The 72,089-nt window shown below is 44.9% G+C and overlaps 1 protein-coding gene across 2 annotated transcripts; it reads left to right on the plus strand.

The window, feature by feature from the left end:
- The first annotated feature begins 50,087 nt into the window (after positions 1-50,087).
- Positions 50,088-56,561, plus strand: LOC123156334 (glutamate receptor 3.5). 2 transcript variants are annotated; one of them, XM_044574468.1, is made up of 6 exons: positions 50,443-51,299; positions 53,342-54,687; positions 54,758-55,035; positions 55,259-55,290; positions 55,391-55,797; positions 55,892-56,561. In XM_044574468.1, the coding sequence occupies exons 1-6, from the start codon at positions 51,038-51,040 to the stop codon at positions 56,372-56,374; spliced, it is 2,808 nt and encodes a 935-aa protein (XP_044430403.1). In that variant the 5' UTR covers positions 50,443-51,037; the 3' UTR covers positions 56,375-56,561. The 2 variants fall into 2 exon arrangements, with proteins under 2 accessions (XP_044430404.1, XP_044430403.1); XM_044574469.1 differs by lacking the exon at positions 55,892-56,561 and having other exon boundaries at positions 50,088-51,299; positions 55,396-55,769.
- Positions 56,562-72,089: the final 15,528 nt, after the last annotated feature.

Genomic DNA, 72,089 nt, shown 5'->3' on the forward strand with positions numbered 1-72,089 from the left:
TTCCAGAAATTGATTTAAACTTCAAAAATTCATAACAATTCAACCGTAGCTCAGATTAAAATAATTTATATATGAAAAATTATCAGAAAAATGTAATCTATCCATCTGTACTAGTTTCATGCATGACAAACCAACTTATACATGCTGAATATGAGAAAACACATTATGGCATATATAGGAGCTTAATTTGGAGATGCATTTGAACCTTTGGTTCAAATGGACTTCAAACCAAATGATTACTAGTTGCATTAGCTCAAACAGCATCACATCTACATGCCATGTTCATGCATCATATTGTTGCATATGATTGTGTTTTGATTGCCGACACTGTTCCTTCTCGATAGGTCCTGCTCCGGAGTCTGTTCCAGAGTGCCTGTCTATGAAGCAGTGCCTTCCTTGTTGATCTACCAGGCAAGCAAACCCCCTTGTTCATTTCGATAAAACCCTACTCTCTCGCTCCTGCTCTCAGTTATTGCATTAGGACAACAACGATTCATCTGCTACTTTGTGCTGCGGTAGTTGAACCCATTCCTCTGCATGACCTGTCATTGCCACAGTAAATAGTTGAAACCCACTAGCATGTGTAGGAGTTGATTGAAGCCATGTTGTGTTCCTACCATGCTATGCCTGCTATTGCTTAGAGTTGTGTCAGGTCTGGTTCATTGGGAATGAATTGGAGTGTTATGATATGTTCTGATGCTGAGAGTGAAGTGTGTGAACACGATTTGGTAAAGGTAGCGGTGAGAGGCCATGTAGGAGTACATGGTGGGTTGTCTCACTGGAACCGTCCTTAAGCACCGAGTTCTATGTATGTTGTCCAATGACTCGATACTACCACACATTGGGCTCCGGGCGCTCCAAGCCCTCTCGACTTATTAACCAACTTGATCTCTGTCCAGGAGTCGCAACTAGTTTCTGGTGTTTGTAGGTAGTGCTATTTTTCTACCAAGTGGCACCCGGCAGGGTGGGCTTGGGACAGACTAGGCACACGTGGCACGGTGTACCAAGTGGCACCCGGATGGTGGGCTTGGGAACCCTGCTCACATCGTTTGGGGCCGTGAGCGACACCCCGGCCGGATCTCCTTGCGGATGGAACCCGAATAGGCGATAAACCTGGACTAGAGTCTTGTGTGGTTAGTCAGGTCGTGGCCGACACCCTCGCCAGGCTTCCGCTTGAAGGTTGCCGAGATACATGACGTGTACATGGCGGTAAGTGGCGAGAGCGTGTGTGAAGAAGTACACCCCTGCAGGGTTAACATGATCTATTCGAATAGCCGGGTCCGCGGTTATGGACTTCTTGGATGCTTACATGGTACATAGACAACTTGAAGTGGATACTCTAAAATGCTCAAGACAAGTGTGAGTGCTATGGATGGCCTTCTCGTAGGGAGACGGGGATGAATCCATAGTAGTGTATTGTGTGGTGATTAGTGGACTCGTGTACGTTGTCTCACCTCAAGAGTTTCTGGTAGTCGTAGAACAGGATAGCCACAGAGTCAAAGCTGGCTTGCTGCAACTAAACCCCACATTACCCTCTTGATACAAATGCATGTATGATAGGATCTGATGTAAGTCTTGCTGAGTACCTTTGTACTCATGTTGCTTTATTTATGTTTTGCAGCGGAGACTTCGGTCTTACTAGTGTTCTCATGGACTTCGACTAGTAGCTTGTACCTCAGCTACGATCTTGATCGGATGTTGTAGATAGTCAGGCTTTCAGCCTTTTTCATTTATAGATGTCTGTACTCAGACATGTAATGCTTCCGTTTGTTGCTTGATTGCTCTGAATGTTGGGTCATGTGACCCCTGTTGTAATAATGCTATGATGGCTCTTCTGAGCCTTTATCTATATGAGTTGTTGAGTTATGCTGTGATGCCATGTTGTACAGCACATACTTGCATGTTATGCGTACGTGTAATGTGTATTGCTATGTGTGGGATCTGACTATCTAGTTGTTTATCCTTAGTAGCCTCTCTTACCGGGAAATGTCTCCTAGTGCTTCCACTGAGCCCTGGTAGCTTGCTACTGCTCCGGAACACTTAGGCTGGCCGGCATGTGTCCTTCTTCGATCCTGTGTCTGTCCCTTCGGGGAAATGTCACGCGATGAATACCGGAGTCCTGTTAGCCCGCTACAGCCCGGTTCACCGGAGTTCTGTTAGCCCAGTGCTACAGCCTGGATTCACTCGCTGATGACCGACACGTTCGATGCTGGGTCATGGATGCCTGTCCCTGTAAGTTAGTGCCACTTTGGGTTTACGACTAGCCATGTCAGCCCGGGCTCTTTATCATATGGATGCTAGCGACACCATCATATACGTGTGCCAAAAGGCGCAAACGGTCCCGGGCAAAGGTAAGGCGACACCCGTGGGGATACCGTGCGTGAGGCCGCAAAGTGATATGAGGTGTTACATGCTGGATCGATGTGGCATTGAGTCGGGGTCCTGACACTCGGAGTCATCGTCCGATGACACCTGAAAAGGGAACTCTTTCGAGTGCCCGTGGCCTTCTTCTTGGCCTTCTTCTCCGGCACCACGTGGGGTGCCGTAGCCAGCAGCCCCGTTAAGCGGGCGTCCGCTGGGTCTTCTGGCAATGGGGCCGAACAGATAGTCTGTTCGGCCTTCTTCAGCCAGTCCTGTCAAAGGAGGGGGAGTTTAGATCCCGCATAGAGTCAAACTATGGAAAACAAGTGTCCCGTAAAGGGCAAAATCGCTTACCTCGCTAGCCGGACGCTGCAAGCTGAATCCGCGATCTTCGGTAGCGGATGCGGGAGCCTCGGCGCCCTTAAACAGCACCCTCCAGGCCTCTTCGTACGTAGTGACGAAGAGCCCGCGCAAAGTCTGGTGCTACGCCGGATCGAACTCTCACATATTGAAGTCCCATTGTTGGCACGGGAGAATCCGGCGGATGAGCATGACCTGGACTCCGTTGCCAAGCTTGAGCTTCTTGTTCACTAGCTTTTGGATGCAGGCTTGAAGTCTGGTCAGCTCCTCTGAATCACCCTATGTCCGGCCACTCTCTTTCCAGGAGGTGAGCCGTATGGGGATGCCAGATCTGAATTCGGGGGCCGCTGCCCATACAGGGTAATGCGGCTCGGTGATGTAGAACCACCCCGATTGCCACCCCTTAATGATTTCCATGAAGGTGCCCTCGAGCCAAGTAACGTTGGGCATCTTTCCCACCATGGCGCCTCCGCACTCCGCTTGGCTGCCCTTCACAACCTTCGGCTTGACACTGAAGGTCTTGAGCCACAAGCCAAAGTGGGGCTGGATGCAGAGGAAGGCCTCATACACGACGATAAACGCCGAGATGTTGAGGATGAAATTCGGGGCAAGATCATGGAAATCTAGGCCGTAGTAGAACATGAGCCCCCGGACAAAGGGATGGAGTGGGAAGCCCAGTCCGCGGAGGAAATGGGAAAGAAATACTACCCTCTCATGGGGCCTGGGGTGGGGATGAGCTCCCCCTCGTCGGGGAGCCGGTGCGAGATGTCGCTGGACAGATATCCGGCGCTCTGCAGCTTCTGGATATGCCCCTCCGTAACGGAGGAGGCCATCCACTTGCCTCCCGCTCCGGACATAGTTGGAGAAGGTTGAGGTGAGATGTGCGGACTTGGGCGCTGGAGCTCGAGCTCGCAGAGATGGATAAGCAAAGGAGGAAGAAGGCGTAGGTAAAAGGGTTGGATCTTTATCCCCTTATATGGGCGGACGAAACTATGCGTCCCCACTGGCCTGATAAAACTCGCTTATCTCCCAAGCGCCGCAATCAATGGCGCAGTTGGGTTACCCACGTCCGTATTGATGGGAATCCCGGAATAAGGAGAACACGATCTCTGCTTCGACAAGACGTGCCAAGGAAACCGCTTCGCTAAACGCGCTGAGGTGGTACAATAAAAACAATTCGAGTAAAGGCTTGGTAGTGGTGTGACGTCACGCCACAAAATACGTCAGCAAATTGAACTTGTGTAAATATTATTCTCTCTATGGTGGTATGTGGAATTTATTTTGCAAAGCCGGACACTATCCTGGTGTTCACAATCTTCTATAAATTATCTGGAGAAGGAACCCGCGTTGCAATGCCGAAGACAATATGCGCGTCGGACTCGTCGTCATTGAAGCCTGGTTCAGGGGCTACTGAGGGAGTCCTGGACTAAGGGGTGTCCGGATAGCCGAACTATCATCATCGGCCGGACTCCAAGACTATGAAGATACAAGATTGAAGACTTCGTCCCGTGTCCGGATGGGACTTTCCTTGGCGTGGAAGGCAAGCTTGGCAATACGGATATGTAGATCTCCTACCATTGTAACCGACTCTGTGTAACCCTAGCCCTCTCCGGTGTCTATATAAACCGGATGGCTTTAGTCCATAGGACGAACAACAATCATACCATAGGCTAGCTTCTAGGGTTTAGCCTCCTTGATCTCGTGGTAGATCTACTCTTGTAATACCCACATCATCAATATCAATCAAGTAGGACGTAGGGTTTTACCTCCATCAAGAGGGCCCGAACCTGGGTAAAACATCATGTCCCTTGTCTCCTGTTACCATCCGCCTAGACGCACAGTTCGGGACCCCCTACCCGAGATCCGCCGGTTTTGACACCGACACCCCCCTTCGAGCTTCTTCTATTGCGGCAATTATCTTTTGTTCGGCTCCTTTTAGACTTGCCTTCCACGAAACTTCGCCTGTCTTCTGGTCCAACGCTGCCCCATGCGCATAGAACCAAGTTCTGCACCCGGGGGGCCAGTTCCTAGTAACCGGAGTGACCCCTGCATCCTCCATCTCTCGCTCAGACTTATCCCACTTAGGCAATCCCACCGCATAGCCACCTGGACCCAGCCTATGGAACTGCGTCTTTCTTGCGGCATTTGCCTTGTTTTTCATCGACCGTTCCTTAGATAATTCTGAATCCTTGAAGGTCACAAAATCGTACCAGTGCTCTCTTTGCTTCTCCAGTGTTCCCTTGAAATCTGGAGTCTTCCTTTCATTAGCGAGGTAGTTGGCCCATACAGTTTTCTTGTGGGTGTTGAATGCAATTGCCATCTTCTTAAGAGCAGCGGCCTTGACTTTCTTCACATCTGCTTCAGTGAAATGATCTGGTAGGGTGAAATGTTCCATCAGAGATTTCACCAGGTCTTCTTTGGCTCTGCTATCGACCCAAGTACCACCTGGACGTTTAGTCTTTGGCTCTTTCCATTCTTGAATGGAGATCGGGAGTTTGTCCTTCACAAGAACTCCGCACTGACGAGTCCACTTGTCCACAACGTTCTTAGGCGTGAGGGATTCGCCACTAAGTTTGGTGGATTCGATGTGGTACTTTACACCATCCTTTAACAATCTGCGCAGGCCTCGCTTTGTCTTGCTGCCTGTAGAAGCAGATTTGCTCGATCCGGAGGGCTGAAAGAAGAAAGATCGATTCGTTAATATATCTTCAATAAAAAAACATGTGATGATCACCAGGATGCATGCTTATATAAATATATACCTCGCCGGAAGTCTTTGTTATTTGAAGATCAGCATTGTTTGTGTCATCACTAACATTGTCTGTGTCATCATAATCATAGTTCATGACTTCATCAGCTCGGTCGTCGAGATCGAATATCTTTTCGTCACCCTCTTCGGTATTGTTCAGATATTGGGAGCCGTCATCTTCATTCAAATCATCTAGCTTGTGAGGGCTGCATATGATGTCGAACAATTCCTCTTCTCTCTCTGCCGGTATTATCCGCCATAGCTTTTACTTTACTAATTAATACAGAAGAAATATAAAACAATTTAGTATTCAAATTACAATGCATGGATGCAATTAATCAATAAGGAAAAACTGAATCTCGAATACATCGTCTTGAATATATAATCTCGAATACATCATCGTCTTAATATATATAATCTTGAATACATCATCTCGAATATTATATATTGAATACATCACTGGCTAGGTACCTAATAAAGATCGAGTACTACATAAGAATCTAGGGCGCCACTCGCGGTTCCTGGGGCGCGGGCGGTGCACACCCAAAGAGAAGGAACCATCACAGGATCATATCTCGGGTCATCTGCCCAAAGAACCCGCCAAGTAGTGGAGAACCTGACGTCGTCCATAGCAGCCATGTACCGATGGACGTGCTCATCTTCCTCCCTGACACGGCGACGCACCACCTCCGGCGGGGCCGCCTGCCTCTGCGCCGAATGTGGCCCACGCGGACGCCACCAAAGAAGATCAGGGTCGACGACGGGACCCGAGGTCGGGTTCCTCACCAAGCGGCGCGCCCCTCTAGGTAGCACCTCCCAGTGCCAGCCCGGCGGAGCCCAGTCCAGGACATGGGTCCCTGAAGCATGACGTCGTCGCGAATGGGTCGACGGCGAGGATGCGGGCCGGGCATATCGTTGAGAACAAATATTATATGCCCGCAAAAAGTAACATTTTTTAAATGATTGGATTGTGATAACTAAAATTCTATATATATGCAAATTCTAACAATTTGACATTAATCTAATTCATCTAACTAAAACTAATTCTAAAATTTCCTGATTATATAACTAATATTTCTATAACATTTCTAATATTTATATAACTAAAAAACAGAAAAATTGCTAACATTTCTATAAATATTTCTATAACTAAAAAACAGAAAACATTTATAACATTTCTATATAACTAACATTTCTAATATTTATATAAGTAAAAACAGAATAATTTCCTAACATTTCTATAACTAAAAAACAGAAGAAAAAAAATAACAAAACAAACTAATAATGTGTGTGTGTAGTGTGTGTGTAGTGTGTGTGTGTATAGTGTTTGTGTGTGTGGACATGGCGCGGTCGGGGCGAGCTCACCGGTGAGGAGACGACGGGGCGGCGACGAGGGGGCGACGGGACGGGGCGGCGACGATGACGTGGCGGGGCGGCCGGGGCGACGGGACGGGGCGGCGACGACGGGGCGGGGCGGGGCGCGGCGACGGGGACGGGGACGGCCGGGGCGGCGACGTCGACGGGGGCGGCGATGAGGGGCGGGGGTGGTGACGTCAACGGGGACGGCGTCGATCGGGGCAGGGCGGCGGGACGGAGGGAGGAAACAGAGGGAAGAAACAGAGGGAAACTGAATTTTTTTAACTGTTATATATATAGGATGGACCTTTAGTACCGGTTGGAGCCACCAACCGGTACTAAAGGTCTGTTTTGGCCAGGCCAAGCGGCGGGAAGCGCACCCCCTTTAGTACCGGGTGGTGGCTCCAACCAGTACTAAAGCCCCCCCCCCTTTAGTACCGGTTGGTGCCATGACCCGGTACTAAAGGGGGTGCGCTGGCGCAGTGCGGTGCGGCAAGTTTAGTCCCACCTCGCTAGTCGAAGGGCTACCGCACTGGTTTGTAAGCCCCAGTGCGGTAGCTCTCTCGAGCTCCTCTCCTAAGCAGGCCTACTGGGCCTACCAATTCATTGCTGCCATGTGGGCCTTCTGGGCCTTTGCGGGCCTGCATCCTGGCCCAACAAAAGGTTGAGTTTCTAGTCGTATGCAGGCCGCTTTGGCCCAGTAGGCTGGCTTTTTTATTTTCTTAATTTTTTTGCTTTTTTTTGTTTTATTTATTTTTGAGTTGTTTTTTGCTGTATTTAGATTTTCTTTGTGAATATTTTTGCTTTAGGTACAAAAATTTACAAACTCTTTGTTAGTGCCGGTAGTTTTCAAATTTGAATTGTTTAAATTTTGAATTATTTGAAATTTGTGTGAATCACTAGTTTGTGAATAACTTAAATTTGAAAAAAGATTTTTTAGTGATTCTTTTTTCTTATGTTTAATATTAGTATGTTTTATCATTATATTCAATTTGGTAATGCTTAGGTTATTTAAAAAATGAAATGCCTTTGTAACATTTCAGTTTTCGTCGGAAACCCTGATACTTCGAAAAAGATTGTCCATTTTGTACATGAAGTGTATCCAGTTTTTGCCGTAACCCTCTCTACTTTTTTGCACATGCTATTTGTATGAAATTATGATACCATGCCAACTTTCAACCTTTTCTGAGTTCATTTCAAATGCTTTTCAATTTCAGGGTCATTTAGCTGGAAAAAAAATCAGTAAATGCATGAAAAAGAATTTGTTTGCACATAAAATTTCTTCGGGTTTCAAATGCCAAAACACATAACTAACTACCCTAACTATTACAGACATTCCCTCGTGGGTGTGAAACACAGAAGAAAGTGATGATAGTGAAGCCGACCACATCCCAGATCTTTGGGTGTGAAACTTTTTCTTCTTGTGTTTCCCTTTGCGCCGTAGCCATGGAAAATCTTCATCATTTAACTGGATGCTCGGGTCAATATTCACTGTGAATGGAGCAATTTCATCAAACTTTTCATAATCTTCTGACATGTTTGTCTTGTCATCCACTCCCACGATATTTCTTTTTCCTGAAAGAACTATGTGGCGCTTTGGCTCGTCGTATGATCCATTCGCTTCCTTATCTTTTATTTTTCTCGGCCTGGTAGACATGTCTTTCACATAAAAAACCTGCGCCACATCATTGGCTAGGACGAATGGTTCATCTGCATACGCAAGATTGTTGAGATCCACTGTTGTCATTCCGTACTGCGGGTCTGACGTTACCCCGCCTCGTGTCATATTGACCCATTTGCACCGAAACAAAGGGACCTTCAAATCACCTGATCCATAGTTAAGTTCCCATATGTCCTCTATGTAACCATAATATGTTTCCTTTCCCGTGTTGGTTGTTACAAAAGCGGACACCACTGTTTTGGTTGGTGCTCTTCTTATCTTGGGCGATCGTGTAAAATGTATTCCCAGTTATCTGGTACCCTTTGAAAGTCATTATATTCGAAGATGGTAACTGGGACAACGAGTACAGGTCATTTTGAATGTCGCCATCATTCAGGGCACGTTTCTGCAACCAACTGGCGAAAGTCCTCATTTGTTCGCGTGTAATCCAATCGTCAGACTTCTCCGGGTGTTTGGACTGTAGAAAATTCTTGTGTTCCTCCATATATGGAGCCACCAAGGCGGAATTCTGTAGAACTGTGTAGTGTGCTTCAGTGAGAGAATGCCCATCCATACATATTATTTGATGCCCTCCTAGCGTGCCTTTTCCATCCAGTCTGCCCTTATGCCGCGATTTAGGAACACCAATCGGCTTAAGGTCAGGAATAAAGTCAATACAAAACTCAATGACCTCCTCATTTTCATGGCCCTTCGAGATGCTTCCTTCTGGCCTAGCACGGTTATGAACATATTTCTTCAAGACTCCCATGAACCTTTCAAAGGGGAACATTAGAAATACAGGACCCAAAACGTTAATCTCTTCGCAAAGGTGAACTAGGACATGCGTCATGATGTTGAAGAAGGATGGTGGGAACACCAACTCGAAACTGACAAGACATTGCACCAAATCATTCTGTAACCTTGGTATGATTTCTGGATCGGTTACCTTCTGAGAGATTGCATTGAGGAATGCACATAGCTTCACAATGGCCAATCGAACGTTTTCCGGTAGAAGCCCCCTCAATGCAACCGGAAGGAGTTGCGTCATAATCACGGGGCAGTCATGAGACTTTAGGTTCTGGAACTTTTTCTCTGCCATATTTATTATTCCCTTTATATTCGATGAGAAGCCAGACGGTACCTTCATGCTGAGCAGGCATTCGAAGAAGATTTCCTTCTCTTCTTTGGTAAGAGCGTAGCTGGCCTGACCCTGATGTATGTCGTCTTTTCCGTGCATACGTTGCTGGTCCTCCCATGCCTCTGGTGTATCTTTTGTCTTCCCATACACACCCAAAAAGCCAAGCAGGGTCACGCAAAGATTCTTTGTCACATGCATCACGTCGATTGCGGAGCGGACCTCTAGGTCTTTCCAATATGGCAGGTCCCAAAATATAGATTTCTTCTTCCACATGGGTGCGCGTCCGTCAGCGTCCTTCGGAACAGGTTGTCCGCCAGGACCCTTTCCAAAGATTACCTTCAAATCCTTGACAATATCATGTACATCAGCACCAGTACGGTGGCGAGGCTTCGTCCGATGATCCGCCTCACCTTTGAAATGCTTGCCTTTCTTTCTTACGGGATGCCTGCTCAGAAGAAATCGATGATGTCCCAGGTACACATTATTCTTACAACTATTCAAATATATAATGTCGGTATCATCCAAACAGTGCGTACATCCATGGTATCCCTTGTTTGTCTGTCCTGAAAGGTTACTGAGAGCAGGCCAATCATTGATGGTCGCGAACAACAACGCCTTTAGGTCAAATTCTTCCCCCATGTGCTCATCCCACCCACGTACACCTGTTCCATTCCACAGTTGTAAGAGTTCTTCAACTAATGGCCTTAGGTACACATCAATGTCGTTGTCGGGTTGCTTAGGGCCTTGGATGAGCACTGGCATCATAATGAACTTCCGCTTCATGCACAACCTAGGAGGAAGGTTATACAAACATAGAGTCACACGCCACGTGCTATGGTTGCTGCTCTGCTCCCTAAAAGGATTAATGCCATCTGCGCTTAGACCAAACCATACGTTCCTTGGGTCACCTGCAAAGTCCTCCCAATACTTTCTCTCGATTTTTCTCCACTGCAAACCATCAGCGGGTACTCTCAACTTTCCGCCTTTCTTACGGTCTTCTACGTGCCACCGCATCGCCTTCGCATGCTATTTGTTTTGGAACAAACGTTTCAACCGTGATATTATAGGAGCATACCACATCACCTTGGCAGGAATCTTCTTCCTGGGGCGCTCACCCTCGACATCACCAGGGTCATCGCGACTGATCTTATAACGCAATGCACTGCATACCGTGCAAGCATTCAAATCCTCGTACTCACCGCGGTAGAGGATGCAGTCATTAGGGCATGCATGTATCTTTTGCACCTCTAACCCTAGAGGGCAGACAGCCTTCTTTGCTTCATACGTACTCTCGGGCAATTCGTAGTCCTTTGGAAGCATATTCTTTATCATTACCAGCAACTTTCCAAATCCCTTGTCAGATACACCATTCTCTGCCTTCCATTGCAGCAATTCAAGTGTGGTGCCCAACTTTTTTTTATCAGCTTCGCAATTCGGGTACAACAATTTCTTGTGATCCTCTAACATGCGCTGCAACTTCGTCCTCTCTAGATCACTTGCGTAGTTTCTCTTTGCATCGGCAATGGCCCGACCTAGATCGTCAGCGGGCTCATCTGATGCCTCTTCTTCAGCTTCTTTCTGCATTGCCGGCTCAGCTTCTTCCCCCATTGTTGTATCATCGTATTCAGGGAACCCATGGCCAGGATAGCTGTCGTCGTCCTCTTCTTCTTCATTGTCTTCCATCATAACCCCTATTTCTCCGTGCTTGGTCCAAACATTATAGTGGGGCATGAAACCAGACTCAAATAGGTGGACGTGAATGGTTCTTGACGTAGAGTAACTGTGACCATTCTTACAGCCAGCACATGGACAAGGCATAAAACCATCCGCCCGCTTGTTTGCCTCAGCGGCAAGCAGAAAAGTATGCATGCCATTAATGAACTCGGGAGAGCATCTATCATCATACATCCATTGTCGGCTCATCTTCATTACACAACACCAAATAGACCAAATTAATACAAGTTCATACATAAAGTTCATATACAACACTTAATTAAATGCAACATACAAATAACTCTCTAGCTAAAGAATTTAAATGCAACAACAAATGTGATGAAGATCGCAATTAAGGTAACAATTGATCCAACAGCATAATGATACCAAGCCACACTATCAATGGCATATTTTCCAATCTTTCTAATCTTCAACCTCATTTTCTCCATCTTGATCTTGTGATCATCGACGACATCGGCAACATGCAACTCCAATTCCATCTTCTCCCCCTCAATTCTTTTCAATTTTTCTTTCAGATACTCGTTTTCTCTTTCAACTAAATTTAACCTCTCGACAATAGGGTCGGTTGGAATTTCCGGTTCACATACCGCCTAGATAAAAATATCTATGTCAACTTGATGGGCATAATTTGTCATAAACACGAAATGCAACAACTAGTTTTAAATGAGAATATACCACATCTGAATCATAACAAGGACGAGGGCCGACGGGGACGGATATGAAAACCATTGCACTATGTATAACAAACAACGTATGGGTAAGATAATTATATGACTAACTATATATCCAAATCACACAAACATCAATTTGGTAATGTAAAACATTCACGAACAAGAGCCTCACCACAAGGTGGTGCCGGCGACGGGACGGTGCGGGCGATTGACGGTGGTTACGACGGAGATTTAGATGGCACTAAGTAAACCACACCTACATATGCAAACTAAGTGTTATTTTTGACCTCAAATTGCATATAAATCAAATACTAGCAAATATAATTCCTCCCAAATTAATCACTATACAAAGCATTGCAAGAGCTAATCTAGCAATGAGAGTTGAAAGGACAAAGTTGCTAACCTTTGTGATCATTTGAATGGATGGGGGCCTTCAAATCTTGACAAATTTTGGGAAAAAATTGTGAGGAGCTCGAGGAAGAGAGGGGAAGAACAGAGGAAGTGAGGGGAAAGGGGAAGAAAGAGTGGCTCGGGTGGACGAAGGGTTTATTTAGGTCGACCTTTAGTACTGGTTCGTGCCACGAACCGGTACTAATGGTGCTGGAGGGGCCCCAGACTGACAACACCCTGCCACCACTCTCTTTAGTACCGGTTCGTGCCATGAACCGGTACTAAAGGTTCGCCACGAACCGGTACTAATGAGAACGGCCGGCTAGCCGTTGGAACGGGCACTATTGGACACATTAGTGCCGGCTCAAAATCAAACCGGCACTATTGTGTCTCATATTAGGTCCTTTTTCTACTAGTGTTCGTTTTATTGTTGGGCTTTTCAGGAAGGCCGGAGGGAGTGGGGGCATCTGCTATAGCCCGACTGGGGGCCTGCTGGGTGGCATCGAACATTGTACGAAGAGGATGACGAATTGAGTGGGGTCCTGGGCCCCCACTCGCCACTACATGCATCCGCCCCTGACGGAGCCAGCTTGCCGGATCCGAAACTCCGAAGACCATCTGCGCATGCCCAGTCAGCACCACCACGGACGCTTCGAGCCATCCATCTGCGACTATCTCGTTGACACCCCCGCAATGTCACGCCTGCCTCGTGCTCCGCAAGCGGCCCTGCAAGGGCCACGACTGTCAAAGGGAAGGGGGTTTCTACCTGACAAGCGACGGACTATTTTTTTCAAAACGGAGACAAAAGATTTGCCTCATTTCATTAATTAAGAAGAGTTTGCAAATACATAGCCGGCCGTCAAAGGATGACCCCAAAAAATAAGCATACTCTCGCGGCATCAAAGCAACAAACTATTATTTGCCCTGATCTCGTGACCCTCCACTAGTGACCCTGGTCGAGTTCAATTCTCTTCCATCACACCACGGTGATCAATTCTCTTGAGCTTCAGGTCGCTACATAATTCAAATAGTAAGTGATTTATGAATGGAGATATGCCATGTTGTATTGCCACACAATAATCATCGCAAATGAAATAAGGGGGCTAGTCTAACTTGAAGCCTGTCCCCACCATTATGAAAAGGATGTAAGCATAGACAAACACCTCTAGTGCGGAGATTCAGGCCCTGTTTGTTTCATAAGTCCTAGGACTTTTTTAAGTCCCAACTTATAATTCATAAGTCCCTACCTGTTTGTTTACAGGGACTTATAAGTCCCGAGTCCCTACCGGTTTGTTTACAGAGATTTATAAGTCCATGTTGCACCATTGCAACGAGGCTCAGGAGAGGGCTTGTCCGGCGATTGGAGGCACCGCTGCGACGAACCGAGGCAGAACGAACCGAGGCGGGGCGGCGACGGGGCGGCGAACCGAGGCAGAACGGGGCGGCGACGGGGCGGCGAACCGAGGCAGAACGGGGCGCCGACGGGGCGAGAGGCGGGGCGGCGACGGGGCGAGAGGAGGGGCGGCGACGGGGCGAGAGGCGGGGCGGCGAACGGAGCGAGAGGCGGGGCGGCGGCGGCGATTGGACCGAGAGGCAGGCGGCGTGGGGGGAACGAGCCTGGAGCGACGCGGGGTAGGTCCGGCCCGGGATAAGTCCCAATAAGGTCCTCCCTGAGAGTCTTATTTGGTAAGTCCCAAATCACCACAATAAGTCCCAATAAGTCCATTGTGTTTGGTTTAGGTGGGACTTATAGGGACTTTTTTAAGTCCCTAAACCAATAAGTCCTTGGAAACAAACACCCTCTCATATAGAAACATGCTCTCTTTCTCTGTTTGGCATGTGCAAACAAGAAGCAGTGTACCATGTTTTTCGACAAGCTAAAGCCACGTTTGCACTTTCACACAGTTGCTTGTCCCGATGCCTCCCAACACTACTAGGGAAAAGGCTAGCAGCAGCGCGGGTTTTAGATGTATCAGTAGCGCGGGGATAGGCGCTACTAATAAGGCGCTACAGCTAACACATAGCAGTAGCGCGTGCTCACCGGCGCTACTGCTACACAAGTGTAGCAGCAGCGCTGTTAGCAGAAGCTCGCTACTGCTAGTATCTCTAGCGCGCTTTTCCTGGACACGCTACTGCTATCGCGGCGCTATTGCTAACTTTTATACACCCGCTACTGCTAATTTAAGTAGTTTTTTTGCATATTTCTTTTGTATTTGAACAGGCTTTATAGAAGAATCTTTAGCACATAGAAATGTCATCATGATACACATACAAATGTCTGCAAGACCACAAATGTAATCATAGCATGTACATACAATTAGTCTCATCATAATCATCATCCAACACAAAGTGATATCTTGTCATCATCTCGAAAATAGCGATACATGCAAGTCTCAAATACTTGCAACTACAACAATGTCATCCATCTAAACAAAGGTATACGCAAGAAGTGCTATCACTATGAGTGAGAGCGGAACTATGCAGTACATGAGGTGGCGGTTACGAGTCCTCTCTCGCACTAGCGTGAACCTCAAGTAACTAGCTTCTCCTTCTTGTCTGCTTTTGAAGCCTTTATGGCTGGAGCCCGTGAACCCATTCACTTGCGCCTGACACTCATGCCACTCGTTGTACACCCCCGGAACCTTCCCTGTGTACACGACATAGCAATTCCATCTCGCCATCAAGAAACTAGGTACCTGTTAGAGATGCATGTTCATGAAGAGGATGTACAATCATATATATGCAACAAAATATACTAGAGCAACACCGAAAAAGAAAGGGTTAGCAACTAGATGCAACATACAGTATGCAAATTAATTAACTAGAGGTACGCAGGTCATCATACCCAAACTAACAAAGTAGCGTTACGCAAGTTCGGCAGGGACCGTGGACATCACAAAGTTTCATCGCTACAAAAAGTATACAAGTTCAGCCGACACATATCATCATCATTGGCATCATAAATCACTAGAAGTTCCATCCTTCCATATCATCGAGGACGAACCCTAGCTTCTTGAACGGCGTGAGGTCTAGACGTTGCATGCCTATGCGAGTTCGGACGTCAGCTCGCGATATAGGGCCATGGTGGAACATCCCCTTCTCATCGATGACTTCTTTCATGATGATCGTCGCAATATCGCTTTGGATGCGAAAGAAGTCATCTCTAAGTTTATAATCCGCTTCTCCATGAGATTCTAGCCACTTGTGGATATGATCATCATTTCTGCTATTAATGCAAAGCTTTTGGTGATCCGTGTTGAACTGGATCATGAGATGGACGATGTAGAATTCATCCTTCTTGCTTGGTTTTGGGACATGGATGCAGGAGAAGTTAGTTTTATGCGCGAAACCCATCTTCTTGTTCCTTTGTTTCTTGATCTGCACATGGCCACCTCTAAATCTCAAGCTTTGGAGAGCATCATCTAGAATATTCATTATGTGGGTGTAGTCTTTTTTCTCGTAGTCTCTAGAAGGGTCAAAATACACGGCGTGGGAGACTTGCGGGTCAAGAACGATAAGGACGGTGCGCCCGTTGCTGCAGGGAAAAGACACCTCAAATTATTCCCCATATGAGAGAGAATGAATGATTGAAATGTACGAAAGGGTTGTTCGGAACTGACTTACTTTGGATGATAAGGCACGAGGACAATTTCCCGGTCCTTATTTTGTACCATGAAGTTTTGGAGGTACTCCCTAGCAGTTTCACGCTCAAAGTTGCCGAGACTCAAGAAAGACTCGTGCATGTAGTACGGATCCGCCACATAGATTTGCGAGACTTCTTCACTCTTCATGACGGAGCTCATATGTAGCGCAAAAAGGCGGACGATAGTAAAATCAAGCCGCCTTGTTAGAAACATCTCAAAGATATGGTCAAACCACAGGAAGAACACCTCCACGGGCCGTGTGTCGGCGTAGCACTTCCCCTCAGGCACACGAGCCGCGTATGTCGGATATCCTGGATCCTTTGAGGCTAGTAGGCTTTTCTCAGTCGACAACACATGGTCGTGCAGTCTCCTGAGATCCCCTGATAGTGCCTCCAGCGGTTTTAGCGGTAGCATCGGCTCTCCCGTGAGATGGAACATGACCGCACCTTTCACGGGTACACGCTCATCAGAATACATCGTCTGGCTTCTATGTGCTCTGGCTTGTTTGGAGGCAGTTACCTTCCCCGATCTCTTCCTCTCCTTTTTCTTGGTCACACCTTCCAGACCCTTCCATAACCCCTGCCCAGTGTTCCCGGGCTAAGTACTGTAAACCCTCGCGCCCGGCTAGTTGAGCCTGTGTTGAGGTGGCATCTTCAGGCGTGTCCTGTGAGGATTTCATGAAGAGAGACTTTTTGCAATCCATGCTACGACCCTGCCCGGGCATATCATCCATATCCTCATTAGCAAACTGATAGCCCGATTCGTCATATGGTTGACTCATCATATCTATGTCACAGTCATACGCGTTTGTATTGAGGTAATCCATAGGGTCGACCTTCGTCTCATCATCCATTCTCTGTTCTACAGGAGAAATTACATTAACCGGTACTATTGCACCCCCTTCATCATGTCGTCTGCCGCTCTCACCCGGCACTACAAGAGCTGGAAATTGCGTAGGCGGGGTGGTGGTCTCCGCACATGCTTGTTGATGTGTGGTAGTTATTGGTGTGCTCTCGGCCGGCTCCAGACGAATAAGATTCTTCGGCCATAGCAACACCCAATTCTTGCAGCTTCCAATCCGCGGCGGGGTCTTGTCGTTCGCTCCCACATGCTGTACTGGAGGAGGCAAATCCTCGTGCCCCAATTTCACACTGGTCAAGCTAACCCTGAAGTGCCCAACGGGGATCGGCTGGTTGTGGAACGTGCGTTGAGAGGGGTCCATTATCATCCCCTTTCCCACGTCCACCTTCTGGCCTTTGATCAAGTAGAGTATGGTGCACGGGGTTTCTTTCGCCTGCAAACACATATGTCTGTGGCGTAAAACAACCGAAAGGCAACAAAAATGGAATATTATATATATGTGTGTGTGTGTGTTGGTGCGACATGTAATTACCGTGACGGCGTCGAGCTCAGCCAAGGACGAAGGCCCACCCAGCGCGCCTGAGACTGAGGACGGGCTGCTATGAGCGGGAGCGGCTGCGAGAGGAGGCCCGGTTGTGTGAGCAAGTGATGGTGCGATGGTGTTGTTGTTCATGGAGTTGCTCCCGACGAAACTGGGCAACGGGAAATCATTGCTGAACATGCCCATGGTGTGATTGTTAATCTTTTTCATCTTCGGATCATCCCACGGTTGTTCTATGTTATCATCCCGGTCGGGGAACTTGAATCTCTTGTGCAACTTCGTTAGGAGCAACTGCGTCAAATGTTCTTTACTCCTTAAGTCATCGTCGTTGATGCTCGCGCATTCCCGTAGGATGCATCCTACTTGGTTCCCATAGCACTTGTGAGGTTCTTCCGGCTCTAACAGCTCAAACTTGCCAGGTGCCATCTTTGTGATCACAAGTCGTCCAATCCCTAGTTTGTTAGGTTTTCGTATCCTCTGCTTCTTATGCTTCTTCTTTTCGGTAGCGGCATCGGGGCCGGTACCTTCCCCGCCGGTACCTTCCACACCGGTCTCGGTGCCGCCATCGGTGCCGGCGCCGTCGGTGTCGATGTCGGCGTCAGTACCATCATCGAGGCCGACCTGCAAACCTTGCTTAGCAGTCAAATAGTCGAGGTACTCTTGTTCACCCTCATAATCCATCTCGTCTCCATCTTGGTCAGAAGGCCCAGTTTCTTCGTTGTTCGACATGTTTCCTATGATTAAGTGTCCTCATTTATTTCTAAAAGTATGAATAAATGAGAAATGACATAAAAAGAAATCTATGTGCCAGCACTCAATATGCCAACTATGTAGCACAAATCATGCCTTTATTCACGGGAAATTTCGGCATAACCTTTGCTAAAAAATGGACATATCGAGCGCCTGAAATTCACCGGAATGGAAATGAACCAACATTCCGGCGTAACATAGGCCACTCGGATCATTTTCCAAACATGACATGTCCAAAACATGACATATGCACATATCACATGCCCAGTTCAAATTTGCATATAAATTCAGCTAATATTGAAACCTAGCTAAATTCATAACTAAATAGATAACCTAATTAACATACTGCCCTAACTAAAACCTAAGTAAATTAACTGTAGAACCCTAGCAGAGAGAGAGGGGGGTTTACAGATGGTGCAGGGGCGAGGAGGCAGGCCCGACGACGGCCGGGAGGGGAGGGGAGGGAGGCGAGGGCCAACGGGTCGGGGGCGAGCGCGCCGGGGTCGGGGGCGAGCACCGGCGCCGGGGTTGGGGGCGAGGGCCGGGTCGGGGGCGAGCGCCGGGGTCGGGGGCTAGCTCTGGCGCCGGAGTCGGGGGCGAGCGCCGGGGCCGGGTCTGTTGGGGAACGTAGCAGAAATTCAAAATTTTCCTACGTGTCACCAAGATCTATCTATGGAGAGACCAGCAACGAGTAGAAAGAGAGTGCATCTACATACCCTTGTAGATCGCTAAGCGGAAGCGTTCAAGTGAACGGGGTTGATGGAGTCGTACTCGTCGTGATTCAAATCACCGATGATCCTAGTGCCGAACGGACGGCACCTCCGCGTTCAACACACGTACAGCCCGGTGACGTCTCCCACGCCTTGATCCAGCAAGGAGAGAGGGAGAGGTTGAGGAAGACTCCATCCAACAGCAGCACAACTGCGTGGTGGTGGTGGAGGACCGTGGCAATCCAGCAGGGCTTCGCCAAGCACCATGGGAGAGGAGGAGTAGGAAGAGAGGTAGGGATGTGCCAGAACTTCGTGTATAGCTCCCATGCGCCTCCCCACTATATATAGGGGTGGAGGGGCTGGTTTCTTGCCCTCCAAGTCCATTGGGGCGTTGTCCAAGGTGGGAGGAAAGAAATCTCATTATTTCCTTCCCCACCGATTGTTATCCCCCCTTTTTAGGGATCTTGATCTTATCCCTTCGGGATATGATCTTATTCCTTCTAAGGGGGGATCTTGGTGCGCCTTGACCAGGGGGTGTGGGGCCTTGCCCCCACTACCCACGTCCATGTGGGTCCCCCCATGCAGGTGGGCCCCACTCCGGAACCTTCTAGAACCTTCCCGGTACAATACCGAAAAATCCCGAACATTTTCCTGTGGCCAAAATAGGACTTCCCATATATAAATCTTTACCTCCGGACCATTCCGGAACTCCTCATGACATCCGGGATCTCATCCGGGACTCCGAACAACATTCGATAACCACATACAAACTTCCTTTATAACCCTAGCATCATCGAACCTTAAGTGTGTAGACCCTACGGGTTCGGGAGACATGTAGACATGACCGAGACGTTCTCCGGTCAATAACCAACAGCGGGATCTGGATACCCATGATGGCTCCCACATGTTCCACGATGATCTCATCAGATGAACCACGATGTCAAGGACTTAATCAATCTCGTATTCAATTCCCTTTGTCTATCGGTATGTTACTTGCCCGAGATTCGATCGTCGGTATCCAATACCTTGTTCAATCTCGTTACCGGCAAGTCACTTTACTCGTTCCGTAACACATCATCCCGTGATTAACTCCTTGGTCACATTGCGCATATGATGATGTCCTATCGAGTGGGCCCAGAGATACCTCTCCGTTTACACGGAGCGACAAATCCCAGTCTCGATCCGCATAAAACAATAGATACTTTCGGAGATACCTGTAGTGCACCTTTATAGTCACCCAGTTACGTTGTGACGTTTGATACACCCAAAGCACTCCTACGGTATCCAGGAGTTACACGCTCTAATGGTCAAAGGAAGAGATACTTGACATTGGCAAAGCTCTAGCAAACGAACTACACGATCTTTGTGCTAGGCTTAGGATTGCGTCTTGTCCATCACATCATTCTCCTAATGATGTGATCCCGTTATCAACGACATCCAATGTCCATAGCCAGGAAACCATGACTATCTGTTGATCACAACGAGCTAGTCAACTAGAGGCTCACTAGGGACATATTGTGGTCTATGTATTCACACGTGTATTACGATTTCTGGATAATACAGTTATAGCATGAATAAAAGACAATTATCATGAACAAGGAAATATAATAATAACACTTTTATTATTGCCTCTAGGGCATATTTCCAACAGTCTCCCACTTGCACTAGAGTCAATAATCTAGTTCACATCGCCATGTGATTAACACTCACAGGTCACATCGCCATGTGACTAATACCCAAGAGTTTTAGGTTTGATCATGTTGCTTGTGAGAGAGGTTTTAGTCAACGGGTCTGAACCTTTTAGATCCGTGTGTGCTTTACAAATCTCTATGTCATCTCCTAGATGCAGCTACCACGCTCTATTTGGAGCTATTCCAAACAACTGTTCTACTTGGAGCTATTCTAAATTGTTGCCCCATAATACGTATCCGGTATCTCTTCTTAGAGCTATCCGGATAGGTGTTAAGCTTGCATCGACGTAACCTTTACGACGAACTCTTTTACCACCTCCATAATCGAGAAAATTCCTTAGTCCACTAGTTACCAAGGATAACTTTGACCGCTGTCTGTGATCCATTCATGGATCACTCTTGTACCCCTTGACTGACTCATGGCAAGGCACACTTCAGGTGCTGTACTCAGCATGGCATACTGTAGAGCCTATGTCTTAAGCATAGGGGACGACCTTCGTCCTTTCTCTCTATTCTGCCGAGGTCGAGCTTTAAGGCTTAACTTCGTACCTTACAACTCAGGCAAGAACTCCTTCTTTGACTGGTCCATCTTGAACACCTTCAAGATCATGTCAAGGTATGTGCTCATTTGAAAGTATTATTAAGCATTTTGATCTATCCTTATAGATGTTGATGCTCAATGTTCAAGTAGCTTAATTCAGGCTTTCCATTGAAAAACACTTTCAAAATAACCCTATATGCTTTCCAGAAATTCTACGTCATTTCTGATCAACAATATGTCAACAACATATACTCATCAGAAATTCTATAGTGCTCCCACTCACTTCTTTGGAAATACAAGTTTCTCATAAACTTTGTACAAACCCAAAATCTTTGATCATCATCAAAGCATACATTCCAACTCCGAGATGCTCACTCCAGTCCTTAGAAGGATTGCTGGAGCTTTGCATACTTCTTAGCATCTTTCGGGATTGACAAAACCTTCCGGTTGTATCACATACAACCTTTCCTCAAGAAAATCGTCGAGGAAACAATGTTTTGACATCCTATCTGCAAGATTTCATAAATAATGCAGTAATCGCTAATATAATTCCAACAGACTCTTAGCATCGCTACGAGTGAGAAAATCTCATCGTAGTCAACTCCTTGAACTTGTCGGAAAACATCTTAACGACAAGTCGAGCTTTCTTAATGGTAATTCTTACCATCATTGTCTGTCTTCCTTTTAAAATCCATCCGTACTCATTTGCCTTACGACCATCGAGCCGTTCTGCCAAAGTCTTCACTTTGTTTTCATACATGGATCCTCTCTCGGATTTTATGGCCTCAAGCCATTTATCGGAATCCGGGCCCACCATTGCTTCTCCATAGCTCGTAGGTTCATTGTTGTCCAACAACATGACTTCCAAGACAGGATTACGTACCACTCTGATGTAGTACGTATCCTTGTCATCCCACGAGGTTTGATAGTAACTTGATCCGAAGTTTCATGATCAACATCACAAGCTTCCACTTCAATTGGTGTAGGTGCCACAGGAACAACTTCCTGTGCCCTGCCACACACTAGTTGAAGAGATGGTTCAATAACCTCATCAAGTTTCCACCATCCTCCCACTCAATTCTTTCGAGAGAAACTTTTCCTCGAGAAAGGACCCGATTCAAGAAACAATCCATATTGCTTTCGGATCTGAATTAGGAGGTATACCCAACTGTTTTGGGTTTCCTATGAAGATGCATTTTATCCGCTTTGGGTTCGAGCTTATCAACCTGAAACTTTTTCATATAAGCGTCGCAGCCCCAAACTTTTAAGAAACGACAACTTAGGTTTCTCTAAACCATAATTCATACGGTGTCATCTCAACGGAATTACGTGGTGCCCTATTTAAAGTGAATGTGGTTGTCTCTAATGCCTAACCCATGGACAATAGTGGTAATTCGATAAGAGACATCATGGTACGCACCATATCCAATAGGGTGCAACTATGATGTTCGGACACACCATCACACTATGGTGTTCCAGGCGGTATTAATTGCGAAACAATTTCCACAATGTCTTAATTGTGTGCCAAAACTCGTAACTCAGATATTCATCTCTATGATCATATCATAGACATTTTATCCTCTTGTCACAATGATCTGCTACTTCACTCTGAAATTACTTGAACCATTCAATAATTCAGACTTGTGTTTCATCAAGTAAATATACTCAACATTTACTCGAATCATCTGTGAAGTAAGAACATAATGATATTCACTGCATGCCTCAGCACTCATTCGACTGCACACATCAAAATGTGTTACTTCCAACAAGTTGCTATCTTGTTCCATCTTACTGAAAATGAGGCTTTTCAGTCATCTTGCCCATGTGGTATGATTTGCATATCTCAAGTGATTCAAAATCAAGTGAGTCCAAACGGTCCATTTGCATGGAGTTTCTTCATGCATATACACCAATAGACATGGTTCGCATGTCTCAAACTTTTCAAAACGAGTGAGTCCAAAGATCCATCAACATGGAGCTTCTTCATGCGTTTTATACCATTATGACTTACATGGCAGTGCCACAAGTAAGTGGTACTATCATTACTATCTTATATCTTTTGGCATGAAAATGTGTATCACTACGATCGAGATTCAATAAACCATTCAGGTTTAATACTAATCTTGATGGTAGAGGGAGCGTGCGATGTTTGATCATATCAAACTTGGAAACACTTCCAACATATATCGTCAGCTCACCTTTAGCTAGTCTCCGTTTATTTCGTAGCTCTTTATTTCGAGTTACTAACACTTAGCAACCGAACCGGTATCTAATACCCTGGTGCTACTAGGAGTACTAGTAAAGTACACATTAACACAATGTATATCCAATATACTTCTATCGACCTTGCCAGCCTTCTTATCTACCAAGTATCTAGGGTAATTCTGCTCCAGTGGCTGTTCCCCTTATTACAGAAGCACTTAGTCTTGGGTTTGGGTTCAACCTTGGGTTTCTTCACTGGAGCAGCAGCTGATTTGCCATTTCATGAAATATCCCTTCCTGCCCTTCCCCTTCTTGAAACTAGTGGTTTCACCAACCATCAATAATTGATGCTCCTTCTTGATTTCTACTTTCGCGGTGTCAAACATCGCGAATACCTCAAGGATCATCATATCTATCCCTGATATGTTATAGTTCATCACGAAGCTCTAGCAGCTTGGTGGCAATGACTTTGGAGAAACATCACTATCTCATCTGGAAGATTAACTCCCACTTGATTCAAGTGATTGTTGCACTCAGACAATCTGAGCACAAGCTCAACGATTGAGCTTTTCTCCCTTAGTTTGCAGGCTAAGAAAATCGTCGGAGGTCTTATACCTCTTAACGTGGGCACGAGCCTAAATCCCAATTTCAGCCCTCGAAACATCTCATATGTTCCGCGACGTTTCGAAAACGTCTTTGGTGCCTCAACTCTAAACCGTTTAACTGAACTATCACGTAGTTATCAAAACGTGTATGTCCGATGTTCGCAACATCCACAAACGACGTTTGGGGTTCAGCACACTGAGCAGTGCATTAAGGACATAAGCTTTCTACTATCTGCATAATTGCTACTTTCAACTTTCAACTATATTTTCTCTAGGAACATATCTAAACAGTGGAACTAAAGCGCGAGCTTACGACATAATTTGCAAAAGGTCTTTTGACTATGTTCAAGATAATTAAGTTCATCTTATGAACTCCCACTCAGATAGACATCCCTCTAGTCATCTAAGTGATTACATGATCCGAGTCAACTAGGCCGTGTCCGATCATCACGTGAGACGGACTAGTCATCATCGGTGAACATCTTCATGTTGATCGTATCTACTAAACGACTCATGCTCGACCTTTCGGTCTCCGTGTTCCGAGGCCATGTCTGCACATGCTAGGCTCGTCAAGTTAACCCTAAGTGTTTTCGCTGTGTAAAACTGTCTTACACCCGTTGTATGTGAACGTAAGAATCCATCACACCCGATCATCACGTGGTGCTTAGAAGCGACGAACTGTAGCAACGGTGCACAGTTAGGGGAGAACACTTCTTGAAATTTTGTAAGGGATCATCTTATTTACTACCATCGTCCTAAGCAAACAAGATGCATAAACATGATAAACATCACATGCAATCAAATAGTGACATGATATGGCCAATATCATTTTGCTCCTTTTGATCTTCATCTTCGGGGCTCCATGATCATCATCGTCACCGGCACGACACCATGATCTCCATCATCATGATCTCCATCATCGTGTCTTCATGAAGTTGTCACGCCAACGACTACTTCTACTTCTATGACTAACGCGTTTAGCAATAAAGTAAAGTAGTTTACATGGCGTTCTTCAATGACACGCAGGTCATACAATAAATAAAGACAACTCCTATGGCTCCTGCCGGTTGTCATACTCATCGACATGCAAGTCGTGAATCCTATTACAAGAACATGATCAATCTCATACATCACATATCATTCATCACATTCTTCTTGGCCATATCACATCACATAGCATACCCTGCAAAAACAAGTTAGACGTCCTCTAATTGTTGTTGCATGTTTTACGTGGCTGCTATGGGTTTCTAGCAAGAACGTTTCTTACCTACGCAAGACCACAACGTGATATGCCAATTGCTATTTACCCTTCATAAGGACCCTTTTCATCGAATCCGTTCCGACTAAAGTGGGAGAGACTGGCACCCGCTAGCCACCTTATGCACCAAGTGCATGTCAATCGGTGGAACCTGTCTCACGTAAGAGTACGTGTAAGGTCGGTCCGGGCCGCTTCATCCCACAATACCGTCGAAACAAGATTGGACTAGTAACGGTAAGCATATTGAACAACATCAACGCCCACAACTACTTTGTGTTCTACTCGTGCAAAGAATCTATGCAATAGACCTAGCTCATGATGCCACTGTTGGGGAACGTAGCAGAAATTCAAAATTTTCCTACGTGTCACCAAGATCTATCTATGGAGAGACCAGCAACGAGTAGAAAGAGAGTGCATCTACATACCCTTGTAGATCGCTAAGCGGAAGCGTTCAAGTGAACGGGGTTGATGGAGTCGTACTCGTCGTGATTCAAATCACCGATGATCCTAGTGCCGAACGGACGGCACCTCCGCGTTCAACACACGTACAGCCCGGTGACGTCTCCCACGCCTTGATCCAGCAAGGAGAGAGGGAGAGGTTGAGGAAGACTCCATCCAACAGCAGCACAACGGCGTGGTGGTGGTGGAGGAGCGTGGCAATCCAGCAGGGCTTCGCCAAGCACCATGGGAGAGGAGGAGTAGGGAGAGAGGTAGGGCTGTGCCAGAACTTCGTGTATAGCTCCCATGCGCCTCCCCACTATATATAGGGGTGGAGGGGCTGGTTTCTTGCCCTCCAAGTCCATTGGGGCGTTGGCCAAGGTGGGAGGAAAGAAATCTCATTATTTCCTTCCCCACCGATTGTTATCCCCCCTTTTTAGGGATCTTGATCTTATCCCTTCGGGATATGATCTTATTCCTTCTAAGGGGGGATCTTGGTGCGCCTTGACCAGGGGTGTGGGGCCTTGCCCCCACTACCCACGTCCATGTGGGTCCCCCCATGCAGGTGGGCCCCACTCCGGAACCTTCTAGAACCTTCCCGGTACAATACCGAAAAATCCCGAACATTTTCCGGTGGCCAAAATAGGACTTCCCATATATAAATCTTTACCTCCGGACCATTCCGGAACTCCTCGTGACGTCCGGGATCTCATCCGGGACTCCGAACAACATTCGGTAACCACATACAAACTTCCTTTATAACCCTAGCGTCATCGAACCTTAAGTGTGTAGACCCTACGGGTTCGGGAGACATGTAGACATGACCGAGACGTTCTCCGGTCAATAACCAACAGCGGGATCTGGATACCCATGATGGCTCCCACATGTTCCACGATGATCTCATCGGATGAACCACGATGTCAAGGACTTAATCAATCCCGTATTCAATTCCCTTTGTCTATCGGTATGTTACTTGCCCGAGATTCGATCGTCGGTATCCAATACCTTGTTCAATCTCGTTACCGGCAAGTCACTTTACTCGTTCCGTAACACATCATCCCGTGATCAACTCCTTGGTCACATTGCGCATATGATGATGTCCTACCGAGTGGGCCCAGAGATACCTCTCCGTTTACACGGAGTGACAAATCCCAGTCTCGATCCGCATAAAACAATAGATACTTTCGGAGATACCTGTAGTGCACCTTTATAGTCACCCAGTTACGTTGTGACGTTTGATACACCCAAAGCACTCCTACGGTATCCAGGAGTTACACGCTCTCATGGTCGAAGGAAGAGATACTTGACATTGGCAAAGCTCTAGCAAATGAACTACACGATCTTTTGTGCTAGTCTTAGGATTGGGTCTTGTCCATCACATCATTCTCCTAATGATGTGATCCCGTTATCAACGACATCCAATGTCCATAGCCAGGAAACCATGACTATCTGTTGATCACAACGAGCTAGTCAACTAGAGGCTCACTAGGGACATATTGTGGTCTATGTATTCACACGTGTATTACGATTTCCGGATAATACAGTTATAGCATGAATAAAAGACAATTATCATGAACAAGGAAATATAATAATAATACTTTTATTATTGCCTCTAGGGCATATTTCCAACAGTCTCCCACTTGCACTAGAGTCAATAATCTAGTTCACATCGCCATGTGACTAATACCCAAGAGTTTACTAGAGTCAGTAGTCTAGTTCACATCACTATGTGATTAACACTCAATGAGTTTTATGTTTGATCATGTTGCTTGTGAGAGAGGTTTTAGTCAACGGGTCTGAACCTTTCAGATCCGTGTGTGCTTTACAAATCTCTATGTCATCTCCTAGATGCAGCTACCACGCTCTATTTGGAGCTATTCCAAACAACTGTTCTACTTGGAGCTATTCTAAATTATTGCTCCATTATATGTATCCGGTCTCTCTACTCAGAGCTATCCGGATAGGTGTCAAGCTTGCATCGTCGTAACCTTTACGACGAACTCTTTTACCACCTCCATAATCGAGAAAATTCCTTAGTCCACTAGTTACTAAGGATAACTTTGACCGCTGTCCTGTGAGCCATTCTTGGATCACTCTTGTACCCCTTGACTGACTCATGGCAAGGCACACTTCAGGTGCGGTACACAGCATAGCATACTGAAGAGCCTACGTCTTAAGCATAGGGGACGACCTTCGTCCTTTCTCTCTATTCTGCCGTGGTCGAGCTTTAAGTCTTAACTTCGTACCTTACAACTCAGGCAAGAACTCCTTCTTTGACTGGTCCATCTTGAACACCTTCAAGATCATGTCAAGGTATGTGCTCATTTGAAAGTATTATTAAGCATTTTGATCTATCCTTATAGATCTTGATGCTCAATGTTCAAGTAGCTTAATCCAGGCTTTCCATTGAAAAACACTTTCAAAATAACCCTATATGCTTTCCAGAAATTCTACGTCATTTCTGATCAACAATATGTCAACAACATATACTCATCAGAAATTCTATAGTGCTCCCACTCACTTCTTTGGAAATACAAGTTTCTCATAAACTTTGTACAAACCCAAAATTTTGATCATCATCAAAGCATACATTCCAACTCCGAGATGCTCACTCCAGTCCTTAGAAGGATTGCTGGAGCTTTGCATACTTATTAGCATCTTTCGGGATTGACAAAACCTTCCGGTTGTATCACATACAACCTTTCCTCATTAAAATCGTCGAGGAAACAATGTTTTGACATCCTATCTGCAAGATTTCATAAATAATGCAGTAATCGCTAATATAATTCCAACAGACTCTTAGCATCGCTACGAGTGAGAAAATCTCATCGTAGTCAACTCCTTGAACTTGTCGGAAAACATCTTAACGACAAGTCGAGCTTTCTTAATGGTGACATTTACCATCATTGTCCGTCTTCCTTTTGAAATCCATCTGTACTCATTAGCCTTACGACCATCGAGCCGTTCTGCCAAAGTCTACACTTTGTTTTCATACATGGATCCTCTCTCGGATTTTATGGCCTCAAGCCATTTATCGGAATCCGGGCCCACCATCGCTTCTCCATAGCTCGTAGGTTCATTGTTGTCTAGCAACATGACCTTCAAGACAGGATTACGTACCACTCTGAAGTAGTACGCATCCTTGTCATCCTACGAGGTTTGGGAGTGACTTGATCCGAAGTTTCATGATCAATATCATAAGCTTCCACTTCAATTGGTGTAGGTGCCACAGGAACAACTCCCTGTGCCCTGTCACACACTAGTTGAAGAGACGGTTCAATAACCTCATCAAGTCTCCACCATCCTCCCACTCAATTCTTTCGAGAGAAACTTTTCCTCGAGAAAGGACCCGATTCTAGAAACAATCCATATTGCTTTCGGATCTGAATTAGGAGGTATACCCAACTGTTTTGGGTTTCCTATGAAGATGCATTTTATCCGCTTTGGGTTCGAGCTTATCAACCTGAAACTTTTTCATATAAGCGTCGCAGCCCCAAACTTTTAAGAAACGACAACTTAGGTTTCTCTAAACCATAATTCATACGGTGTCATCTCATCGGAATTACGTGGTGCCCTATTTAAAGTGAATGTGGTTGTCTCTAATGCCTAACCCATGAACGATAGTGGTAATTCGATAAGAGACATCATGGTACGCACCATATCCAATAGGGTGCAACTATGATGTTCGGACACACCATCACATTATGGTGTTCCAGGCGGTATTAATTGCGAAACAATTTCCACAATGTCTTAATTGTGTGCCAAAACTCGTAACTCAGATATTCATCTCTATGATCATATCATAGACATTTTATCCTCTTGTCACAATGATCTGCTACTTCACTCTGAAATTACTTGAACCATTCAATAATTCAGACTTGTGTTTCATCAAGTAAATATACTCAACATTTACTCGAATCATCTGTGAAGTAAGAACATAATGATATTCACTGCATGCCTCAGCACTCATTCGACTGCACACATCAAAATGTGTTACTTCCAACAAGTTGCTATCTTGTTCCATCTTACTGAAAATGAGGCTTTTCAGTCATCTTGCCCATGTGGTATGATTTGCATATCTCAAGTGATTCAAAATCAAGTGAGTCCGAACGATCCATTTGCATGGAGTTTCTTCATGCATATACACCAATAGACATGGTTCGCATGTCTCAAACTTTTCAAAAACGAGTGAGTCCAAAGATCCATCAACATGGAGCTTCTTCATGCGTTTTATACCATTATGACTTACATGGCAGTGCCACAAGTAAGTGGTACTATCATTACTATCTTATATCTTTTGGCATGAAAATGTGTATCACTACGACCGAGATTCAATAAACCATTCCTTTAGGTGCAAGACCATTGAAGGTATTATTCAAAAATAGAGTAACCATTATTCTCCTTAAATGAATAACCGTATTGCGATAGACATAATCCAATCATGTCTATGCTCAACGCAAACACCAATCTCGGTGGTAGAGGGAGCGTGCGATGCTTGATCATATCAACCTTGGAAACACTTCCAACATATATCGTCAGCTCACCTTTAGCTAGTCTCCGTTTATTCCGTAGCTTTTATTTCGAGTTACTAACACTTAGCAACCGAACCGGTATCCAATACCCTGGTGCTACTAGGAGTACTAGTAAAGTACACATTAACATAATGTATATCCAATATACTTCTATCGACCTTGCCAGCCTTCTCATCTACCAAGTATCTAGGGTAATGCTGCTCCAGTGGTTGTTCCCCTTATTACAGAAGCACTTAGTCTCGGGTTTGGGTTCAACCTTGGGTTTCTTCACTAGAGCAGCAGCTGAATTGCCGTTTCATGAAGTATCCCTTTGTTCCCTTGCCCTTCTTGAAACTAGTGGTTTCACCAACCATCAACAATTGATGCTCCTTCTTGATTTCTACTTTCGCGGTGTCAAACATCATGAATATTTCAAGGATCATCATATCTATCCCTGATATGTTATAGTTAATCACGAAGCTCTAGCAGCTTGGTGGCAATGACTTTGGGGAAACATCACTATCTCATCTGGAGGATCAACTCCCACTCGATTCAAGTGATTGTTGTGCTCAGACAATCTGAGCACAAGCTCAACGATTGAGCTTTTCTCCCTTAGTTTGCAGGCTAAGAAAATCGTCGGAGGTCTTATACCTCTTGACGTGGGCACGAGCCTGAAATCCCAATTTCAGCCCTCGAAACATCTCATATGTTCCGCGACGTTTCGAAAACGTCTTTGGTGCCTCTACTTAAACCATTTAATTGAACTATCACGTAGTTATCAAAACGTGTATGTCCGATGTTCGCAACATCGACAAACGACGTTGGGGTTCAGCACACTGAGCGGTGCATTAAGGACATAAGCTTTCTACTGATCGCATAATCGCTACTATCAACTTTCAACTATATTTTCTCTAGGAACATATCTAAAACAGTGGAACTAAAGCGCGAGCTACGACATAATTTGCAAAAGGTCTTTTGACTATGTTCAGGATAATTAAGTTCATCTTATGAACTCCCACTTAGATAGACATCCCTCTGGTCATCTAAGTGATCACATGATCCGAGTCAACTAGGCCGTGTCCGATCATCACGTGAGACGGACTAGTCATCATCGGTGAACATCTTCATGTTGATCGTATCTACTATACGACTCATGCTCGACCTTTCGGTCTCCGTGTTCCGAGGCCATGTCTGCACATGCTAGGCTCGTCAAGTTAACCCTAAGTGTTTTCGCTGTGTAAAACTGTCTTACACCCGTTGTATGTGAACGTAAGAATCCATCACACCCGATCATCACGTGGTGCTTAGAAGCGACGAACTGTAGCAACGGTGCACAGTTAGGGGAGAACACTTCTTGAAATTTTGTAAGGGATCATCTTATTTACTACCGTCGTCCTAAGCAAACAAGATGCATAAACATGATAAACATCACATGCAATCAAATAGTGACATGATATGGCCAATATCATTTTGCTCCTTTTGATCTTCATCTTCGGGGCTCCATGATCATCTTGTCACCGGCATGACACCATGATCTCCATCATCATGATCTCCATCATCGTGTCTTCATGAAGTTGTCACGCCAACGACTACTTCTACTTCTATGACTAACGCGTTTAGCAATAAAGTAAAGTAGTTTACATGGCGTTCTTCAATGACACGCAGGTCATACAATAAATAAAGACAACTCCTATGGCTCCTGCCGGTTGTCATACTCATCGACATGCAAGTCGTGAATCCTATTACAAGAACATGATCAATCTCATACATCACATATCATTCATCACATTCTTCTTGGCCATATCACATCACATAGCATACCCTGCAAAAACAAGTTAGACGTCCTCTAATTGTTGTTGCATGTTTTACGTGGCTGCTATGGGTTTCTAGCAAGAACGTTTCTTACCTACGCAAGACCACAACGTGATATGCCAATTGCTATTTACCCTTCATAAGGACCCTTTTCATCGAATCCGTTCCGACTAAAGTGGGAGAGACTGGCACCCGCTAGCCACCTTATGCACCAAGTGCATGTCAATCGGTGGAACCTGTCTCACGTAAGAGTACGTGTAAGGTCGGTCCGGGCCGCTTCATCCCACAATACCGTCGAAACAAGATTGGACTAGTAACGGTAAGCATATTGAACAACATCAACGCCCACAACTACTTTGTGTTCTACTCGTGCAAAGAATCTACGCAATAGACCTAGCTCATGATGCCACTGTTGGGGAACGTAGCAGAAATTCAAAATTTTCCTACGTGTCACCAAGATCTATCTATGGAGAGACCAGCAACGAGTAGAAAGAGAGTGCATCTACATACCCTTGTAGATCGCTAAGCGGAAGCGTTCAAGTGAACGGGGTTGATGGAGTCGTACTCGTCGTGATTCAAATCACCGATGATCCTAGTGCCGAACGGACGGCACCTCCGCGTTCAACACACGTACAGCCCGGTGACGTCTCCCACGCCTTGATCCAGCAAGGAGAGAGGGAGAGGTTGAGGAAGACTCCATCCAACAGCAGCACAACGGCGTGGTGGTGGTGGAGGAGCGTGGCAATCCAGCAGGGCTTCGCCAAGCACCATGGGAGAGGAGGAGTAGGAAGAGAGGTAGGGCTGTGCCAGAACTTCGTGTATAGCTTCCATGCGCCTCCCCACTATATATAGGGGTGGAGGGACTGGTTTCTTGCCCTCCAAGTCCATTGGGGCATTGGCCAAGGTGGGAGGAAAGAAATCTCATTATTTCCTTCCCCACCGATTGTTATCCCCCCTTTTTAGGGATCTTGATCTTATCCCTTCGGGATATGATCTTATTCCTTCTAAGGGGGGATCTTGGTGCGCCTTGACCAGGGGTGTGGGGCCTTGCCCCCACTACCCACGTCCATGTGGGTCCCCCCATGCAGGTGGGCCCCACTCCGGAACCTTCTAGAACCTTCCCGGTACAATACCGAAAAATCCCGAACATTTTCCGGTGGCCAAAATAGGACTTCCCATATATAAATCTTTACCTCCGGACCATTCCGGAACTCCTCGTGACGTCCGGGATCTCATCCGGGACTCCGAACAACATTCGGTAACCACATACAAACTTCCTTTATAACCCTAGCGTCATCGAACCTTAAGTGTGTAGACCCTACGGGTTCGGGAGACATGTAGACATGACCGAGACGTTCTCCGGTCAATAACCAACAGCGGGATCTGGATACCCATGATGGCTCCCACATGTTCCACGATGATCTCATCGGATGAACCACGATGTCAAGGACTTAATCAATCCCGTATTCAATTCCCTTTGTCTATCGGTATGTTACTTGCCCGAGATTCGATCGTCGGTATCCAATACCTTGTTCAATCTCGTTACCGGCAAGTCACTTTACTCGTTCCGTAACACATCATCCCGTGATCAACTCCTTGGTCACATTGCGCATATGATGATGTCCTACCGAGTGGGCCCAGAGATACCTCTCCGTTTACACGGAGTGACAAATCCCAGTCTCGATCCGCATAAAACAATAGATACTTTCGGAGATACCTGTAGTGCACCTTTATAGTCACCCAGTTACGTTGTGACGTTTGATACACCCAAAGCACTCCTACGGTATCCAGGAGTTACACGCTCTCATGGTCGAAGGAAGAGATACTTGACATTGGCAAAGCTCTAGCAAATGAACTACACGATCTTTTGTGCTAGTCTTAGGATTGGGTCTTGTCCATCACATCATTCTCCTAATGATGTGATCCCGTTATCAACGACATCCAATGTCCATAGCCAGGAAACCATGACTATCTGTTGATCACAACGAGCTAGTCAACTAGAGGCTCACTAGGGACATATTGTGGTCTATGTATTCACACATGTATTACGATTTCCGGATAATACAGTTATAGCATGAATAAAAGACAATTATCATGAACAAGGAAATATAATAATAATACTTTTATTATTGCCTCTAGGGCATATTTCCAACAGGGTCGGGCGCGGCGGTGCGACGGGGGAAGAGAGAGTGGGGATTTGGGGGGAAAAGGCGGGATGTAGCAGGGCGAGTGAGAATTTTGGGTTAAGTGGACGTAGCAGTAGCGCATTTGGACAAAACGCGCTGCTACTACCTTCAGTAGCTGTAGCGCTTTATACGAAATTCGCTACTACTAACTTCAGTAGCTGTAGCGGTTTAGGCAAAACGCGCTGCTACTACCTTCGCTACTGCCACTTTTCCTTTTTCTTTTCCTTTATTTTATCCCACTTTTATTTCCCGAGGGCGGTGAACAAAGGGAGGGCGATATATATTGCATCATTTGACGGTTAAATATGTATGCAAAATAGGAACATATATATTACACATCATTGGAGCCATGCATAATAATGGCTAAGTGTGTATACAAAATAGGAACATATATATATATATATATATATATATATATATATATATATATATATATATATATATATATATTACATCATTTGACCGATAACATACGTTTCCTCAGTGCTGACGTTTTCGTTTTTGAGTCAGCTTCTTTCCCTTCTTGTTCGTCGAAGAATAATTGAGCCCCTCATTGTGACTTTGCCTTTTCCATGGAGTACGGTTTTTCTTAGGTAATGTAGTCTTGATTCTTCTTTTGACGTATACTTCATCATCATCGTCATCTTCCCTCATTGGGTTGCCGTACTGATCATAGTATTCCTCGTTGGCGACTCCATCCATTCCAATGATGTTCCTTTTGCCTCTCCTCACGACAACACGGCTGGGATTGCGCGGGTCAGTTATGAAGAAGCATTGTGTCACGTGCTTAGCGTGTACCCATGGCTCGTTTTTTGCGATAGCGTTCACAGTAGCTCTTTTGGCATCGGGTATAGTCATGGTAGTGAAAATCCGGCTTTCTCTTTCGACATTCTTAGCCCATCTGACACGGAACATCGTCGTGTTGTGCAGTCCAGAGTAGTGAAGCTCCCAGATCTCCTCGACCCTTCCATAAAATCGTTCAGTTGCGCTGTTGTCGCTGTCGGTCATGCATTCCGTCGTCACCCCTGAGTTCTGATCATCACTGTCCATATCTTTGGCCTCCATGTAGAACGTGTATTCGTTGATATCATATGCCTGATAGGTTATGAGGTTGGGTGAGGGGCCATGTGCTAAGGCGTATATGAGCAATCCGTCCTTAGAGCCCTCCTCCGGGGGATTAGCAATAATATGCTCTTTGAACCAATGCAGGAAAGTGGAGTTGTTCTCTCTAGTAACTTTGGCATCCGTCCTGCATACCCCCCGGTCACGATACTTCTTTGCGATAATTTCTTTGTGCAGTGCCACGAAAGGATCTACCTCGTCTAGGTGTTGTAGCACTACCAAGTTTGCTCTGTCAAAGTCGCTGCGTCGATCTGAGTATGCCACGTGCAGTTCCCTGCAACCATTGCAGTGACCATCTCCTTCGAGCCTCCCATCGTGCTTGTTAACGGGCAAACCAACACTTACACCAGGCGGCTGGTCTGTGCCATATAGAAAATTCTCACAGAAAGAGATGCACTCTTGTGCCAAATAGCCCTGGACGATGCTTCCATCCGGACGGGACATGTTACAAACGAATCCTTTGATGATCCCATTCATCCTCTCAAACGGCATCATGTTGTGCAGGAATGACGGCCCCAGGTCTATTATGTCATCCACAATATGGACACACAGATGCACCATCACGTCAAAGAACGCGGGCGGGAAGTACATCTCAAGCTCATTCAGTATCACAACGATCTCTTCCTGTAGCCTTTGGAGCTGCTTCACACTGATCGACTTTCGAGAGATGACGTCGAAAAAGTTGCAGAGACCAATAAGCGTGTCACGGACGTGCTTGTCCATTATCCCTCTAAGGGCAACAGGTAGTATCTGCGTCATCATCACATGACAGTCATGAGACTTCATCCCGCTGAACCTTTTCTTGTCCGTGTCTAGATATCTGCTTATCTTGCCACAGTAACCGGAACTAACTTTGACTCCGGTAAGGCACTTAAAGAATTGATTGATCTCAGCCTGACTTAAGGTGAAGCAAGAAGGGGGGCAATAATCCTCTTTCTTTATTTTCTTGCCCTTCTTCTCCCGTGCCTCTGTCTCCGTCTCTGTCTCGTCTGACATTTTATGGGCCGGCATGTGCAGATCTTCCCTGATTTTCAAATCTTGCAAGTCTTTTCTTGCCTTCGGCCCATCCTTGGTCTTATCCGGCATGTTCATCAGTGTTGCGAGCAAGCTCTCAAGGACATTCTTACAGATATGCATTTGATCAAGGCAATGAGGTGTATCGAGTTTGTGCCAGTACTCCAAGTCCCAGAACACAGACCTTGTCTTCCATACCTTCAGCAGCGGCTCCAGCGCCTTTCTCATCGTCTTTCCCGGCGCGGGGCACTCCTTCCAGTTTTTCAACAGCTCATCGATTTCGGCACCGCTCCGCTTACGTGGAGGTCCTCGATGCTCAGCGTGACCATTGAATAGATCTCCATGGTTTCTCCACGGGTCGTCCTGTTCAAGCCATCTTCGATGCCCCATGTACACGATTTTCCCAGACCCGCCATCTTTCCTTGACGTTAGCTGCTGAGACATCGTATCATCCATGCACCGCGTGCATCCGCAATATCCATGGCACACCTGGCCTACCACATATCCGTAACCGAGATAGTCCTGCACTGTCGTGATCAGCGTGGCTCTCATGTTGAAATACTCACCTTTGCTGGTGTCTCATGTCTTGGACGGTGTTTTCCATAACGTGTCTAACTCCTCTTGAAGTAGCCCCAGATACAAATTAATATTATTTCCTGGTTGTTTCGGCCCTTGAATAAGCATGCTCATGTGAATGTACTTCGATTTCATGCACAACCAGGGGGAGGTTGTACATCCATACAAACACGGGCCATGTGCTATGGTTGGTGTTCTGGTTGCCAAACGGATTCATGCCATCGGTACACGCGCCGAGCAAGATGTTCCTTGCATTCAAAATACCGATAGAAGCTGTTCAACACTCTCCACTGGCTTCCATCCTTCACGTGTCTCAGCTTCGGATCATCTCCATCGTCAGGCTTCTTCCTCTCCGCGTGCCAGCGCATTAGCTTTGCTTCCTTGGGATCTACAAAATACCTCTGGAGACGGGGAGTAATCGGTAAGTACCATACAACTTTCTGGGGACATTTCTTCCCGGCCTTCTTGTATCGAGAAGCATTGCACATCGGACAGCTTGTTTTTTCCGCGTGCTCCTTCCGATAAATTATGCAATCGTTGATGCATGCATGGTATCTAACGTGTGGCAGATCAAGAGGGCACACGATCTTCTTGGCCTCATCAACACTAGTAGGACATAGATTACCCGCGGGAAGAACATCCTTTAGGTACTTGAGATGCTCATCAAGGCTTGTGTCGGTCCATTTGTTTTTAGCCTTCGTCTTCAGGAGTTGGAGCGTGAAACTCAAGTGGGTCACCTCAGGATTGCAACCATCATACAATGGAGTGTTCGAGTCTACCACCAAACGCTCCAGCTTAGCCTCCTCTCTAGAAGCAGCTCTCTCAGTACTCGTCTCCTTGCGAAGCAATGCTTGAACATGAGGGTCCCGCACGATTGAACTTAGTACCGACGAACTCTGCTGCGTGGAGTCCATGTCGTTCTCTCCGCCGCCATGTCCGGCCCCTTCTCCTTCGCCATGTCCAGCCCCTTCTCCGCCGCCATGTCCGGCCTCTTCCCCACCACCATTATCGATCATCTCTTCGTCTTGCCCCGTGTCATCATTGTCTGCCCCGTCGGCATCCCCAACATCGTCATCCTCATCTTCAATTATCCACCGAGTATAGCCATCCATGAAACCAGTCATGAGCAGGTGCGCTTCGACACGACCATCGTCATGGGGGTCGAGCCAAACTTTTCCTTTGCATTTTCGACACGGACATAAAACCTCTGTCCGATTAGTTTCTTTCATGTCATGCACCGCCGACCGCAACCACCTATCCACCATCGTTCCACTGACCATCGTCAACTCTGCACGGTAATAATAAACAAATTGATTATAAAAATGCATGCATGCATCAAAGTCATACAAAAATTTGGCATGACCTTCCCTAAAAATAGGACATATATGGATCTAGAGTTTGCCCGGAATTCGCCGAAACGGAAATAAATCGACATTTCGGCAAAACATAGGCAACTCAAAAGCACAATTTGGCGTCAACTCATGCCACACACACAATTTCCACAAACATATCACACACACATAAACATATTTCCATTTTGCAAAAGCATGAAATTTTCATCACCTCTATCTCGATCGAGATCGAGCACACGGTGGAGATGATGTTGTAGGGAGATCAAAAGTGCACAAAGCTCTTCTTGACAAAGATAGATCTAGTTAGGGGGCAAATAGGTCACTTAACTAAATCCTACATCTACCTAGCTACCTAATTTGGGAGGAGACAACTTCAACTAGTGGAGGGGAAAGGAAAAAGAGAAAGGAGATGCATTAATGGAGGTGGTGTAGTTAGGTAGGAGTAATGAAGAGAGAGAAAGGTGGATAGAAGAGAGAGATTAATGGGGGAGAAGTATTGAGGAAGAAGAAGAGTGAGAGTGGGAGCATGTGGGGGAGGTAGGGGTAAGGGAAGAGAGGAGGGGGAGGGAAGGGATGGGTGGGGAAAAGGTGGTGGGTTGGTGCGGGTTAGCAGTAGCGCGGGAGCTAAAACGCGCTGCTGCTAAGGACTTAGCAGCAGCGCGCTTTGGGCGACGGCGCTACTACTAACAGGGACAAAAAGTGTGCCAATTTGAAATTTAGCAGCAACGATCTCAGAAAAAGCGAGCTACTACTACATCCATAGCAGTAGCGCGGTTCGCGCCACCGCGCTACTGCTAAATGGAGTTAGGTGAACACCGCCGGTCAATATTTGTAGCAGCGCGGTTTACACCGAGCGCGCTACTGCTAAAAACTTATCAGCAGCGTGTTTCCCGCACACGCGCTACTACTAATTAGCAGCAGCGCCCCTTTTCGAGCCGCGCTGCTGCTAAGATTCTGTGTATAGGCTTTTTCCTAGTAGTGCAAGCCGGACTAATGGACAGGGCAATAGGCTATCATGAGATGTTACAAGTTTTAACTTCTTGGTTGTAAATTAAGGACGAACGACTCAAGTTTGTGTGTATTAGAACTACCATGGTTTGAGAATAGATGGATGGGAAGGATGGGTTGCTTGCATAAATATGCAGGGCAAGTGAAAGGTAGGCAAATAAATAGGGGTAGTTAACTTGTACTTCAAATATAAGCTCTAAAGAAGCAAATGTTGATGTGGGGGAATTGTAGTGAAGCAAGGAGGGAATGAACGCAATACATGAATAAATATGGAGAAAGGTGCATGAACCAGTGCTGCAGCAAAGCAAAGTCCAACGACCAGTCGGATCAATGGATGTCAAAACAACGGGATTGTCGCTCATAGAAAAATATAATTGTTATGCTACATGATACGAGGCTATTAAGTGAGCATCGAGAATGTTGTGTTGAATTAACTTGAGTTTCTTTCCTAAATTGAATCACAATATCTGAAAATATTATTGACTAACACTAGTAGAAAAGAGGGCTTTGGTCCAGGCCGGGTTAGCCCATTAGTTCCGGTTCAGTCCAGAACCGGGACTAATGGGGCATTAGTCCCCGTTCGTGAGCCCAGAGGCCACGTGGGCCATTTGTCCCGGTTCGTCTGGACCTTTTAGTCCCGGTTGGTGCCACGAACCGGGACTAAAGGGTGCGATGCCCATTAGTACCGGTTCGCGGCACCAACCAGTACTAAAGGTTAGACCTTTAGTCCCGGTTCGAGCCACCAACCGGTACTAATGGGGTTTGAGGCATTAGTATCGGTTCATGGCACGAACCGGTACTAAAGGTCCCATTTTCAAAGTCTACCCCCCCTGGATCGCCTTTTCAGTTTAAAAAAAATAAAAGAAAATGATGAAAATGTCAAAAAAATAAAATAAAATAAGTTTCCCATGTGATATGTGGTCTAGTTGTTGGGAAAATTTGGAAATATGAATTTCGACTTTATTTGCAAAATCTCTCGAGAATTTGTAAAAATGGGCATAACTTTTGCATACTAACTCGGATGAAAAAGGTTTTTATATGAAAAATCATCTACTTGAAAAGTTACATCCAAATTTAACGGGGAAAACCCCGTTAAACATTTTCAAAATCCTCAAAAACCTAACAGAAAAAAAGTACGGGGCTTTTAAGATCTAGAGTGGAAAAAATCGAAAAAATTTCAAACTGTGGTCAAACAATGGTCAAACTAATTATTCTAGAATATTAGTGTTACTAAATAATTATTTCAGTTATTTTGAATTTTGGTCAAATCTGGTCAAACTGTGGTCAAACAATGCTCAAACAATGGTCAAACTAATTATTCAAGAAATATTAGTGTTACTAAATAATTATTGTTTTTTAAAACAATAGTTTCAAACTCAAACAGTGAAATGTGTCACTTCATGCTCAAGCAAAATTCCTGAGGGTTTAGGATTGACATCTTACTATTGTCAGGAAAACAACAAGTGTAGACTTGGAAACGAGGGAGAATAGAACCCGGAAGTTAAGCGTGCTCAGGCTGGGGGAGTGGGAGGATGGGTGACCGTTCGGGAAGTTAGATGATTTGGAATGATGAGGGGTGATTAGAGATTACAGGATAAATTGAGCAGTGATGAGGGGTGGTGATTAGAGATTAGAGGTTAAAATAATTCAGAAATTTGAAAATAAAAAAAATCAAAAAAAATTCAAAAAAAATCATAAAATTTCCCACGTGGCCGCGACCTTTAGTCCCGGTTCGAGTTAGAACTGGGACTAAAGGGGGGAGGCATTAGTAACGACCCTTTAGTACCGGTTCATGAACCGGGACTAAAGGCCCTTACGAACCGGGACAAATGCCCTGTTTTCTACTAGTGTAAAAATTCATTTAACCCCTCTGCAAACAACTAGTACTATTCATTGGTGATTGCTAAGTATGGACGTTGCTCATGGTAAACTATTTCTTTGATTACCAGTGGTTGCTTGCTTTACAAGCAACAAAAGTTCTTATTGATTACTACTAGTTGCTACAGTAGCCTCCTTGCCGGAGAGGGCAACATCAAAGGCCTTCCAGCGACCAAGTTACCATCACAGGTCCATGGTGGCATGTAGATCTTCGTGCGGACTATAACTAAAACATCTATAAGGAGTCCGGATCGAAGGTGGCATGCATATCGTCAAACACATCTTACTACACCAGCAACAAAGTGCGTCAACAGAAGTTGCCCTAGCAACCTGGCTACGACCCGAGGCACAAGATATTAGGGAATAGCCACGACATCCTACAACGCCCATTCACTACTAGAGAAAACCGTATAGATAGACTGGTAACAGCATTGCGAGGCTAATTGGCAACGCTACTGCTAATTAGCAGCAGCACGGGCTAAATACTGGCACTGCAGGTGGCTACTAGCAGTAGCATCGGACCACCACACTGACAGTACTACTAAGTGGGCTCCACCATGCTCCCACAGCTGGCCACAGTAGCAGCGCGGGGCCCGTCGCCCGCGTTGCAACTGTGGCCAGCCTGGGCCCAGCTCTCCGGCCCACTTAGCAGCAATGTGGGCCTTAATCCCGCGCTACATCTAATAAGCTTAGTAGTAGCGATGGCCCATTCCCCGCGCTACTGCTAAACCCATCTTATCCTCGTTAGTAGTTGGTGCAACGATGGTGGCACTAGCTTGGCCGCGCGCGAGGGAGGAGCGAATGATCTCGACCATGATGTAGAGGACCAGGCTGCCAAGGACAACAGGCTTGGACCAAAGGTGGTGGAGGCGAGGTCGCGGTTATGAGCAGCGGCAGAGGGCTCGGTGTCGTGTGGCCAGGGGACGGGGATGGAGGTTGCGGCTAGATCGGGGCGTGGTGCCCTCTTGCACATTACCAAGGACCTATTTGTAATAGGCCAGGGACCTCTTTGCACATTTCCCAATCCGGTTTGTTCTGAACAAAGAAATAATCGAGAAAAGATCACATATGTGGCATGCCAAATCAGCACCAAATCGGGATGAGGAGTAAAATTGGGGGCAATTTGTGTCACGGAGGGGCAAAATGTGTAAGGAATCTTTAAATTAGTGGTAAAATTTTGACAGAATCCCGATTTGTGATATTCCGAGTCACAAACGCACATTTTGAAGGTAAAAAAAATGGAGTTTACTCTAAAAAAATCATCCTTGGCCACTGGTCTGAATGCAGCATTGTAGCAATATACGATGGCAAAACAACATGAAGCATGTGTTATTCTTGTAGAAGGAGATCCGTCGAAAGAAAAAAAAGTGTTTTTCATGAAAGATAACTCAAAGCTTTTGTTCCGGAGAAAATCAAAAGTTAATCATGTAATACAAAGAGAAAACAAACAATGGATAAAAGGAAAATGTGTTTTTGTTTTCTCTTTGATTTTCATTGTTTGTTCTGGAGAAAATTGTGTGATGTCATGCTCATGCCACAAGCTTAACCAAGAACCAAAAAAAGTAAAAAAAGAAGAAAAAAGGTACACCTTAGAACATGTAATATAAAAACGTTAATCATTTATTTAGAAAAACGTTAAACATGTATAAAAAAATGTTCCATATGTATACGAAAAATGTACGCGTATGAAAAAAATAGACATCAGCACGAATAGTCTAAAAAAATATTAATCATGTATTTAGCAATGTTAAAACATGCATAGTTGTTTTTCATATACATAATAAAATATACATTATCTGTGAAATAGGTAGAGATGTGTTGAAAAACCTACAAAATCAGAAGAAAACCATGAACCACAATGAAAATCAAAGAGAAAACGAAAACAAGAAACAAAACTAAAGAAAAGAAGAAAAAGGAAAAGGAAAACCCAATGAAAACCTAGGAATAACTCCAAAGAAAAAAATGAAAACAAATAAGAATAAGAAAATCCAAAGAAAACTGAAGAAACCCGATAAAACCAAGAAAGAAACAAATAATAACTGAAGAAAAATAAAAACAGAGAAAAACGAAAAAATAAGCCTGAAGAAACTAGGCGAACGAGGGAACTAGTGAAGGGAAGGCCAGCGACAGCGAGCGAGCGAACATAGGCGCGAAAATGAGCCGGCCCGCAGAACGTCTGAGGCGAGACGTATTACCAATCATTACGGCTATAGCTCACTGACATCGCAATTTTTTTAAGAAAAGAGGCTAATTAATGAAGCCCTTACACCAACATAACACAACACAACAACACAAAGCGTCCTACGTGACACTCCCAAAACTCCAACTGCAGCGCTTTCGCTGAAGCGCACGAGCGAGCACCGCGAAACAGCCGGCCCTTTTCGAGCATTGAAGCAGTAACAGGCAAACCATTTTTTTTCTTCTGCTGCTCTTTTTTTTTTTCCTGTTTTCCTGTTTCCTTTTTATTTTTACTATTTTATTCAGTTTTAATGTTTCTCTTTCTTTTAATTTTCATTTATGTTATACTTTTGAGTTTTTATTTTTCATTTTTTTTCAAAACATGTTTGAAATTCTAAATTTTGTTCACGATGTCAAAAATTGTTCACGGTTATCAAATTTTGTTCACTTTTTAAAAATTTGTTTTAATTGAAGAAAATTCAGTCTATATCAAAAAATGTGCAATATGTATTTAAACAGTTTTCATTGGATATCATAATATGTTCAATGCGTATTTAGAAATTGTTCATTGTATACCACAAAAATGTTCAATGTGTATTTAAAATTTGTTCACCATATATCACAAAAATATTCAATGTGTATTTAAAATTTATTCAATGTATATTAAAAAATTCAGTGTATACTCTAAAATTTCAGCCTGTATAATTTGTTTTAATTTTTTCACTTCTTAAAAAACTGTTCGCGTTTTAAAGGTTGTTCGAATTTTGAAATTTGTTCACATTTTCAAACATTATTCCATTTTAAAGATTTTTTTCAATATTTTTCCAAGAAATATTGGATTATTTAAAAAAAAGGAATGCTGCTGTGGCTAGTGCTTAAGTACTCGCGCTGCATTTTAGCCAAGCATGAGCGGCTACAAACTGTGCTTTATAGCTTGCCGCCGGGAGTTCGACTCCACGTGCCTGCTTATAATTTTTGTGAAGTTTTACATTCAATGCCTGCTAATGGGCCACCCTGTTTGCACGTCTTTCAGCAAAAGCTCGGCTATTCGCCGCTCACTAGCGTCCTATAGGACTTCTCATCACTGTTATCTGTATTGTATCCATCTTTCAAAATGACTTTGACGAAAACAAAAGCTTTTTGATAACCTAGCTTGGTCTCAGCCTCTCATCACGAGCGTCCTATAGGACCTCTCATCACGAGTATCGTCCAAAATAAGCATGCAAAGTCCATCTCACTCCTCGTGATATGATTGATTTCACGACTAGGCAATTTGGTCGAGTTGTTGTAGGTTTCAAGGGGTGTGAGAGTATTCATGCGCGACCTGAGCATCTCTCGACCTAATTCTGTACAAAGCCATGTAGCAATCACCATGCTTTTGTTTTCTGTCTCTCGTCATGTCATCCACACAAAACAAAAGCTTTTTCCAGAGCATTTTTCATACGTGCACATGTGTGTGATGTGATGCTCATGCCACAAGCTTAACCAAGAACCAATAAACCAATGAACAAAAGCTCTAACTGGATAAGATTTGGTGCTACCCTCTTGTAGAATACCGCTTAGCAAAATTGTTCGTGTCGTGTCAGTACTGTCGACTGGCCTTCATTTTCCTCTAGGTCTACCATGAGATTGTCGATTGCAACTTCACAGGCTGAGACCAATCTAGGTTGCTTCATGTCAAGGCGGTCCATGTAAAGCGACGGGGTTGCCTTTATTCTCCGAAGAAAGCGCCCACGAGATGCTATTCCCTCACTGGTCCTGACAAGGAGACCGTGCTAATTGAACTGCCAAATTAATCTTACCCTGTACGATACAAAGAACGTGCAGCATATTCACTTTGTTTCCCTAAGGTTAGGTTTCCCGTCCATCAGCTACACTGCCATTAGAAAAGAACTAATAACTGAACTGAATACTCCTGAAACATCTCCTCTCTTGAATGCATATAAATCTTCTGTACTTCATCTGGTTCTTCTATAGGAAATAACAGGCCATCCTCTTCAATGAAACTCCATACATTAATGATTCTTGAGCTTATAACTTTTAGAAAACTTCCGATGTTACAAAAAGAAACACTTATGCAATGCATCAAGTGTTCATTACACCGAGAACTAAAACATAATGGTAGCATCCATAACGTAAAGCCAAATTATTTATCCTTTTAGAAGTTTTCATACAAAATTATTTTATCCTTCAAAAAGAAAAAGAGATGTTGATATTTGTAGAAAATGCTGTGGACCTTTCATGTCGCTTGTTCTTTCACGGAACTTATGTGACGCATGCAACAGATATATAAACCTAGTGATGCGCACTTCTCTGGTGTCCAATCCTCTCTGTGTTTTCTCTCGTCCCGTCCACAAGACGTTGGACAGTGGCAATGAAAGGGAGATGTGGAACAAAGGGGATTTTCGGTTGGTGATATCTCCCTGCTATCCTCAGTTGTGTTATCGTAGACTGTAGCCATAAGCTGTCTTTTGCTTCGGGGAGAATCTGCAAAAGAGACATTTCCTGCTGATTAGACGGCCATAGATGTGATTGCTGTGGGTCAAGAAAAGAAAATACTGCGGTTAAACTCAAAATCATATCAAAACTTCCCCGCAAAAAAAAAAAAAAAATCATATCAAAACTTGAAGAGAAAAATGTGTTCACAGAATTAGGCAAGAGTTTTTTTTTTTGAAAAGGAGGTTAGACTTTAGAATCCTAGCCCCGCATCATTGCAATGTGCACACCATTCTTATTAATTATTAAGCATAGTATATAGAATAAAGACAATAAATGCTGAACTATTACGAGATATGAAATTAACCCATATGACTAAGTCGACCTTCTTCTGCAGCAACGCTTTGAAGAAGAGATAAATGTCATCACGCCATCGTGACCACGTCTGACTCTGACCGGAGGCGTCCTGGACAAGGATTTTCATCCTGATTGTCCAGATCAGCCAATGAAGACACAACAACAAGTAGACAACATCTTCGACAGGGTAACATCGCAGAGTTCGGGTCCAACCAATAAAGATCACGACAAGAGTTTTCACTCCAAACATGAAGTGCTCCAGTTAGCATCTTGAAAACGGATTGTTACATAGTCACTTTTGCTAGTACTCCACACCAAAGCCAAAAGGCACTAGTCGACAGGTGGATGCCCATGTTTCCGCATGGAATTGGCCGTGGCCACTTGCCACGTAAAATCACCACCATGACCGCCATGGATACAAAGTCGATCTCATTTTTCGTGAAATTCGGTCGAGGTCTTGTCGAGCATTTGTCGACCCAAGTTGGCACAAAGCCATGTTGCAATAACCATGCCCTTTTTGTCTCTCGTCGTTCCATCCACACAAAACTAAAACTCGTTCACAGCATGTTTAACCAAGAATTATGCTTGAATTGGAAAGGATAATATCAAAGCTACCTTTTTCAAGAATATATCAATAGTGTTTTCAAGAATCGGGGAAAAATATCGAAGCTGCCTTTCATTGGGTTGCAACTTGAAAAGTCGAGACAAAGATGGATTCATGTCAAGACGGTCCCTGCAAAAGCAATGTTGTCACCTTTATTCTCGAAAACACCTTCTAGTTATTATTCCCTCGCTAGTCCTGACAAGGAGAGCGTGTCGATTGATCCTGTTGCTCAATGTTTCTTTGTGAAAATCTTACCCTGCACGACACAAAGAAAGTGCAGCAGCATCACTTTGTCTCCCTAAAGTTACGTTTCTCATTCTTCAGGCACAGTTCAACTAGAAAAGATCTAGCAGGAATGAATACTTCTAAAACCTCTGCTCCCCTGCATTTGTGTGAATCTTCTGTGTTTCTTTCATCTAGTTATTATCTGCCTGAAGATTGAGTTCCTCTCTCCCTCCCCTCAAATTGAAACCTTATTCGAGTTCGAAATAGCATTCCACGTTGGCCGAGTTTTCATGCATTACATAATTCAAAAAAAGCACAACGTATTGGCCAACTGCCTTATCTTTTATGAAGTTTTCGTACAAAATTGTTTTACATCCTTGAAAAAGAAACAGAGATGTTGATATTTGTGGAAATGTCATAGCAGAGCTCTCATGTCACTTGCGGTGTCACTGTATGATGCACGTAATAATAGAAAGAAAAAAATTCTGGAGGTGTGACTTCTCTGGTGTCCAATCGTCTCTGTTTTCTCTCGTTACATCCTCAAATCTTTTGGTATATAGGAGACAATAACGTCGGACAACGAATGGAGACGCGGGACAAATGGGATTTTCTGCTGGTGGCATCCCTGCTGCTACTCACAAAAGCAGAAAAATATAGAAGTGAGTTTTGTTGATGATTAGATGGTTCATATGTCCCTGTTGGTGTGATTCTAGTGGGTCAAGCCAACAAAAAGACACGGTTCATATCTTGAAGAAATACTCCCGCAAAAAAAATATCTTGAAGAAATAAGTATGTTTTTTCAGTGCTCAACCTTTATCGGAGTTCACCCTTGTTCTGAAAGCGGATAAGTTCGGACTAAACCTGAGTATTCCTCGGGGCCGGCATTTTTGGACCGGGTTTTGAAAAGCCTGACATTGGAACCTGACCGTGACCAGGCCTAGCTGGAACCAATTATATAATGAACTTCTCATATTAAAAAATATATTACTGTAATCTTTTTTCTAGGTACAGAAAAATGCAGTGTTAAAGCTATATATTTTGTTTAAATTCCTATTTTAGCTAATCCCGGTTTATGTCAGGTTAAAACTAGAGCCCGAGAGGGTTCAGGCCATTGGACCTGGCTGGGGCTGGCCATCCACTTTATTTTGAACCATCTCCAAACCATAGGAATGGTGTTCTTCTTGTAACCTTGCCTGTGGCATGGTTTTCTTTTTGAAAGATGTGGCATGGGTTTTGATCAGCCCTAACCCGTACTTCACGGGGGGCTCTCCAACGTCCCCGCAAATCCATGCAATTAAGTCTTCTCTCCCACTAGGCCATGCAGATCTGCCACATAAGTGAACTTACAAATTATAATTATTTTTTAAAAATGTTAACGCCCACACGCATGGATCCGCGTTCGTTCGTGAGCGCACGAATCTTGGCATGTTTCTAGTGTCACGTAGGACTGACCTGGTGTGTGGGCGTTCACCCGGTCGTCCACACGACCGTTTCATCACACGAGAGGGGCTGGTGTGTGGGCGTTCAGCAGTTCGCCCACACGCCACTTTGCACGCACGCACAAGGGCTAGTGTGTGGGCATTTGCCATCTCACCCACACGCTCGTCTCCTCTCCCACACAAGCTGCTAGTTGCCATGTGTTTTGCAGTGCACATGGCAACTGCCCCTAGTGTGCACATGGCATCTGCTCACGTGCACAGTAGGCAGTTGTCGTGTACCAAGTTCAAAAAAAAACTCTCTTTTTACCCGAGTTGCCATGTGTTTTGCAGGGTACACGACAACTGCCTACTGTGCACGTGAGCAGATGACAACTCTCTTTTACCGAGTTGCCATGTGTTTTTGCATGGTCCACGGCAACTGCCTTAACGTGCACGTACGTGGCAACTGCCCTAACGTGCACGTAAGCAGATGGCAACTCTTCCTTTTACATGGCAACTGTCCTGGCATGCTTGTGAGCACATGGCAACTCTCTCAACTGCCTAGTGTTAGTATGTGGCAACTCCTAAAGTTTTGAAATCATGGCAACTACATTAGACCAGACCACACATGGCAACTGCAGTTGAGCAACCATGGCAACTGCAGTTGTTCGACATGGCAACCGTAGTTCAGCGACATGGCAACTGCAGTTAAACGAATATGGATGAGGGTCTGGATCATGGCAACTGCGGGCGCGCGGTGACTGTCACACGTGGCGTGCGGGACCAGGAGGTACGAGGCCTGACATACGGACGTGTGGGCGTTATCAACTTCGCCCACACGCACACGTGTGAGAGAGATCGGGAGAAAAAAAAGAGGTGTGTGGGCATTACTTGTTTTGCCCACACGTAGGTGTGTGGGCTGTTCCTCTTACGCACCACACAAATGTGTGGGCGGACTCCCTAACGCCCACACGTGTGGCACTTATCGGCGTCCTTATTTTTTGCATTAGTCTATGCATGTAACGCTGCCACATCATACATGCATGTTAGTCATCCTTCACATTTTTTGTTCGAAATGATATTTTTTTCAGTAATTAAAAAGTTTTTATTCTATTTTTAGACATGTTCTTTTATTGATTTTTAGGCTTATGTTTTTTACATTAGATTTAGTTATTTTTAGCAATTATTTATGCATTTTTTAACAAAGTTACCATAGCAACGTGCGGCAAATCATAGTTTCATTAAATCAGTCGGTGCTTTTCTCCTCTTTTACTTTTGTGAGGTCAAACTCCCCATGCCCCATATGCCTCACTCGTGTTTCTCCTCTACCTCTATCTCTGTGTGTATTTCTAATTCATAGATTGACATGGCAAGTACATACTATGTGTGAGTGTAGATAAACGCATTACGCGTCAGATGAAAAACGCTAGATAAAAAGGGATACCACACATAACAACAACGAGTCCTGAATTTTCACAGGAAGAGCTCAAAAACCTAGTGACGGAAGAAAATCACAGGTTGACGATGATATCTCCAATGAGAAAAGAACACACAAGGGAGCTACCGCCACCAAAACAAACCGAGCTCGAAGCCAATTCTTCATTCCGAGCTTTGCCAGTCCAACCTAGACTCATTATCAGCTTCAACCCAAGGAGATGGTCCAGAAAGCAGAGTCTAACGGATAGATCACGCGACACGTACCACCCATCACCATGGAAACCTCACGACCATGCACGGCTTTAGTGTGCTTGCCCTAACACCGAATCCACACAAAGGAATGCTGGATTCACTCCGCTTCTATCATCTCGGAGTGACGATTCGACAACCATGCCATCCACTCCGCAGCACACCGATGAGGCTGCCGCCCACGGGTGACATCCCTCGCGCGGCTTACCAATCTACATAACGCTCACCGTGTTCCCCCGGAGTGCGTTGGATCCTGGCAGCACCGGTGCCGCATATGTTGCCCTCCGGCCACCCCGAAGTCCGACGACGGCCATGTATATATCTGGAAAGAAAAATTAGCAAATTCAACCACATGAACACTACTTGAAGAAAACAAAATTCTCCATGACCAGACCCTTCCTGGGTCTTGAGGCCACCGGATGGACAGATCTCAGGTGATTTTGGTGGATAACCGCCCCGATCACCCCCAGAAAAATCTCTAGCGGCGAGGCGGCCACCAGGAATGCCGCGGGAAGGAGGAATGAATTCCTTCCTTCCCCTACCCCCGTCGCCATCCAACAGTAGCTGTCTGAGTGTCTCCGCCTCCCCGCCTCTCCCTTTCCGTTTCTCCATGTGATGCACACACGCAGCAGCGCCTGCGGCACCACACGACACGCCACAGTCGCCCCCCGTTGGACTCCCTGCTACTCGACGATTCCCACGCCGCCGTCAGGCTTTCTCTCTCCCTCCCAGCTCCAGGCCCAGGGAGGAGGACAGGGAGACGGGGACGGGGAGAGCTCTGCCCCAGCTCGTCCTCTTCTTCTTCCCCACCTCGCGCGCACGCCTCAAAAGACGGCGCCTTCTGAGCTCTTCTTGATCCAACCACCTGGTCCTACTCTGCCGCTCCTCGGCCCTCCTGCGATTTCGCCCGCCCATTCCGGCCGCGGGCCGATGCGAGCGAGGCTCCGCTTCTCGGGCAGGGCCGCGCTCTAGCGCCGCGCGCGCGTCCGGCTGGCGCCTTTGGGGACGGGGGCAATGGGCGCGGGCAGGCTGCTGGTCCTCTGGCTGGCGCTTTGCGCCGCGGCGGCGGCGGCGGCGCAGCGGGCGAATCGGCGGCCGAGGGCGGTGTCCGTGGGCGCGCTCTTCACGTACGAATCCACCATTGGCCGCGCGGCGCGGCTCGCCATCGAGCTCGCCGTCGACGACGTCAACGCGGACCCCACCGTGCTCGCCGGAACCACCCTGAATTTGATCAGCCAGGACACCAACTGCAGCGGGTTTCTTGGAACTATCGAATGTTAGTTATTCCTTCACTCCTTTTATTATTACTCTGTTTTCTATATACTATCGCTCTGTTTCTTTAACTCTGGCGTTGAATAGATGGGTTTCTTTTCCCCATAAGTAACGGATTTGATTGCAACTTACCTTTCACGACCCCAATTCCTGGCTAATTCGAGTGATTCGGTGACTTTTCCACTACCCAATACCCATACCTGTAATTGTCTGCTTGGAAGCATGTGCTGCTTTATCCCAACTGGTTACAAAGTGAAGTTGTTGATGGAGAAAGAAAATTCCTGCTTTAGTAGTTGCACATGAGAAAGAAAGTTTTTCTACTGCGAGAGTGCCGATAGCTCCATTGAGTTAGAATCAGTTCTTTCCGGGTCGACATCGATAGCCGTCAAATCAAGTTCTTATCATCTCTTTTATACTTGCACGGCGTATTTCCTACAAATTGTCCTTACCGGTAACATAGAAATAGTTACTTCCTCTGTCCGAAATTAACATCCGTATGCGTCAACTAATTTCAGAGGGAGGGAGTATTTCTCAATCGCTAGATAAATAGCAAAATCGTTTTTGTATTCAACACGAAGAAAGGATTTGGCATGGCCCAAGAGAATTAATCTGAGAAGTGATTAAGTATCTCGTTTCTGAACTAGTTTATCTGTTCAAGACACCTTACGAACTTTAGCATCAGCCTCAATTTTCTTTTTCTTTATTGAGATCTCAGCATGAGCTACTATTAGTAGTGGCAAAGATGAGGCCACGAGGGCACCACAATCTGTCCAGCATATCTGTTCAAAGTACCGTGGGCCTTGTAAATTATTGCATCTCAATCTGCTCCCATAAAAAAAGAGCAAAAGGAGTCGCCACTTGTTACAAAATGACAGAACTTACACGTCAGAGTTGATGAGTAACTTTGCTTAGTTTCTTTGATCCAGGCCTTCTGGTGCATATATGAAGAAACCTGTTACTTAAATTATTAATTTATTTATTTATTTTTACACAAGAATCTTCGTTATTCTTCCAATCATACTTTGTTTAGTTAATTGCTGTTGTCCTTCTGTCTGAGATTCACTTCTTAGATTAGGCGTCATAAATTTGGGGGAATTAATTGTTGACTAGCAAAGAAACAATAGAGCTGCAGTGTAATATCACTATATCTCAGTGCATTGATGTCTTAGTGTGAACTCTGAATTAGGTCAAGATTCCTTGGATAGTATGTCTCATATTGCCTTTTTTATAGGGGTGGCCCATTCCTTGTATATTTCACTTAGTTTAATACAATAATTGTCTGGTCATGTTCCATGAGATGATTCAATAATGGCTTGATTGGGAATGGAGAAACCAACTGTGCTTAAAGTACTGTTGCTCTAAACTTCTATGAGTATCGTGCCCTTTCTTGAGAATTGTGCTAACCTGATTGTTCTGGCAACAAAAGAGGAACAGACAAAAAGCATACTGGTACTATGGATCAAAAAATGGCATAACTTGTGATACTAACTACAGCATCCCTTAAGGTGCAAGAAACATGTATTAAAGAGCATCCAATTCTTCACTTTCTTATCATGCGAGATTCCTTATTCTCTTTGTGGCATATGTGGACATCACCGCATCAGAGTGACAGATTTGTCACCATATGTTTTGTACCATAACTAATTTTCTCATATTGTTGGAATAAAATTTTCTGAACAATAGTTAAGTACTAGCATAAATTTAAAAGAATCTTATAGTAGCTGATTTTGGATGAAGAGTTTAATACATCCTGCCACTACATACTTTTTTTTCCATTGATAAATAATTTGTGCTGTTAGTAACACACTTTATCAGATACTTCCATAGACCAGCATATTAAGACCCTAGAACTGGTAACACCTATTTAGTAGATTTAATTCATATAAATATATGTACATACTATTTCTCTTGTTCCTGAGATAATTTATAGTTATTTTCCTAATGCAAATTTTCCTTGCCTTATAACCTCCAGTTAGTGTATGTAAGATAGTTGCTAATTGCTTCAATAGCCTATGAACTGATTCATAAACCGGTACTTTGTTGCAGCACTGCTGCTCATGGAGAAAAACGTGGTTGCTGTCATTGGCCCTCAATCCTCTGGAATAGGCCATGTCATCTCACATGTTGTTAATGAGCTACATGTTCCACTTCTATCATTTGCAGCAACTGATCCAACCCTATCTGCATCGGAGTATCCTTACTTTTTAAGGAGTACCATAAGTGACTACTTCCAAATGCATGCTGTTGCTAGCATTATTGATTACTTTCAGTGGAAAGAGGTGACTGCTATATTTGTGGATGATGATTATGGCCGAGGCGGGGTGTCAGTCCTCGGTGATGCACTTGGAGCAAAGCGGGCAAGAATTTCACATAAAGCAGCCATTCCTCCAAACTCAGACACGGATTTGATCAATGATGTACTGTTTAGAGCAAACATGATGGAATCAAGGGTGTTTGTTGTGCATGTCAATCCTGATGCAGGGATGAGAATATTTGCTATAGCAAACAAACTCCAGATGATGGGCACTGGCTATGTCTGGATAGTAACAGATTGGTTAGCTGCTGTCCTGGACTCCTCAGGGCCTGGAGATCCTAAAGCCATGAGTTATATACAAGGATTAATTGTTCTTCGCCAGCACACTCCTGATTCTGATTCCAAGAGGAAGTTCGTAGCTAAATGGAATAATGCAGCTAATAATAGGAGCATTGCTTCTGGCATGAATTCGTATGGTTTTTATGCTTATGACTCAGTTTGGGTTGTTGCCCGTGCTATCAATGAGTATCTCAATAGTGGGCAGCAAATTACTTTCTCTGCAGATCCAAGGTTGCACAATTCAAATGGAAGCAGTTTGCGTCTATCAAAGCTTAAGATATTTGATTGTGGCGATCAGTTGCTACAGCAACTTTTGCTCACAAACATGACAGGGCTAACAGGTCTGGTTCAGTTTAATGCAGACCGCAATTTGGTGCGCCCAGCTTATGATATCCTTAACGTTGGTGGTACTGGGTCCCGTTTGATTGGCTATTGGAGTAATTACTCTGGTCTTTCTGTTTCTGCTCCCGAAATTTTGTATCGGAAGCCACCGAATACATCAACAAGTGCCCAACAGTTGCATAGTGTGGTGTGGCCAGGCGACACAACTACTAAGCCGAGAGGGTGGGTTTTCCCTAACAATGGCCAGCCTCTGAGAGTTGGTGTTCCAAATAAACCAAGTTTCAGGGAGTTGGTTTCAGTTGGCAAGGGCCCTGATAATGTGACGGGTTACAGTGTTGATATATTCAACGCAGCAATTAAACTTCTTCCGTACCCAGTTCCTTGCCAGTTCATAACAATTGGGGATGGTTCAAAGAATCCTAACTATGACGACATTATTAGTCGGATTGCCACCAATGTATGTTTGCATGCTTTGCTCTGCTTCTTTGATCATTTTGCTTCTCATCATCTGATTTTTTTTTCTCTAGGCCCTTGATGCAGCTTTAGGTGACTTTGCTATTGTGAGAAATAGAACGAAGATTGCAGAATTCACACAGCCTTATATCGAAGCAGGGCTTGTGATAGTAGCGCCAGTGAGAAAAGCAAATTCAAATGCCTGGGCTTTCTTTAAACCTTTCACATTAGAGATGTGGTGTGTAACAGGCACTCTTTTCATTTTTGTGGGAGTGGTTGTTTGGATTCTTGAACATCGAACTAATGAGGAGTTTCGAGGCTCTCCACGACGACAAATCCTGACAATATTTTGGTAAGTTTCCTTTGCTACTCCAAGGATCTGTTCTATCTTAGGTTTTCAATCTGGCCTGAATAAGAATTCAGAAATAATAAAGAGAGCCAAAGTGGTTATTTTTGTTTCTTTTATTTCCTTTGTTCTCACCAGTTGTTTTGTAACTTTATGTTTTTTGTATCTTTGTAATTTTTCTAAATGTTAGCTATAAGAAGCTAACTGACAGTTCATGCTTCTCTTTCAGGTTCAGTTTCTCAACGATGTTCTTTGCACACAGTAAGTCCACTAAATGCATCACATGATATTATGTTTAACTCCTGTTTTGTATTCTTTTCCCATCTGGATGAAAATGACTTACTGAAAAAACTCACCTCAGGGGAGAACACCGTAAGTGCTCTTGGGCGTTTCGTGCTGATAATATGGTTGTTTGTCGTCCTGATCATCAATTCAAGTTACACTGCTAGCTTGACGTCGATCCTCACAGTACAGCAGCTAGCAACTGGAATAACTGGACTCGACAATTTGGTTGCTAGCGCTTTACCTATCGGATACCCGGCTGGAAAATTTGTCCGAAATTACCTGATTGACGAGCTGAATATTCCCGAATCCCGGTTAGTACCACTGAGCACGGTTGAGGAGTACGCCAATGCCCTTAATCGTGGGCCGAAAGACGGCGGTGTTGCTGCAGTTGTTGACGAGATGCCATGCGTTGAGATCTTCCTGTCAACCCACTGCAACTTCAGAATAGTCGGTCAGGAGTTCACGAAGGAGGGATGGGGATTTGTATGTTCAGCATCCGATGAATCGTTATGTATTTACAGTTACACTTTTGTAAAGGAGAGAATTATATCTGCTCTTTTTTCCCCCTTCTTTACAGGCATTCCAGAGAGATTCTCCCCTTGCTGCAGACCTATCAACCGCCATCCTTCAACTTTCAGAGAGTGGCCAGCTCCAGAGAATTCACGACGAGTGGCTCACAGATCCGACCTGCGGCGATGATGACAGTGGGTTGGGAGCAGTCAGGCTTGGCCTCGGAAGCTTCTGGGGCCTTTTCCTGCTGTGTGCTCTGATATGCGTCTTTGCTCTCATGGTTTACTTCGCAAGGATCTGCTGGCAGTATAGCAGGTACTCCAGCTCCGAACCTCCCAGCGAGCCAAGCGACTCTGCTGCTGCCGTCACCGCTGCCACCATTGCTCAAATACGGCCAGAGAAGCCAAAGCCGACACGCCTTGGCAGCTTCAAGGAACTGATACAGTTTGCGGACACGAAGGAGGAGGAGATCAAGAAGGTAATGAAACGGAGATTGAGCGAAAAAGATACTCGGGCCACCGGATCTGCGCACTCGGTCTCTTCAGCATAGAAGAGGATCTTTCATCTCTGGTGACACAGCCCCAGGTTCTTCTTACACAGCCAAGATACGTAGCATATACTGAAGTAGATAACAGCGGTATACTTGACACTTGTAGGATTCATAAATCCATTTTTTTTTTGCGGTCATTTGAATTCCGTCTCAGATATGTGGTATATATGCAGCAACATTGTCCCAACTTTACATTAATATTCCGAGAATCGTTTTCTTGACTGACACGCCTTATGATTGCAAAATGTACTTTTCATCGCTTTTCCAAAGTGAGTATGTAGATGGCTTCGTTTTTTTCAAGTCGGTACTATAAAAAAAACTCTGCCATGCCACTGAATTGTCCCAGTAGCATGATAAGATATGACCATGTCATACAATTTGTTTTTCGGTTTCCGAGTCATACCAAACAGACGTAAATCCAGCTGTAGAACGTATGATCCTGAACCCCGAACTGATTAGCTGTTGTGCTGTTTATCTGGATCGGGACAGTCTTGCGTGGGCGCAAGACACATAAACGATCATGTCCAAAAAAGGCTACTAGAACCAAATGTCTCCTACTCCCAGATTAACAGATCGCTAGTGCTAAACTGATTCAATGCTGAAGAGGAAAATGCTCTGTTTCTTTTGGGGATCACAAGGACTGGAACAAACTATAACTATCGCTATGAAGATGGCCGAAACGGCATAGCGTTGGAGATTTGGGAGTAGAACATAGGTTAGAGAAGATGCATGAATGAGGCCATGAGGGAGATCAACATACTGAGAAAAGTACTCGCCCCGTCTTGAAATATGAGGCGCAGTTTGATTTATAATGCTTGATTCATGAGATTTTCTATTATTGCTTGACTGGTAACTGATACCATGATGCCTCGATACAGGACTTGACCCCTAAGTTATGATCCGAAGGATATGTGTCATGTGCCATGTGCCCATGTGCTAGTGCTGCCGAGTAGCCATTACAAATCCCAGTACCCACGTCCATTTTTCCTGGCTTTACGGTCTTATGCTTGAAGTATGAATTAACTACTGATCATTATTTGCCTACCCTCTAGTTGGGCTTCTTATTTAAATGAGCCTTTTTCTTCTTCTGCCGTTAGATCTTTAACGATATGTTAGTTCTTAACTTGTTATAGTTTGATTGACAACCAAAATGATGAGTGAACAGAGTGGTGTTATCATTTGCTAGCTCGCTGCACTGTCCGTTGATTCGGCTTGGGAGACATGGGGACAAACATACGTGCTGAATTCCAAAATCGGACTTAGCTATGACAACCTAAGCGTCTATGGGCTCTTGCATATGACAACCTAAGATTATTCGTAGCATATACTGTTATAGATAACATTGGTATACTTGACACCTTTAGAATTCAGAAATCCGCTCCACTCCTGCATGCAAACTGAACGTAATTAGGATAGTAGTATATGGTAATTCAAAATGGCACCTTTACGATGACTTACATCCGTGGAACAGTAGTAATCTGAAGTGGCTAGTAGTAACATCATTACCATATGTCTCCATTAAAAATATTACCAAGTAATTTCACTCCATCCCATACGCTCCCAGACATCACCCACATGCGCGCACATGAACATAGTTATCTTGTTTCCCAGTCGTAAGAAGATTACCACTGTCCCATGAAAATACATTACCATCCAATTGTTTCTTTACGGGCATTACCATCTAATTGCTGTTTTTTTACGATGTGCCCAAAATATTATGAAATGGTCCGATTAGGTGGGGTGGGAGACCAGATGGTGCAATCATAACCTTTTGAATTACAATTATTATATCTACTGGGATATTTACTACTCGTAGATTGCTAAAGAAAACGCTAATTAGTCAAGTGGGGAAACGGTAATTACAATTATTTTTACTTACTATTGTTTTTTGCCTCTAATTTTTAGTGCTCATCCATTTGCATCTTTGTTTTAGTAAATATTTCAGCCTTATACATTTACATGATACTAAAAATTGCCTTGGACCAAATTGAATTGCAATTACTATCTATATGCACATTAGCAACTAATGGTAATTGGCTTTGTACGGAGCAGTAACATAATTACCCTCAAGTGAAACTCTAAAAATATTTACCATCAAGTGCGTTGTCTATGAAAATAGTAAAATTACCATCCAATTTTAGGATGTGTTCGCACGTACATCACGACGGACACATCCATTAGAACTAGATTCGTTTACTAGTTTGATCTTGAGGTATGCACATGTATATACTAGTGTCACTTATGATCGATGAAGAAAAATTACTATTAAATTTACCAAAGAAAATAATCATTTACTAGAAGCAATGCCTTTCTTATTGTACCAGTACATGTGAAATTTTTTAGTTTACCATCGGGGGACAGATCAGTGTTGAGTAGTGGTCAGTAACAATTTTAATTACATTACCATACGTTGCCAAAACTTTACCATAAGGAAATTTTTTGTTATTGCCACTCTAGATTTTGCCAATTTTCCTTATGCCAATTTTTTCCTTACCATAACTAGTGATGGACCAACATGGGATCTGATAAAGTTTCTAATCTCGTTACTATATAAGATGGCCTTTTTACCATCATTACCAAAGTAGTGGTCAAATGTCACGAGGCGGTGGTGCACTATGGGGAGCTAGTAACGGATTTTAATCTATTACTATATGCTAGCCTTTTACGGTCATTAGCTGTAGGTGAGGGCGAGTCGTGCGGAGCGAGCGATTAGCGCAATTAAGGACCGGCGCGCACGATAAGGTGTTTTGCGCTCTCGCTTCTGAGGCCCTGTTTGTTTCATAAGTTATAGGACTTTTTTAAGTCCCAACTTATAAGTCATAAGTCCCTACCTGTTTGTTTACATGGACTTTTACGGTCATCCTACCAAACAGACGTAAACATGGTGCAGACAGTATCCTCCTGAACCCCGAACTGGTTAGTTGTTGCGCTGTTTATCTGGATCTGGACAGTCTTGCAGTGGCGGAAGACCCATAACTGATTCTCAGCCCAGCTCAGCTCACTCCCCTTTCTGGTCCTCCACAAAACAGGCTACAGAAATCAAATATGTCGCCTAGTCCCAAATTAACAGATTGCTAGTGGCTAGTGCACTACTAAACTTATTCATGGGGTCAACGCTAAAGAGGAAAATATTCTGCTTCTTCTTTTGGGGATCACAAGGAAAGAACGGCACAAAGTCGGTAACTACCGCCATGAAAAATGGCCCAAGAGATTTGGGAGTAGAACATAGGTCAGAGAAGACGAATGAGCTCTGTGTTTAGCTTGAGAACACTAAATGTCCCCGCAGCCATCCATATGAATCTCAGGATGACGGTGTATGCCTCTTCTCTAATCTTTGAGAGTAATGGGAAGAGACTAGTCAGGTAGTCGGTTCTCCGGCCAGTTAGTTCAGTGTTGCTCCAGACGGCTGGTTCAAGCAATTTTTCTCTACACTCCACATGTTGCCGTCTCTACCCCCTCTTACTCTGACACAGTCGCGCCAAAGAGACTTGCCCTGGAAGGTACAGTTTCAAACTTTTATGCAACTTGCCCAAGGCCATGTGCTAGTGCTGCCGAGTAGCCATTACAAGCCATAGGTCCCATGTTAAAATTTACACTATTCAGGTCTTATATGCTTGAAGTATGAATCAACTACCCATCTTTATTTGCCTAGCCTCTATTTGTCATCCTTATTTATACAAGTCTCCTTCTCCTTCCCTCTAATCTATAATCAGATGGTAGTTCTAATACAAATACTTCAGTTCCTCAGCTTGAAGAATCTAGTTTGATGGACAACCAAAATATTGAGAATGGTGTTATCATTGGCTGGCACTTTGATCTATTCATTAGTTTGGCTTGGGAGACACGGGGACAAACATGGAGGGTGAGTCTTTAGACAAGAAAAACATCACTGAAACGTATGTAAGCAGGAAAAAGGTGTGTAGTGGACAGGGGAGAGGCACAACACTGGACAGAAAGGTGGAAAGGCGGCAACCGATCCTAGGGCCATCGGTACTCTGACGGGCGCGAATGACGACGCCCATCGGGAGCCATGAGTATTCTAAGGTGGAACTGCCGGGGTTTGGGGTAACCCCAGACAGTTCTAGAGCTTGTGGGCCTTGTTCATGCCCACCGCCCAGGAATCGTTTTCCTGTCTGAAACACGACAATGTGAGGAAAAGGTGAAGAGAATAAAATGGGGACTAGGTCTAAAGCACTACCTTACTCATGATGGTAAGGGCAAAGGTGTGGGCATTGCCTTGTACTGGGATGAATCAATAAAAATAAAGTGTTTATCGTATGACCCCCGCTATTTTGATGTTTTGGTGACTGATGATTCCTTTAGCCCTACGTGGCGTGTAACTTTTGTCTATGCACTACTAGGGAAAAGGCTAGCAGCAGCGCGGGTTTTAGGTGTATCAGTAGCACTGGGAGAGGCGCTACTAATAAGGCGCTACAACTAACATATAGCAGTAGCGCGTGCTCACCGGCGCTACTGCTACACAAGTGTAGCAGCAGCGCGGTTTGTGGGAGCTTGCTACTGCTAGTAGCTCTAGCACGCTTTGCCTGGACGCGCTGCTGCTAACTTTTATACACTCGCTACTGTTAATTTCAGTAGTTTTTTGTTTTTTTCCGGCATATTTGTTTTGTATTTGAACAGACTTTATAGAAGAATCTTTAGCACATAGAAATGTCATCATGATACACATACAAATACTCGCGAGACCACAAATGTAATCATAGCATATACATATAAATAGTCTCATCATAATCATCATCCAACACAAAGTGATATCTTGTCATCATCTTGAAAATAGCGATACATGCAAGTCTCAAATACTTGCAACTACAACAACGTCATCCATCTAAACAAAGGTATACGCAAGAAGTGCTATCACTATAAGTGAGGGAGGAACTATGCAGTACATGAGGTGGCGGTTACGAGTCCTCTCTCGCGCTAGCGTGAACCTCAAGTAACTAGCTTCTCCTTCTTGTCTGCTTTGAAGCCTTTATGGCTGGCGCCCGTGAACCCATTCACTTGCGCCTGACACTCATGCCACTCGTTGTACACCCCCGGAACCTTCCCTTTGTACACGACATAGTAATTCCATCTCTCCATCAAGAAACTAGGTACCTGTTAGAGATGCATGTTCATGAAGAGGATGCACAATCATATATATGCAATAAAATATACTAGAGCAACACCGAAAAAGAAAGGGTTAGCAACTAGATGCAACATACAGTACGCAAATTAATTAACTAGAGGTACGCAGGTCATCGTACGCAAACTAACAAAGTAGCGTTACGCAAGTTCGGCAGGGACCGTGGACATCACAAAGTTTCATCGCTACAAAAAGTATACAAGTTCAACCGACACATATCATCATCATTGGCATCATAAATCACTAGAAGTTCCATCCTTCCATATCATCGAGGATGAACCCTAGCTTCTTGAACGGCGTGAGGTCTAGACGTTGCATGCCTATGCGAGTTTGGACGTCAGCTCGCGATATAGGGCCGTGGTGGAACATCCCCTTCTCATCGATGACTTCTTTCGCGATGATCGTCGCAATGTCGCTTTGGATGCGAAAGAAGTCATCTCTAAGTTTATAATCCGCTTCTCCATGAGATTCTAGCCACTTGTGGATATGATTATCATTTCTGCTTCTCATGCAAAGCTTTTGGTGATCCGTGTTGAACTGAATCATGAGATGGATGATGTAGAATCCATCCTTCTTGCTTGGTTTTGGGACATGGATGCAGGAGAAGTTAGTTTTATGTGTGAAGCCCATCTTCTTGTTCCTTTGTTTCCTGATCTGCACGTGGCCACCTCTAAAGTTGAAGCCTTGGAGAGCATCATCTAGAATATTCATTATGTGGGTGTAGTCTTTTTTCTCGTAGTCTCTGGAAGGGTCAAAATACACGGCGTGGGAGACTTGCGGGTAAAGAACGATAAGGACAGTGCGCCCGTTGCTGCGGGGAAAAGACACCTCAAATTATTCCCCATATGAGAGAGAAGGAATGATTGAAATGTACGAAAGGGTTGTCCGGAACTGACTTACTTTGGATGATAAGGCACGAGGACAATTTCCCGGTCCTTATTCTGTACCATGAAGTTTTGGAGGTACTCCCTAGCAGTTTCACGCTCAAAGTCGCCGAGACTCAAGAAAGACTCGTGCATGTAGTACGGATCTGCCACACAGATTTGCGAGACTTCTTCACTCTTCATGACGGAGCTCATATGTAGCCCAAAAAGGCGGACGATTGTAAAATCGAGCCGCCTTGTTAGAAACATCTCAAAGATATGGTCAAACCGCAGGAAGAACACCTCCGCGGGCCGTGTGTCGACGTAGCACTTCCCCTCAGGCACACGAGCCGCGTATGTCGGATATCCTGGATCCTTTGAGGCTAGTAGGCTTTTCTCAGTCGACAACACATGGTCGTGCAGTCTCCTGAGATCCCTGGTAGTGCCTCCAGCGGTTTCGGCGGTAGCATCGGCTCGCCCGTGAGATGGAACATGACCGCACCTTTCACGGGTACACGCTCTTCAGAATGCATCGTCTGGCTGCTATGTGCTCTGGCTTGTTTGGAGGCAGATACCTTCCCCGATCTCTTCCTCTCCTTTTTCTTGGGCACACCTTCCAGACCCTTCCTTAACCCCTGCCCCAGTGTTCCCGGGCTAAGTACTGTACGACCCTCGTGCCCGACTAGTTGAGCCTGTGTTGAGGCGGCATCTCCAGGCGTGTCCTGTGAGGATTTCATGAAGAGAGACTTTTTGCAATCCCTGCTACGACCCTGCCTGGGCATATCATCCATATCCTCATTAGCAAGCTGATAGCCCGATTCGTCATATGGTTGACTCATCATATCTATGTCGGCATGACCTTTGCTAAAAAATGGACATATCGAGCGCCTGAAATTCACCGGAATGGAAATGAATCAACATTCCGACGTAACATAGGCCACTCGGATCATTTTCCAAACATGACATGTCCAAAACATGACATATCCAAATATCACATATCCAGTTCAAATTTGCATATAAATTCAGCTAATTTTGAAACCTAGCTAAATTCATAACTAAATAGATAACCTAATTAACATACTGCCCTAACTAAAACCTAAGTAAATTAACCGAAGAACCCTAGCAGAGAGAGAGGGGGGGTTACAAAGGGTGCAGGGGAGAGGAGGCAGGCCCGACGACGACCGGGAGGGGAGGAAGCAGAGGAGGGAGGCGAGGGCCGATGGGTCGGGGGCGAGCGCGCCGGGGTCGGGGGCGAGGGCCGGGTCGGGGGCGAGCGCCGGCGCCGGGGTCGGGGGCGAGCGCCGGGGCCGGGTCGGGCGCGGCGGTGCGACGGGGGAAGAGAGAGTGGTGATTTGGGGGGAAAAGGCGGGATGAAGCAGGGAGAGTGAGAATTTTGGGTTAAGTGGACGCAGCAGTAGCGCATTTGGACAAAACGCGCTGCTACTACCTTTAGTAGCTGTAGCGCTTTATACGAAATGCGCTACTACTACCTTCAGTAGCTGTAGCGGTTTAGACAAAACGCGCTGCTACTACCTTCGCTACTGCCAGTTTTCCTTTTTCTTTTCCTTTATTTTATCCCACTTTTATTTCCCGAGGGCAGTGAACGAAGGGAGGGCGATATATATTGCATCATTTGACGGTTAAATATCTATGCAAAATAGGAGCATATATATTACATCATTGGATCATCTCTTCCGCCATGTCCGGCCCCTTCTCCGCCCCCATGTCCGACCTCTTCAACGCCACCATTATCGATCATCTCTTCGTCTTGCCCCATGTCATCATTGCCTGCCCCGTCGGCATCCTCAACATCGTCATCCTCATCTTCAGTTATCCACTGAGTATAGCCATCCATAAAACCAGTCATGAGCAGGTGCGCTTCGACACGACCATCGTCATAGGGGTCGAGCCAAACTATTCCTTTGCATTTTCGACACGGACATAAAACCTCTGTCAGGTTATTTTCTTTCATGTCCCGCACCGCCGACCGCAACCACCTGTCCACCATCATTCCACTGACCATCATGAACGTCTGCTCGGTAAAAATAAAACAAATTGATTATAAAAATGTGTGCATGCATCAAAGTCATACAAAAATTTGGCATGACCTTCCCTAAAAATAGGACATATATGGATCTAGAGTTTGCTCGGAATTCGCCGAAACGGAAATAAATCGACATTTCGGCAAAACAAAGGCAACTCAAAAGCACAAATTGGCGTCAACTCATGCCACACACACAATTTCCACAAACATATCACACACACATAAACATATTTCCATTTTGCAAAAGCATGAAATTTTCATCACCTCTATCTCGAGATCGAGCACGGTGATGAGATGATGATGTAGGGAGATCAAAAGTGCCCAAAGCTCTTCTTGACAAAGATAGATCTAGTTAGGGGGCAAATAAGTCACTTAACTAAATGCTACATCTACCTAGCTACCTAATTTGGGAGGAGACAACTTCAACTAGTGGAGGGGGAAGGAAAAAGAGAAAGGAGATGCATTAATGGAGATGGTGTAGTTAGGTAGGAGTAATGAAGAGAGAGAAAGGTAGGTAGAAGAGGGAGAGTAATGGGGGAGAAGTGTTGAGGAAGAAGAAGGGTGAGAGTGGGAGGATGTGGGAGGTAGGGGAAAGGGAAGAGAGGAGGGGGAGGGGAGGGGACGGGTGGGGAAAAGGTGGTGGGTTGGTGCGGATTAGTAGTAGCGCGGGAAGTAAAACGCGCTGCTAATAAAAAAGTAGCAGCAACGCGTTTTCGGCAGAAGCGCTACTGCTAACCGGGACAAAAAGTGTGTCCCATTTGAAAATTAGCAGCAGTGACCTCACAAAAAGCGCGCTACTACTAAATCCATAGCAGTAGCGCGGCTCGCGGAACCACGCTGCTACTAAATGGAGTTTGGGGGGCACTGTCGGTCGACATTTGTAGCAGCGCGGGTAACACCAAGCGCGCTACTGCTAAACGCTTGTCAGTAGCGAGTTTTACACACCCGCGCTACTGCTAATTAGCAGCAGCGCTTCTTTTTGAGCCGCGCTGCTGCTAAGATTCTGTGTATAGGCTTTTCCCTAGTAGTGATGGCAAACCAAGAGCACATGCATGATAGACACCTTATGTGGTCCTTGTTGAGAACGATCAAACCTAATGCAAGTGAACCATGGATGTTAATGGGGGACTTTAATGAAACGATGTGGCAATCGGAACACTTCTCGTTAACAAAAAGATCAGAAGGGCAAATGGCAAGGTTCCGTAGTATGCTTAATTTCTGTAACTTGCATGATTTGGGATTCAAGGGGAAGCCTTGGACCTATAATAACAAACAACGAGGTGATAAAAATGTCAAAGCTAGGATTGACTATGATGTGGCATCTCCATGTTGGCAGGATTGTTTCAAACAAGCTACTGTTACTCACATAACCACCCAAAGGTCAGACCATTTTCCGCTCCTGCTTAATTATTCTGGTCAAGCAAATGTGTGGGGGTGGCCAGAAGCCTTTCATGTGCGAGTATATGTGGGATAGAGAACCTTCCCTTGTGGAGGAAATTAAGAGTGCCTGGAATGGCAACAATGGTCACGGTTCTGGGCTGTTTAAAGTGGTGCAGAAATTAAAAGGAGTTCAACAACATTTACAAGGTTGGAGTAGGAGTAAGTTCAGATCGGTCAGATACAAAATTCAAAAACTGCAAAAACAACTTGATAAACTTTGGGACATGACTCCATCTACCAGTAGGGATGTTCTAATACAGAAATGTTTGCGTGAGCTAGACGAATACTTGTACAGGGAGGAGATGCTTTGGCGCCAACGCTCGCGGGTTATTGGTATTCGTGAGGGAGAACAAAATAACAAATATTTTCAACGAAAGGCTTCTTGGCGTCAGAAGAAAAACATCATAAGTAGGCTAAAAACCCTTGATGGTGTTTGGGTCAAGGACAAGAAACAGACCGCGTCAATGGCGACAAATTTCTTCAAGACACTTTATGAGGCTGACAGTAAAGTGGAACCTAAAGCTTTGCTCGACCTCTTTGACGACAAAGTTTCTTAGGAGATTAATGAAGCCTTATGTCGGTAATTTACTGATAGAGAGATAAGTGATGCTTTGTTTCAAATTGGTCCACAAGCCCCGGGCAGGGATGGTTTTCCAGCAAGATTTTGCCAGAGAAACTGGGGCGAGCTGAAGCAAGACGTAAGTGATGCGGTGAAAAATTTCTTTGCCAATGGCATCATGCCTGAGGGCATAAATGACACTGTGATTGTCCTCATCCCTAAAGGAAAATCACCAGAGAAATTAGAAGACTTCAGACCGATTTGCCTCTGCAACGTGATTTATAAAATTATCTCAAAATGCTTGGCAAATCGCCTCAAACCTTTTCTGGAGGAACTCATTTCAAAATCTAAAAGTGCTTTCATCACTAGTAGATTAATTTCGGACAATGCTTGGATTGCCGTCAAGTGTTTCTACAAGATCCAGCAGAGTAAGAATGTAAGGGACAATTATTGTGCATATAAACAGGACATATCAAAAGCATACAACCGAGTAGAATGGAATTTCCTGGAGGGGGTTTTGCTAAAATTAGGTTTCTGCCAAAAATGGGTGTCATGGATTATGACGTGTGTCCAGTCAGTTAGATATGCTGTCAAACTGAATGGGGAAATTCTGGACTCTTTCTACCCTTCCGGGGGGCTGCGGCATGGTGATCCTTTGTGCCCCTAACTTTTTTGTTTGTGGCCGAAGGTTTGTCCCGTGCGCTTGAAGCTGAATGTTCTATATCTATTATTACTCCTCTGAAGGTTGCGAGGGGCGCTCCAGGTATATATCATCTTCTCTTTGCAGATGATAGTTTACTGTTTTCCAAGGCAACTGGGGATCAAGCCAAGAGTGTCAAGTCGGCCCTCAGTGTTTTCGAGAAAGGCACTAGACAATTGTTGAGCCCAAGTAAATGCTCCATTTTATTCAACAACGTGTCTTCGGCTCAGGTCCAGGAGGAGATCATGCATAACTTGGACCTCACCTCTTCTACCTTTGAGGAAAAGTACCTCAGTCTTCCTACCCCTGAAGGACGAATGAAAGACTCTCAGTTTCAACCCATCTTCGAGAGGTTCACAAATAGACTTACAGACTGGGCAGAAAGATTCATGTCCTATGGGGAAAAAGACATTTTAATCAAGTCTATTGCTCAAGCCCTACCTATTCATACCATGAGCATCTTCAAAATGGGGCAGGCTTTTGTGAAAAATATGAGAAGCTGGTGCGTGACTTCTGGTGGGGGGATGAGGTGAATTAAAAAAGTGTGCACTGGATGTCTTGGGAAAAGATGACAAAACCAAAGTGTGAGGGTGGGCTTGGATTCCTTGATATGCGTATTTTCAACCAAGCTCTTCTCGCTAAGCAAGCATGGGGACTTGTCCAAAGACCTGACAGTCTTTATGCAAGGGATCTAAAAGCAAAGTACTTCCCAAAAGAAATTTGTTGGACACGGTCTTCACCTCCGACGCTTCGCCTGTGTGGCGTGGAATTGAATATGAGCGTGAACTCCTGAAAAAGGGAGTGGTATGGAGGATGGGTAATTGTAGGAGTATCCAAATCCTTTGGGATAACTGGATACCTCTGCAATCCAGCCTTTCCATAAAATCCATGAAGAATAGAAGTCGGCTAAGATGGGTAAACCAATTATTGCTCCCTCAATCTAATGGGTGGAACAAGCAGATCATAGACAATTTGTTCTTTAACTTTGATGCGGAAGAAATATACAAGATCGAACTTCCCCCAAAACGTATGGCAGACATTCAGGCTTGGAATTATGAGAAGAACGATATCTTCTCGGTTAAGAGTGCTTATCAGCTTGGAGTTTCTTTCCAGGGTGGATCCAATGAAGGTTCCTGGAAAAATCCCAATAATGCTAGGGACAACCTATGGAATCTAGTGTGGAAGGCAAAGGTACCACATAAAATACGTATCTTCACCTGGAGGGTTGCCACCGATTCTCTCCCTACAAAGGAAAAGAAGCACAAGAGGACTCTTGAATTGGATGGTATATGCAACTTATGTGGAGCTGCTGTTGAAAACCACACCACGCTACTGTTGTTTGCACAAAACAGAGAGCTCTTCAAGAGGAAATGATTAAAATATGGAAACTGCCGGAAGACAAATCTATCATGCCCTTCTCCCCGGATTGGCTTTTGCAAAGCTTGAGTATGTGCTCTGGTGAGATGAAGGAAAAATTTATGCTGGTTCTGTGGAGGGCTTGGCACCTGAGAGATGACATCGTTCACAACAAAGGTGAGGCTACTATATGAGACTCAGTGATGTTCTTGAGAAATTACTGGGAGTGTTTATCCTCTACAAATCCGATTACAAGTGATGTTAAGGGGAAGCAGAAGTTGCATGTAGTTAATACGCAGTATACTAGCCCGCCTCGCCATGTTGATGGGGTTGGCTGGAATAAACCGCCCAAGAATCACATAAAGATCAATGTCGACGCTTCTTTCATTGCCACCACGGGTTTGGCTGCGCTAGGAGCGGTTGGCAGGGATAGTTTTGGTGAGATTGTCTTCTCTGTGGGTTGTCATTTTCATGGATGCTCAGATACTGAGGCTGAAGTCCATGCCCTATCTTTTGGCCTTTACCAGGCTCGTAAGATGGATTTGAACATAGTGCAGATGGAGACCGACTACATCGCTGTAGTGGCCGCTGTGAATGATATTAATGCTAGCAGGGCCAGCTGGTGGGCTTGCTATGAGAATTCTAAGGATATGATCAAGGAGTTTGGAGCTTGTTCTGTTTCCAAAGCCCAGAGGGAGAGCAAGGTGGTCGCGCATGAGCTTGTTGCCTATGCTAGAGTGGATGGAGATTTCTTTCTGGTAGCTGATGTGCCACATGCCTTGAAGTATCACTACTAGGGAAAACCCTAGTAGTAGCGCGTGTTTAATGCCTATCAGTAGCGCGGGGAACCGCGCTGAAGGAAATATGCCCTAGAGGCAATAATAAAGTTATTATTTATTTCCTTATATCATGATAAATGTTTATTATTCATGCTAGAATTGTATTAACCGGAAACATAATACTTGTGTGAATACATAGACAAACAGAGTGTCACTAGTATGCCTCTACTTGACTAGCTCGTTGATCAAAGATGGTTATGTTTCCTAGCCATAGACATGTGTTGTCATTTCATTAACGGGATCACATCATTAGAAAAATGATGTGATTGACTTGACCCATTCCGTTAGCTTAGCACTCGATCGCTTAGTATGTTGCTATTTCTTTCTTCATGACTTATACATGTTCCTATGACTATGAGATTATGCAACTCCCGTTTACCAGAGGAACACTTTGTGTGCTACCAAATGTCACAACATAACTGGGTGATTATAAAGGTGCTCTACAGGTGTCTCCGAAGGTACTTGTTGGGTTGGCGTATTTCAAGATTAGGATTTGCCACTTCGATTGTCGGAGAGGTATCTCTGGGCCCACTCGGTAATGCACATCACTTAAAGCCTTGCAAGCATTGCAACTAATGTGTTAGTTGTGGGATTATGTATTATGGAACGAGTAAAGAGACTTGTCGGTAACGAGATTGAACTAGGTATTGAGATACCGACGATCGAATCTCGGGCAAGTAACATACCGATGACAAAGGGAACAACGTATGTTGTTATGCAGTTTGACAGATAAAGATCTTCGTAGAATATGTGGGAGCCAATATGGGCATCCAGGTCCCGCTATTGGTTATTGAACGGAAATGTGTCTCGGTCATGTCTACATAGTTCTCGAACCCGTAGGGTCCGCACGTTTAACGTTCGTTGGCGATATAGTATTATATGAGTTATGTATGTTGGTGACCGAATGTTGTTCGGAGTCCCGGATGAGATCACAAACATCACGAGGAGCTCCAGAATGGCCCGGAGGTAAAGATTCATATATTAGATGATATGGTTACGCCAAGGGGTCAGGCCCACGTGGCTATAAGTCGGTGCAAAAGGAGTTTTGCGGAGGCCAGGAGGCCAAACGCCGGAGACCCTGGCGTCTGGCCCTGGGCTAGACGTCGAGGCCCATGGCGTCTGGGCCAGACGCCAAGGATTGTGGCGTTTGGTCCTGGAGTCCGAGTGGGATTCTTGCCTTTCGGGCAAAACCGACTTTGAGGAGGCTTTTGCTCCAAGTTTCGACCCCAAGGCTCAACATATAAATAGAGGGGCGGAGGCTAGCACCAAAGACACATCAAGAAACACCAAGCCGTATGCCGGCAACCCCGTCCTCTCTAGTTTATCCTCCGTCATAGTTTCCGTAGTGCTTAGGCGAAGCCCTGCGGAGATTGTTCTTCACCAACACCGTCACCACGCCGTCGCGCTGCCGGAACTCATCTACTACTTGGCCCGTCTTGCTGGATCGAGAAGGCGAGGACGTCATCGAGCTGAACGTGTGTAGAACTCAGAGGTGCTGTGCGTTCGGTACTTAGATCGGTCGGATCGTGAAGACGTACGACTACATCAACCGCGTTGATAAACGCTTCCGCTTAGCGATCTTCAAGGATATGAAGATACACTCCCCCTCTCATTGCTATGCATCACCATGATGTTGCGTGTGCGTACGATTTTTTTTGAAATTACTACGTTCCCCAACAGTGGCATCCGAGCCTAGATTTTATGCGTAGATGTTATATGCACGAGTAGATCACAAGTGAGTTGTGGGCGATACAAGTCATACTGCTTACCAGCATGTCATACTTTGGTTCGGCGGTATTGTTGGATGAAGCGGCCCGGACCGACATTACGCGTACGCTTACGCGAGGCTGGTACTACCGACGTGCTTTGCACACAGGTGGCTGGCGGGTGTCAGTTTGTCCAACTTTAGTTGAACCGAGTGTGGCCACGCCCGGTCCTTGCGATGGTTAAAACAGCACTAACTTGACGAACTATCATTGTGGTTTTGATGCGTAGGTAAGAACGGTTCTTGCTCAGCCCGTAGCAGCCACGTAAAATTTGCAACAACAAAGTAGAGGACGTCTAACTTGTTTTTGCAGGGCATGTTGTGATGTGATATGGTCAAGACGTGATACTATATTTTATTGTATGAGATGATCATGTTTTGTAATCGAGTTATCGGCAACTAGCAGGAGCCATATGGTTGTCGCTTTATTGTATGAAATGCAAGTGCCCTGTAATTGCTTTACTTTATCACTAAGCAGTAGCGATAGTCATAGAAGCAATAGGTGGCGAAATGACAACGATGCTATGATGGAGATCAAGGTGTCGCGCCGGTGACGATGGTGATCACGACGGTGCTTTGGAGATGGAGATCACAAGCACAAGATGATGATGGCCATATCATATCACTTATATTGATTGCATGTGATGTTTATCCTTTATGCATCTTATTTTGCTTTAATTGACGGTAGCATTATAAGATGATCTCTCAGTAATTATCAAGAAGTGTTCTCCCTGAGTATGCACCGTTGCGAAAGTTCTTCGTGCTGAGACACCACGTGATGATCGGGTGTGATAGGCTCTACGTTCAAATACAATGGTGCAAAACAGTTGCACACGCGGAATACTCAGGTTAAACTTGACGAGCCTAGCATATAAAGATATGACCTCGGAACACGGAGACCGAAAGGTCGAGCGTGAATCATATAGTAGATATGATCAACATAGTGATGTTCACCATTGAAAACTACTCCATCTCACGTGATGATCAGACATGGTTTAGTTGATTTGGA

This window comes from Triticum aestivum, chromosome 7B (assembly GCF_018294505.1).
Source record: "Triticum aestivum cultivar Chinese Spring chromosome 7B, IWGSC CS RefSeq v2.1, whole genome shotgun sequence".
Taxonomy (NCBI): Eukaryota; Viridiplantae; Streptophyta; class Magnoliopsida; order Poales; family Poaceae; genus Triticum; species Triticum aestivum.

What these genes read in the sequence shown, in the direction of transcription:
- LOC123156334 (XM_044574468.1), top strand. Translation starts at nt 51,038, where the DNA reads ATGGGCGCGGGCAGGCTGCTGGTCCTCTGGCTGGCGCTTTGCGCCGCG. An exon ending in AACGATGTTCTTTGCACACA is followed by an intron (nt 55,291 to 55,390) that starts GTAAGTCCACTA and finishes AACTCACCTCAG; the next exon opens with GGGAGAACACCGTAAGTGCT. An exon ending in CGAAGGAGGGATGGGGATTT is followed by an intron (nt 55,798 to 55,891) that starts GTATGTTCAGCA and finishes CCTTCTTTACAG; the next exon opens with GCATTCCAGAGAGATTCTCC.